The 66,104-nt window shown below is 35.8% G+C and overlaps 3 protein-coding genes across 3 annotated transcripts; 2 read left to right on the top strand and 1 right to left on the bottom strand.

Annotated features, from left to right (window-relative positions):
• The first annotated feature begins 7,627 nt into the window (after window positions 1-7,627).
• Window positions 7,628-43,359, top strand: lama4 (laminin, alpha 4). The gene is made up of 40 exons (XM_043219999.1): window positions 7,628-7,890; window positions 13,986-14,087; window positions 15,033-15,160; window positions 18,110-18,190; window positions 18,290-18,504; window positions 19,493-19,593; window positions 19,717-19,897; window positions 20,939-21,022; window positions 21,161-21,312; window positions 21,409-21,519; window positions 23,324-23,435; window positions 24,037-24,201; window positions 24,291-24,484; window positions 24,876-24,992; window positions 25,910-26,058; window positions 26,196-26,337; window positions 26,588-26,681; window positions 26,822-26,938; window positions 27,288-27,473; window positions 28,087-28,226; window positions 28,644-28,808; window positions 29,168-29,313; window positions 30,247-30,409; window positions 31,188-31,321; window positions 31,877-32,048; window positions 32,325-32,456; window positions 32,580-32,722; window positions 32,825-32,954; window positions 33,420-33,557; window positions 33,818-33,951; window positions 34,481-34,639; window positions 35,446-35,596; window positions 35,677-35,861; window positions 36,513-36,702; window positions 37,342-37,497; window positions 37,843-38,002; window positions 40,114-40,244; window positions 40,499-40,592; window positions 42,373-42,492; window positions 42,921-43,359. Exons 1-40 carry the CDS (start codon window positions 7,795-7,797, stop codon window positions 43,064-43,066), a joined length of 5,616 nt encoding a protein of 1,871 aa, XP_043075934.1. The 5' UTR covers window positions 7,628-7,794; the 3' UTR covers window positions 43,067-43,359.
• Window positions 43,360-44,974: 1,615 nt separating this feature from the next.
• On the top strand, window positions 44,975-55,704 carry tube1 (tubulin, epsilon 1). Its single transcript, XM_043220512.1, has 12 exons — window positions 44,975-45,125; window positions 45,664-45,737; window positions 46,576-46,628; window positions 46,743-46,788; window positions 47,372-47,487; window positions 50,954-51,075; window positions 51,158-51,345; window positions 51,652-51,824; window positions 52,318-52,458; window positions 53,898-54,038; window positions 55,057-55,231; window positions 55,383-55,704. The coding sequence occupies exons 1-12, from the start codon at window positions 45,101-45,103 to the stop codon at window positions 55,530-55,532; spliced, it is 1,404 nt and encodes a 467-aa protein (XP_043076447.1). The 5' UTR covers window positions 44,975-45,100; the 3' UTR covers window positions 55,533-55,704.
• A 135-nt stretch (window positions 55,705-55,839) lies between these two features.
• ccn6 (cellular communication network factor 6) lies at window positions 55,840-65,641 on the bottom strand. The gene is made up of 5 exons (XM_043220513.1): window positions 65,582-65,641; window positions 62,430-62,688; window positions 61,687-61,926; window positions 58,630-58,823; window positions 55,840-57,016 (listed from the first exon to the last, which is right to left on the bottom strand). The coding sequence occupies exons 1-5, from the start codon at window positions 65,627-65,629 to the stop codon at window positions 56,735-56,737; spliced, it is 1,023 nt and encodes a 340-aa protein (XP_043076448.1). The 5' UTR covers window positions 65,630-65,641; the 3' UTR covers window positions 55,840-56,734.
• Window positions 65,642-66,104: the final 463 nt, after the last annotated feature.

Raw genomic sequence — 66,104 nt, 5'->3', positions numbered from 1 at the left:
TTATTATAATCCAAGGGCTGCTACAGAGTTCCTGAGGCCATTTCATGTGATACAATAGGCACAATGTACAGTATGTGACAGAAGCTGCTTGTCCATGGTCTGACCTTTGACCTTGAATACTGTTTGCTTCTCTTGATGAATAGACTCACTGACAGTCAAATCAAAGTATTCTCCTTTCAGTCTACAATGCTGTGTATTCTTTATTTCATTGCTGTGGTCACACACACAAATAAATGACTTACTGCTGGGGTCTATTTATTCTCTTTGTTCCCTGATCCTTCACATCTGCTGTTAACTAGAGTAGACAGTATCTAAGTTCCTTTTCTAGTTTCAAAAGAAAAACAATTCCACAACAAGTGAGCAAAACAGAAAGTTAACATTCCATCCGTCCAGATCAACAAAAATTCCTCCAAATATGAGCCAAATAATTGTAAACAGGATCTTGCCACTTAGTAGCACCGCAGAGTATGCAGCTTGCGTACATTGTAAAAAATTTAAGGTAATTTTTTGGTAGCATGGGTGCCAGTGATTTACTGTTATTTTACAGATCTTTATTTTAACAGCATGTTACTGTTATATTACTATGGAAATTAACCCCAATTAATAACAGTACTCATCAGAAAACACTTTAAATAACAAACTCTTTAACTCAGGTCATTGCATTTCATCGTCAGTTGAACTGTTCCAGTCTTTAAATAAAGAAGCAGTTGTGTCTCATCATCGACTGAAGCACAGTCTCTACTCTCTAGCAAAATGGTACATTAACAGATCTCTCTTGAGCAAAAACACAGTTCAGTTAAATATTTACTCTCATTATCAGTTCACAGACTTTGCAGAACTGTTATCTATGAACCTTCACTAATATGTCAGTAAAAAAAATTGTGGAATTTGAAATTAATGAGACAATACTGTGATTAATGAAGTGATGATTGAGCATTCATGAGGAACACCTGCTGTTAACAAACAGAATAAAATAAAATAAAATAAAGACATTATAATTACTCAATATCTGAATTAACATCTAAATCCTAAATCAGCATTACCAGCTTCAGAAGTGAGAATTATGAGAATTAACAGAGATTTAAGTACTGTTGATATTCTTTTTGTGACTTATCATGATGGAGATCAGTATTAGCTTTGGTTTACCTTGAATCTGGACTTTTTTAGCTTCATTAAGCTGCTATAAATATGTGTTTTAAATCACACTTGAACAAAAAAAGAGCAGAGAAAAGTCTGAGACATCTGTAGTTTTGTTTTATTCCCCATTATTCACTGCTTTTATGCATTTGTTGTCTCTTTTTTGCCAAAGTGATGTTGTAATAACACACTAGAGCAAAAGACTGTATGATGTTCAATTTTTCTTGGTTTGTACAAAGTCAGATTGTAATGTGCGAAGCCAGTCATGTTCTTTGTGGAGTTGTTTAATCATTCTCTGCTGTTTTACTTCAGTTTATTTCATTTAAGGTTGTGGCTGAAGTCAGTTGTAGTTTAATTTCTTGCTGTTTTCTTCAGTAATTCTGTTTGTTAACAGCAGCTGTCCATCATTGGTTGAATTCACTCATTGATGTTCGTTCTCTTTGTCAGGTGGACTATAAGAGCAAACTCTTGAGGGAATAGTGAATGAGGAAGTAGAGTGTGATTTGAAACATAAGGGTTTTTCATCTTTCAGTTGCACTGCAGGCTCCATATCATCATAGCCATCAGCTGTCAAACACTCTCGCTGTACTTCGATGTCACACACTGATGGGTCCCTACAGCACCGCTTCAAGTCAAACTGACCTACAGTCTCAAGACTGCAGAGTTTACCAACAACAACGCATCTGACTAATATTCCAGATTTCATGACTCAAAATGCATTATATAAAAATAAAAATATATGGTTTAATTGTGGTTTCATTGAATAACTGTTATGCCAAGCCACCAGAAGGACCTCTGGATGAACAGTGATCGCATCCTCTGCTGCTACTTTCTGTTTAGAGACTATAAATCCTGTAGCAGGCCTTTGATCCACATGTAGCATTGTTTGCATGTTTGCTGCCTGACTAAACCTCTGCCTGTTTTTGGATTTTGTTGTCGCTGTCCCTCTGATATTCTGTGTTGTTGATGTCTGCCTGCTTTGACCATGCCTTCATCAAATAAAAGCCTGCAAATGGATCTGCATGCCTCAATTATGAAAGAATGCTACATCAAACCAGGATCCAGTGGCTTTTCATCCGAACCATGGCCAGGTATGTGCCTCGCTACATCACTGCTGATCCTCAAGCAGGGCACCCGATTGCTTGAAGATTATATATCCAAGAATATCAAGTCTAGACCTTGTTTACAACTCAGACTTACCAGACTATGTATTGATTTGACTTCTTTTGTGAGGGAATAAATCCACCACTCGACACAACTTGTGCACAAGCCTGTGCACAAGATGGCCGCCTTTCCAGAGCCACTGCACAATATGGCCACCAGGCCAGAACCCCTGCACAAGATGGCTGCCTTCCCAGAGCCACTGCACAATTTCACTGCCACACCGGAGCCTTTAGCCACTGTGGATATCCAGCCCCAGTTCTCAGCCACCATGGATGCCTCTCCAGTATTTCCAGGCATTGTGGATGCTGCATTTGAGGACACCAGGGCATTCTGAGGGCGTTTGATGCTGATAACCAGTCTGGCGAACCCACCAGTGATAACCATGAGTGCAGCCGGTATTCCTAGGGCTTCAGCGCAAGTCATCCCTGAGACTGTTTTCTGTGTCCCATCCCATGCACTTCTGTAATGTTGCTATTTTGTGTGTTTGGGCCACACACTGCTCAACTTCTACACCAGTCTGCAAATCTGCTCCTGATCCCATTCTTGCCTGTCACTCCGGTGCCTATTCAAGTCCACAAGCCTGCTCTAGAGGACTTTCTTGTCCACAGGTCTGCCCCTGAGCCAGAGTCCGCTCCTGAGACCTCTCCCGTCTGCCAGCCTGCTCCAGAGGTGTCAGCAACTGCCGTAGAACCTCCAGAGTGGGTATCAGTCACAACGAAGCCCTCTGCCTTCCCAGCCCACATTGGCTCACGTCAAGGTTAGAATCGAGTACGGCTAGAGAAATTGAGGAACCCTTGCTCTGCCCCGTCATGGCTATGAAGGTTGCCAGTTGCGGCTAAGGAGGCTGAGTTCACTCCTGTCTTGCCCAGCCACAGCTACGGGGGTCTGTGAAGATTCATACAGCCAAATCTTGGTCTTCGGGGCCAAGAATGCCTGGTCTATGTTGTCTGTTTCTGTATCTGTTTCTTTCAGGCCCGGGGGGAGACTCATTTAAAGTAATGAATTCACCTGGTTTTAGCCAGGCTTCTGTCAAACAGAGCAAATCTAGGTTCTGATATTTGATCAAATCATTTGTATAAAGTGTTTTTGTGGAAAGGGATCTAATATTCAGCAAGCCAAGTTTTATAATTTGCTTATTTGTATTATAAGTAGCTTTTATTTGTTGAACAGTAATTAAATTATTGCTTTTAATTGGGTTTGGACGTACTTTGTGTATTCTAATTCGTGGAACAGACACAGTCTCTATAGTGTGATATCTAGGTGAAAGAGTCTCTATGCGCTGAGAATTAACTGCCTCTTGTGACATGAGACAGCTAGCAGAAGGGCCCAGACCAGAGCATATTACATTGTCCGACATCGTACTTGCAAATTCACACACCTCTTTAATGTTATTTTGAGTGATCTCCGACTGGCGAAGTCAAACATCATCATGTTCACACTTGATGTCTTTTTTGAAGCTACCAGCATCTGTTTTACATTAGAATCCTATGAGGGAAACCGTATTTTCAAAAAAGTCCTCAGCACTTTTTAAAGCGCCACCTCGGGCATCTTTTTTTGCAGCTCAGAGCATCGTTTCAAGCTGAAAAAAGTTCAGCTTAAAAAAAACCCTTTACGTCAAGCACCCTTTTGACAGTTGACCAATGACCAAACGGGTAGCGAGATCTGTCATTTCCATAACAACAAGAAAAAATGGGAGAAGCTGCCGATAGAGAAACTGATTGTAGTAGTCTTGGAGCACAAGGAACGTCGTTGTGAACTGACATTTTCATCCCAGTTAACCAATGCAAGAGCCAGCTTTTTCAACAGACCAAGCTAGGCTACTGTTGCAGCAAAAGACTCTCTTGGCTGTTTTTTGTAACAGACGCTGGCATTTTTAAATATAATTTTTTTAATATAATATTTAGATTTAAACAACTAGCTAAAATACATTTGATGGGAAAACAAAACATATTTTGATGATGTTCAGAACAGAATAGAATATGCACCCTGCACCCATTGCATCCTGGGGTAACATTGTCCCACAAACCTTTTGAGAAAAAATGCTCATACTGAAAAAATAATTATTTATTAAATAACACATACACCCTGTCTACAGATCCAACTGTTATCATATCACATGTACTTGAAAACTTTTTTCTTACTGCTGAACTGAGATCATTTTTGCAAAATCCATTTTCTTATCATTACAATAACCAGTGTAAGCTTCATAGTGATCACTCTCGTCAGCACAGTCAATAGTTACAATACATTTTTTTATTTATTTTTAAAAATTTATTTTATATTGTGGTTATACAGTGTTTACTGTATAACCTATCCCACTCTATCCCTACTGCTTTTGAATGATAGCTACCAAATACTAGCTATTTCATACATTTTGGAAACTATATGAAAGTATGGCTCTAATCACAAAAATCATACAATGGATCAACTTATATCAACCATGGAAATGTGCACATTTGTGAAATCTTACTGAAAAATTACAAGTAGTTTGAACGTAAATGTGTGTTGGAAGTGTGTGTACACATCCATCCAGTGTTTTTTTTAATTCATATTTTAAAACCTCCTTTGTTAAATCATGCTGTTCTGAGATTCCTGGCAGAATGAGCTGCACAGGCTGCTCCCACGAAATATGATTGACAAGACCGTCTTGTATTGCTTAGATCCACTCTTAGTGAGCTGTCACCAGTGTCAACTGCAGTGCAGGACAAGATGTCTCTGATTAAGTGATTGTTGTTGGATGTAATAATGAACATATCTACGGCTGACATCTGAGCCACTGAAGACACAGAGGATTAGTGTTACTTTAGTTTTGAAGGAAATGTGCCGATCTCTGGTCTGTCTAAATGCATCTATGTTCACGCAAATTATTTGTTTATGAGTATAAAGGGTTTTTATGAAGTTTTGCAAATCCATTCTTTCTAATACATTTACATTTAAATGTAGTCATTTTGCAGATGGTTTATCCAAATTGAATTTGGATATACAATTGGGGAATACATAAAGTGATTAATCTTAAAGAGGCAAACAGACAGAGGAAGTGTTCGTAATACCAGCCTCAGGTAGTGTTCAAATTGGTTCAAAGCTGGAAAGGAATAAATTGAGAATTTTAGGATGAAGTCAAGTAGTGTCAAAAGAGATGAGTTTTCAGCTGCTGTTGTTTGAAGATTGACAGGGATTCAGCATTCCAGATAAGGGCGGTAAGATTATTCCACCAACCAGTGTGGTAAGGTACCAAAATGGAATGGAATACACATGACGCTCAGTAATGAGAGGGTATACAGGAGAATCTGATTATTGACAGTGTCAAAAGCAGCAGATAGATCCAGACCAATGAGAACTGATGATTTGGAGTCAGCTTTGGCAATTTGCAAGTTACAGTAAAAGTTTAGAAGTAGTACTTTTTCTATAAGAAAAGTGTTTAATGTAGTTTTTTAAGCAATGGGGTTTTCTGTGAGTGGGGTTAAGTATTAACCGCTGATCGTTTTTGTTTTTTTATATTGAAAAATGTGGCAAAATCATCAGCAGAGAAAACAGTCTGTGAGTCTTCTTGATTTGGAATGGTTCAAAATGGAAAGGAAAAAAACAATTAATAGGCTTTATTTTTCTTTATGTCTTTTAATTGGCTAAGAAATCAAAAATGGTGCTTTACAATAACCAATCATTTGCATTCTATTTTTCTTTATTTCCTAATGACAATTTAAGGATTTATTTATACAAACGCATAAGGCAAAATAGTTACTATAATAAATAGTTTGTGAATTAGCACCACCAAATTACCTGAAAAAATACCCTTTTTTACCTACAGCTATGCCTTTGTCCATATTAGAGATTTTCTGTATATTATAAATTATTATATATTACTTCTACTAGGCCGTTTTGGACTTTCTGTTTGGTATGAATGAAACACGCTGCATAAGAGTCAGCACTCCATAATGTTCATATTGTCTCATTTAGAATAAATCAAATTTATTTACCCATGTGCTAACACCTCCAAAGCATGCAGACAAAAAAAAAGTGATTTAAAATGCATCTGATTGACAGGCAAATTGTGAATAATATCTGCCAGATGCACATACAATACATGTGCTCTTTGTATAAACTGTCAAAAATCCAAAATCTTAAATAAAAACAAAACAAAAACATCCTCTTGGTGGTCACATCCAGCTGCAGATTCACAGATCAATTTCCTGTTTTGTCAGGTGTGCAGAAGAAAACACTCTTAGATCTATATAAGGCTTATTACTAATCCTTTGATAGTTCTCTTCGTGTGAAGAGGTGGATACTATTTGTGCTCCACCATAAGTTGGAAGGTTAGTCTTGTCACATACAGCCTACATACCTACAGCAGCACCCGATCTGAACTGTCTTGCAGTTCCATTTTTTAAAGGAAATTCTGCCCACTGATGGCATAAGTTTCCTTGTTTAAAGTTAAAGTTTTTTGAAACTTTTCTTATTTTTTTTATTTATTTTGTGTAAAATTCTTAATTTCTGATGCATTATGTCAGCTACAACATGGTCTGAGACTCAGACTGGTTAGAGAGAAGGAACATACTGAAGTTTCAACTTTCCCAGTCAGCGTGACAGACCATGATGCAATGTACAAGAAATAATGTGAATGCTAAATAGTTGCAAAATAAACAAACTTACTTACAAACTTGTATACTGTAAAGATTGGCGAAGGAGGGTTGATGGTGGTTTTTCAGGGACTGGGCTTGGGTCCTTCCTTCCAGTGAAGGAAAATCTGATTCATTTTGGACAATGCTATGCTTTCAGCTTTGTGGGAATAGTTTGGGGAAGCTCCTTTTTTTATTCTAGCATGCCACTTTCCATTAGTGCCTACACCAACTGTACCCAGCCTTTTTTTCATTTCTCTCTCTTATACAACTTACTTGATTTAGAACTACTAAACTACACAAAGAACAACCAAATACATATATAAGAGCGTATGTATATCTGAGCATATGGATATGCTGTCACGCTTTCACCTTAATGTGTGTGTGTGTTGTAGGAGATGGTGTTTCCAGTGGGTTAGAAAGGTTAAGAGACGTTCACAGGGAGGGGGAGGGCTACATAATTCAAGGTTAAAGGGTAGTGTAATGAGCAAAGAGTCACCAGTTGCACACTCTCTGCCAATCCGCCATAATTAAACTCACATTTAGGGTAACAAAGTCAGAAGTTCCATAACATGAAGAGCTTATTCTTCCTCTGTTTGGTTTCTTTAAATTAGTTTTCTTAGCTGCATGTGATTTCCATTCAAGATCTTGTGAGGGAAATGTGTGTGAGGAAGAGGGGGGCCGGGGGTGATCGAAGGAGGAAGTCCAGCTTGGCAGGGCAGGGCGTAAGCGAGAGAAGAAGAGAACAGCAGTGTAGACTACATAGGCTTGAGTAAGGACAAAAAATAACCAAGGGGAGAAGTAGATGGGCCAAAGACTATAACAGGGAACACGACAACACATACTGTCTGGGCATTTAGAGTTGTTTGCGGGGGGAATCATGGCCTCTCTGCTGTTTGGATCTATCTGTGCTCTCTGCATCTTGTCAACACTCACGCACACAGCTTCTTCACAAGAGTTCAACACAGTCTACAGGGTAAGTCCTCTCTTTATGGCTGAGAAAAGAGCAATATTTGAGTTAACGTCATATGATAAAGTTTTTATTCTTTTATTCTTGTTCTGCTTTTTTTTTAAGTTGCATGCGTTCAGAATTATCATTATTATCAAAAGAGATTTAAGTATGCTAAAAAATTCCTAAACAAATTCAGTATTTATTATTTGAACTAGGCTATGCTAGTACTTACTGAATGTCAGTAAGTGCCTCGTTTGTGTTTTTTTTTCTCCCCAGGAATTATCCAAAAAAATCACTTTAATACAAAGTGTATTGTGAAACCTTCTATACGTTATATATACTTCATTAACAAATTTAAAACAATAGCTCTTATCTCTGGGCTGATGTTCCTGAAGATACTGAGATTTGGTCAGAATGAAATGTTTTACATGGCCGTTTGGGTGTGGACGCCTTTTTTTGGAATCTAGTGTTGCAATTAACTTGAGATTTAGTGTTTAATATGCTATGGAAAAAAAGGTTGTTTGTGAAGGTCTTTACAAAGAGAGAGGCTCACACGTCTCATGCTCTGTAAAAAAAATGCCCACCACAAAACTCAGTGCCCTCCCCACCCCCACCTACCCAACGAGCAGCTGTTGAGAGTCTAGAGGGTCTAATAGTCCCTCCTGACCGGAAACGCAACAGAGGCGAATAGAGGCCAACTGTTGGGGGGCTCTCTAACTAGACTTTTTTTATTATTATTATTATTTATAGACATGTTGCTCCTAATACAAAGTCTGTTTTACAAAATAATATAGCCATTTCAGAATTTGGCAACATGGCTTCTTAATTAATACAATATTTTTGATGCTTATATATGAAATAAATTAAAACTCTCTTTTATTAAAAATATCTTTAAAATTTGTGCTTAAGGAATGTCACTACTAAACATCCTTTTTCTAAGATAACACTGTGATAACTGTGATAGCTAGCGCATGGGATTAGTATCTTTGTATTGTTGCAGCGACAAAAGGGAACACGCAGTCCTCATATTTGGGGGAAATTGACTTAATTTTAGTACTGTTACACAGTTTAATTTTTGTATTTTAGTAATGTTTTAGTATGCGAGTTAAAATTCTGTAATATGATGTAGTTGCTACCAAAGCATTACTGTCACTACCAAAACTTTGCTTTGTCAAAAAGAATGTATATAACTAATGAATCCTTAACTTTGTAAAAGGCCAAAAGCTGATCATACTTATTTCCTGGCCAGGATACAGCCAGGAAAAATGGCACTCTATTGAAAACACAACAGATCTCATGAATTAGAATTGAAATATTGCTAAATATTTAACTGTTATTGATGTTTGTTTGTTTATGTCCATGTAGAGATGGAGTAGTAAACTGATTTTATTTTATTTATAATTTCAGGCATTTATTTCTTCTCTGCCTTTATTCATTCTTTTCAAAACAATACAAAACACGGAAAGCCAGTCTAGAATAAATGGAGCAGAGTGACAGATTTTCCCCACCCCCACTCACATTTTTCCAGTTTTCTCAGAGAAACATGCCCTGAGCGATCATGGATATAACATTCAGCACTGCATGCATAGTTTGGAATGCTATGAACGCTGACACAAATATTCCAGTATTCAAATAATAAAATGTCTCAGTGTGTTGTCATATTTTATACCAGAACTCTTGGAACACAGATTGGCCAATAACATTTAAGGACCAAAACACTCCTAAGCTATAGACTATCCAATAGAATTTGAGGACGGTGTTGTTCTGAACTGGTATGCACTGTTGTGTATCTAAGTTAGTGTGTATCATCACTAAAACAATGTAAACTGTGAGAAAGAAGGAGAGAGAGATGTGTTACAGGCAAGAAGGATAACAAGCTGTTGCAATAATTGCGAGCCCCCTGAAATGGGCCTTTTGTATATTAACATTTACCTATTACTAGACATTTTAATCCAAAACAACTCAAGTATATCCATTTTTATGAGCTCATGCTTCAAACTTACCAGATTTCCGACTGTTTATTCTTACCAAGACCTGCCCACTTAAGCCAAAGGAATGCTTCCCTTGGTGGCATAGTTTTTATATGTGCATCCCAATTTTTGTGTTCGCATGGACAACAGGTTCACTAGGTAGCATACATATACTGAATACATTAATCTGTGCATCCAGTCAACTGTGAACAACATGAAGTAGAGCAAAGAAAAGGAAATATCCCCACCCTTTAGCCAGAAAGAGTCCACAGTCTGGCATTCCAAACTGCAGTAGACAAATGCATTGAGAACAAAACACTTATAAAATTTAAATTAAACAGACCGTTCAGACAGAATAGTACAATAAAGCGGATTAGTGAGTCACTGTTGGTTAAAGGTCTAGTCCATTTGGACAAGTCATTATGTATTATGGCATTATGTGCCAATGGCTTTTGGTTGTTGACTTGTATGGTCTAGTCAATGTTCAATGTGAAACAGTTAAATTAGAAAAGTGGTTGTTGTAATTATATACTCCGCTTAATCTAGACAGTTCAAAAATAAAAAGTGAAAGGGTGTGATGTATGAAGCTCAGCTTTGTTCTGTTCTGCAGTGGGAGCTGTCTGCATTAAACAATTCTCACTATACTACAGAATAGTACTAACAACAAAGCTCCTTTCATGCCACTCAGTAGCATTCAAGGGATGACTTCCTGTCGACATTTGATATGTAGGGTGAACAACTGAAGGCAATATGCATAGAAATAATATTCATATATAAAATTATGGCAAAAATTTTTTTAATCAATAAATTAATAAATAAAAAAATAAAATGTTGTTTCCAAGGTTTTTGAGTATTTTAAATCCAAAGCTTGGGGTCTATATGGTTCTATTGAATATGCAAATTCAACCATATACGTTTTAACCAGAAACTGAATCTGAAGAAAAAGAGGTAGAGCAAATTATATAGCGTCATTACAAATGGATTTGTAAGGAATTTTTTGTATTGCTCTCTACGCTGTTGAACACAATGACATGAATCTTTGGCTGTCTGATAACAGCAAGGCCTCTCATACCTTATTTTAGAAAAAAAATAGCCCTTTCCAATATTAATGGGGAGTTTTGACTATTTTATTGACTCTGAACTTTGAATCTTGTTCATCAAAATGAATTTTTTTTCCCCCAGTCATTTTGTTCATTTCAACAGAATATTATTAAAAGGGTAATTTCCTCGTTCCCCAGAACACTTCTACTTACATGACTTTGACCACATTTTGAATAATAAAAAAGCATAATGCAACCAAGGCCAATAATACAATTCAATTCAATGCTTCAGGCTCACCTCCCGATATGCTGCCTTTTCTTCAGCACTAGTTCTTTTGTGTTGGTTTGGTATGTTCCTGCACAAAACACTCGAGAAGCGAACTAGGCCTCATAATTTCTGTTTTCTGTGAAGAATCAATAGGATGTTATGATGCACAGTCACACAAAATGAACAAATCCCTTGCTGAGACAACTCTATGCTTTCGAGTCATATTAAAGATTTAATAAAATTGAACAAATTGTTCATGAACGACACTTTCTACTTTCAAAGAAAGTAATGTGCGAACATGTGTATGTGGAAGCCTGGTGGTTTAAAAAAAGTACACAGCTGACTTTTTAGTGGAACTAAGGAACTATTTTTTATAACACATCAATACATACATTTTTGGTTATAATATTTACACTACGTTTTTTAAAAGCAATAAGGTACTCAAGGAATGCTATATTGTGAATAAGTCACAGAGGTTGCAGGAACGCTAATTCCAGTCAGTAAAATCTTATAGTACAATAAAAAAATGTAACAACAACATGGATCATAAACATAATAAATCATGACCATCAAATCTCATATATACAAGTACACACTCAAATAGGATGTTTGGTTTCTCAGGCTACTCATTTCAAGCAGTAACGATGACTCACACGGGATGTTTCAACTTCCCACGGTCTTTGCTTCAAGAGTCCCCTGGGTATTTATTTGCAAGATTATATTAGATCATATCAGATTAGACACATATGGCTCACCCTAAAGGACTTTCACATTACTACAGAGCTTGCCTTGTCATTTTCTGCAACCCAGCGATTCTTGTCGATAATTTTAAGTATCATGTTTCCATACTCTGACATAATGTAAGGAGGCAAAATTGTCACTCTGCTGGAGCTGTTTAGTCCAATGTAAAATCACGATCCAGGGGCCGGATTCACGAAAATCTTTTTAATATATAATTTATCTTAAGAAATGTATTCACTTATAAGAAGTTTATAAGAATGTGCAATTCATTACTGGCACATTTTAATTGTGTCACTTTATTATCCTGTTTTAAAGTAACAGCCACATCCCGGTGAAGTGTTTGAATGTAATCATAGTTCGAATGAAGGCATAAACTACTTGGGTAATTTGACGTGGATGATAAGAAAAGAAACAAAAACTTCACTAGGCAAGGGCTGGTGGTTCTTATCAAAGAAATTAGAGCAAGGAAGAAAATACTCCTTGTAAGATTGGATAACAGTATGAGAGGATCTGCTCAGTCTATAAGAGGCCTTTCTGGCTCTCTCTCTCTCTGTTGACAACCCATAGTATTTCCATCTGGAACACAAATATGTAATAAGGCAAATATGTTAGTTTATATATGTATGATATTGTAGTAGTTACACAGAATGGTACAGTTTTATTATTTTGTAATGTTTAATAATAATTTAATTAAAAACCTTATACTTTATAGATCTACAACCAGTTGGCAGTTATCTTAATTTCAAGAAGATATTTAAGATGATTTTTAAGAATATTAAGAAGAATTTCCAGGAATACAAAAGTCTTTTTGCTGATCTACCAAACAGCTATGGGAAGGCACATGCTATCGAAACAGTAACTTTATCTATTCTGTGTCTTCATTAGAACAAGTTTAGTAAGACATTTGCCTACAGATACTGAAAAGGCTAGGCCTTGTAATATTTTTTGTAATGCAGGTTTATCTGACAGTATATTCATCCTAGTTCTTTCACATATATAAAGTGTTATGAAAAAGTATTTTCCCCATTGTCTAATATTTCTGTATATTTTCAGGCTAACTGTTATCAGGACTTTAACTAAAACATAAGAATGTGTTCCTTTATGAACAAAACTGAACAGAACTCCTTCAGCTCATTAACAGTTGTAGTTTTTCAAGCATGAATGATATGTTTTTGGATTTGGACTAGGCCATTCTAAAATTACATTTTCTTATTATTTTCAACATATGGGGAAATGCTGGTATGCTTTGGATAATGACCTTGCTGGATAACCTAACTGCACTTCGATTTCAGCTTACAGACAGATGGTTAATTCTCCTGGACAATACTTAGACACAAAGCCAAATTGATCTTGATAGAGTCATGTAGACTGACCTTAGCTAAAGTGAGCAAAGAGAATCAAATAAATTTATAAATGTAATATGATGGTTGTCATGGACCACGCCTCTGTGGCTCTCTCCGACGGCCACCGGAGGGAACCCTCTCCTGAATACTAACATTCAGAACTGCATTTCCCATAATGCCCTTACCCTAGACTGATTACCTGCCCAGGTGTACCTCATTAGACCAGCTATTTAAGCTGTGCTCAGACTCGCTCTCGTTGTGATGTCTTATCCTTGCCATGGCTGGTTATTCTGAGTGCCGCTACAGTTCCACTGTCTTGGACTGTTTATCGTATCTCTGTTTGTTTGCTGCCTGCCTGTTGACCCCGACCTTGATTATATCTGCCTCAACCTTCGCTTGACTCTGGTTACGATTCTGCCTTTGCCATTTGACACCCCTGTCATTGTTGTCGATCTCCTGCCTGTCTGACCATTCTTAATAAAGAGATAGCAAATGGATCTGACTGTCTCTGACTCACACTTACAATGGTCATACTGTGGTAAATTTTATAATGGATTTTAATATTTTGAGACAAATTTTCAATAAATGGTCAATGACGGTGAATAAAATGTATAAATAAAATAAATGTAAATTACAAGAAAACCATAGAACAAAAGTTTTTTTTTGCTATTATGATCATTAAGCTATAAAACCCCTCTCGTATGGCAAATATGGCAACTATGTTGATAGTTCATGTTTGGTTGTTTCTTTATTGCAGGTATGTGCACGAGGTTTCTTCTTGAGTGAGCAGGCAACATGTCTTTCCTGTAACTGCAAAGGCCATGCTGACAGCTGCGAGGACATTACTGGGATATGCAGAGTAAATTTCAAACTCTTATAACCATCTGTCTTTTTTAAACATTATTCCATTACATCATACCTATATATTCTCAAAATGTAAACAATACCATATGGAAGACATTTTTATGTACACACCAGTCTCATACGGTGATCCTCACAATGGGCGTAATATGCAAACTCATTGTAAATTCAAATTGTCAAGCAGGTTTAGAGAAGAAAGACATCTACAAAAGCAAAACATCAATCAGTGAATCAGTGCATGAATCTTAACAATGGTGACAATCAAAAGCTTCCTGCTGAAATGCATGCTGGGTATCTAGTCTCTGTGTAGCGAATGCACTTTGACCTCAGATTAGTCACATCGAGGGCGCTGTGAGGTTACAATTTTAGCTCATTGTAATCTCACATTGTGACCACATCACAAGTATCCTGTGAGCTCATGTTGACATCACTAGGAGATTGAATTGTCGACTGGGAATAAAACTGTGTCCATTTTCTGGTTCCTCACACCCTGATCCAGTATTAAAGGCAACATACAACCATAAAAAATTCCACAACAGATGCTATAATGCTAACATGCTATAGTCTTACTTTAAGACATGATTCGTGATTCATGATTAGACAACCTTACATTTTAAATTATAAATATTTGTAATAAACAAATGTAAATGCTTTAACAAAAACAAGCTTCAGAAGTACTAAACAGAAATTCTTCTATGTGTTGGATGCACATATGTAAGGGCTCTTCAGTCCCTGGAACAAACTCTCAGTGTTTATCATTACAGGCAAATTGAAGGCAGACATTTGTAATTTAATTTTCGTTGGAATTAAAGTGTGCACCAGCCCTCCAGGACTGGAGTAAAAGAGCTCTGACATATGGTATTGATAGAGATGAATATTTCTGCCAGTGTAACCAGCCAGTGTTTTATAATGTTTTGCTGAAATGCACCCTTTTCTGTTTCAGGAATGTCAGGACCACACTGTTGGAGATTTCTGTGAGCAATGTGAAGATAGATATTTACCCATTTTTCTTCCTGACGGTACCTTTGTGTGTAGACCATGTGCCTGCCCACTGTCGCTGGAATCTAACAAGTGAGTCCAGACTTGAGCTCTGACTAAACAAAGCATTCTGACACAAACCATAACAGCAACGTGACGAAAAACTGATGACTTTTGTTAAATGTTTAATGCATTAAACAAACAAAGGAACAATTTTTAATTATTAATGTTGTTACTTGTGCAACTGCATCTGGTCTACATTTTAAGCAAGCATTACATGTTTGGTTGCAGTCCAGAAACCTCCAAGTGGGAGGGCTTTATGCCACAAGTAAGTGGAAACCCTCCAGCAGTTAACTACATAGATGCAGTGATAGAAAGACAAAACAAATAGAAACCTTTAAGGGAAAAAACAACTTTTAAAACATGATGTGAAGATTTTCTTGTTCTTTACTGTCAGGGTCCATTTCCAACTCAAAGATGTCTTTTAGTAAAAACAATTTTGTTGTCTAATGCACAAAGTCACGTGACTGTTTACAAGCCAAAGGCACAGGACCAAGAATCTCAAAACTGTCAGTTTAGACCTGGCATGTACAGCAGTGGTATCCAGCGCTCGGCACCCACCGTGCTGTACATTTTGTATGTGTCTCTTATCTGACACACTTAGTTAAAATCACCCGAAGAGTAGATGATCTGATTCAGGAGTGTTAAATAAGAGATACATACAAAACGTGCAAAGCTGTGGGTCCTGAGGACTGGAGCTGAGAACCACTGGTACACAGTATTTAAATGAACAATGTATACTCTTTCTCCGTGTTACCTGCACTGTGATGTCTGCCAGATGAAAGACTTTGTATCACAAGCTGCCATAGTTCTTGCCTAAGCTCATCAACCTCAACGATAAAAAGCTTCAAATGTCAGTATAGGAACTGGTCCTTAAATGCCTTGATTGCCTCAGGTGTCTGTTGTTTGGAATTACCTTTTTTTTTAACCTATGCTTACTTGCGCAAGAATAGTGTGATTATTTCCAATAATCAGAGTAAGGACTTCATCGATATATGATGTTTACATGTCAAGAGCAAAGCTCTTCACTCTGCAATTTCCATATTCTTAATATTCGCTAACAATTGTGGTTAATTTTATTACTGTCATATTCACATATCCCACTGGAAAGATTGCAGGTGCATTACTATTCTCTGTTTTATTTTATTTTACATCTAACGCAAAACACTTTTGCATGGTAGCCTTCCCATGGTGTTTCTGCGCCATAAAAATTAGATGGCCATTTGTTTGCCTACACTCCCGTCGGGTTCTACTCACCATTTTTGGATTAGGGTAAAGAACTAGTGGTGAACTGTTTTCCTGCAGAAATGCAATGTAATGCTTTGCAGCCATTGTTTCTTATCTGTTTATTATCACAGATTATGATTAGGCTATAATGAAAAAGGTTTTTTTTTTGTTAAGTGGTAGTCTAATTTGGCTTTCAATAGATATATTTATCATGTCTCAACCTTAAAGTTTCAGTTCATTTATGTTAAGCATTTCTGTTCTAGACAAGACTGCAGAAAGTGCATCATGTTTGTTTTATTTTATAAATATTATGAGTGTACACACTCATGACCCTTTACAGTTCTGAATGATGTAGTATTGCTCTTATCAGAAATGTTTTTTTTCCACAAAAAATTTAAGTGATTGCATTAGTGCCTCCATGTCCTGCAGACTTTAGCTTCCACTCTCTGCACAAACTTGGATATATCATATACCAATGCGCATGTAATATAATAGCACAGATCATATAACTTATATTTAACAAAAATATTAAAAAACTTATATTAAACAAAAATACTCTAAAAGTTTTTCTACATTAACTGGTCACAGTAGCAATACTGGGATTAAAGTGTTTACATAACTGAATATTTCAATTAAATTGAGCACACGCCACCTATGTTAATGCGATTAAGCTCATAATCGCAGCAAGCATAATCAAGTTATTTAAATTGAAGCATTGCGTTTACATTATGTATCAATCAATCAGTCATTTTTATTTATATAGCACTTTTAACAACACAGGTTGTATCAAAGCACTTAACAGTATAAAGTAGAAGAAGAAAAAAATAGGGATGTATAATGACGAGATTGAACAATTTGTTTTTAAATGCAGAGACGGTCTCTGTAATCAATTTGACGATAATTGCTAGAAGTTAAGTGTCCCCAACCAAGCAAGCCAGAGGCGACAGCGGCAAGGAACCAAAACCCCATCCATACAGAATTGAGAAAAAAAAAACATTGGGAGAAACCAGGTTCAGTTGGGGCCAGTTCTCCTCTGGCCGGACGCCCAGCACTTAACCCCCATATCAATTTTAAACGCAGCTTTGCCAGATGTGTAAATGACTTAGTGTGTGTGTGTGCATCAGGATCTGGTGATCGGTCCACAGAGCGCATCCAGGTGTTCTGGTCTCTGATGAACATAATCTCTGGGTGCTGATCTACCATCTAGTCTGAATACAAACTGAGAAACAGAATAAGAAAAAAACAATACTAATATTAGCGTAGATGCCATTCTTTTTACAATGTCACAAGTACATTGTGTTTTATGAGTTTTATGTTTTTTTATGTTCCTGGTTTCAGCTGATTTAATAAAAAAAAGCCTAAAAATTAACAGATTTAATACTTTTTTAATATTTCAATACTTTTTGGAGTAAATAAGAATGTCATTAAGATGCCTGATGGTGTTATGAAAGCAGTCTTCCATTCCTCTTGTCTAATGTGGATCAAATTACAGTATAATCACTGCAAAGATTTTAATAAAGATGGGGGCTCCTTTCCACCAATATGGTTCGTTCCTGCCCCCAAGGAACTGTCTGCAAATCCCAAAAAATTTAGTTGTGAGGTCATAAGTGCATGAGCTTTCCTGCATCAGAAAGAAGAAACTTGTTCTGCAGCTTGCCAATGTGGATTCAAAATGGTTTCAAATATGGATGTTTACTAAACTTTACCAAAATTGCAGGATGATGTGGTTTTTTTTTGTTTTGTGTGTGTTCTCAGCTTTGCAACTCACTGTGATAAGAGAGGTAGTTTTCTGAGATGCGTTTGCCAGGAAGGGCATGCTGGTCACTACTGTGAAAGGTTGGTTCTCAGCAAACAAAAAGCATGTCATATGTAGTTTTGCAGTTTGTATGTTTAATTATGTTATCTTAATTATGTTTTCCTTTTCATACCACTAAGATGTGCTCCAGGTTTCTATGGCAATCCAATGGAGGTGGGCAATTCCTGCAAAAAGTGTGACTGTAATAGCAACTCTGACCCAAACCTTATCTTCAATGAGTGCAATAATGTGACTGGCCAGTGTCTGAACTGTTGGGGTAACACCAGTGGTGACAACTGTGAAAGATGTGCACCAGGTTTCTATGGAGATGCCATCAGTGCCAAAGACTGTAGGGGTAGGTGCCAGCAACAGTACAATACTTTGCTGACCATGTGAAAAGTTATTTGGTAATATCTGTATCACAGGGACGTATACATAGCGCAATTTCTAAAGTTGTAAACTACTTTTTAAATATTTTTATGCTAATATACCCATGACTCTGACCAATTGTGGCTTAGTGTTACTCGAACCTAGCAGTTACATTATATATTTCATTAGATTATTTATTTTGTTAAATATCAGTGGTATATAAATGTGAGCTATTCAACGAGCACTAAAGTGTACTTTCAACAGTTGCATTTTAGCACAAAGAAATATACTTTTGTACTGTATATCTTAAGTTGGACTTCAGCACTACTTTGAGCACAAAAAAGTTCCAATTTAGCAGAAAATATTGTAAAACAAAAATACAATGGCATTTTTATTAAGTACAAAACAAGCATTTGTAGAATGCTTAGTATGAAATACAGTAAATGTACTTCAAATACATTTTAGTATATATTTTTTCACTGTGGTAAAAGTAAAACTTTTGCTAACGTTTCCATGTTTTTATGTTAAGATATAAAAATAAAGATAGTAGGTCTGTCTATCAGGTTGTTGTTGAAACAGTCTTGTTTGAGCATTTTTCATGATTTACAAGCTATCTGTCTTGTTCTCTGAGTTCAACAGTGCAGCAGCAAGTATGTGAGGCTTTTGGCAGCGAGATGCATTGCAGGCTGATTTGCTAAAAGATTTGCTTGCTGATTTGCTTGTCAAATCAGGGCTGACCTATGTAAATATGGAGTATTATGATGATTGTAGTTCTAGTGATCTACAGTGGTAAGACTTCAAAAATGCATGCAATTATGCTTCTGTAGCAGTATCAAATAAAAAAACCAACCATAGATAATCCCTTCCAAAACTAACATCACTAGTTTATTTGATGTTGCTGGGTTCGTTAGATTGTTCTAAATATGCTGGATTTTCTGTTAGATTGTTTTAAGGTCTCTCTCCTTGTTTTTCAGAGTGTCAGTGCGATAAGTGTGGTACTGCATCATGTGATGACAGGACAGGTGTTTGTCACTGTAAGCCTGGAGTCACAGGTCACCTGTGTGACAGATGTGAGGTATAGATATTCATAGCCCAGTCAAGGAAATGTATGGCCAAGAAATTGCATGTAGTGTATGCTCAAATAAGCACATTTAATAATTTTTTGATAGAGGTTTTGATAATGTTTTTGCTTATAAAGGAGGGTTATTCTGGATTTGGCAGCTGTTTGGGTTGCCGTCGTTGTGAGTGTGCCTCTGCCGCTCTTCGTGCAACCTGCCACCCTCTTACACACAGCTGCCAGTGCCGCCCAGGGGCTGGAGGACGGTACTGCGAGCGCTGCCTGCCAGGATTTTGGGATTACAGTCCATCCGGCTGCAAGAGTGAGTCTGAGCGATCTCACTGCATATGGCATAATTCACTGCTGGAGCAGGTTCAGCATATTTCAGTGACTGTTCTATTTTGCAAGAATTACAATTCTGAAATTCTATATTAGGTTGTTTTAAACTGGATTATAGACAAAACAAAAAAAAGGCAATTCCAAAAGTTAAGTAGTACGGTTTCAAAAGACTTATTTGGACAGATCTAAATGCGATTTTGGCAAAACTTTGCAAACTCAGATTCCAGATTTTCAAATAGCTGAATCCCAGGCAAATATTGTCCTATCCTATTTGTCATGCATCATTGAAAAGCTTAAATCAGAAATGGACCCTTATACAAGTTTTGTGGTCTAGGGTCACATAAAATGAAAGTGCCCAACGGATCAGCAATGAAAACTTCACTGCAATGGTTTTAAGTAATTTAAACAACACAGTAGTTGCTGTTTTCTTTCCGCTTTACTGCAATACTTACATTTGGCTTGTGAATTTGGTGGGAGAATGCAGATGGTCACTATTCATCATCCTTGTCCCAAGCACATCAGTTGAACAGCTGTTCTCACAACCCACCATTCATAATTTCGTTAAGGGATCAACACACCCACACAGTCACTTGGCCACCTGCACATAAGAACAGGCATTTACATTTATGATGTATTTTCTATGACATCATCATCATCTTCCTCTTAACATACCAACGTGTTTGGGGATATTATCTACCATATTTTTTTGTTGGGGAAAATACTACTGACATAAGATGTTTGCATATATTGAATGTATCGTGATTTCATTCAAAATATCAGTAAAAACATCATCATCATCACTCTGATTTTACATAAGTTCAAGAATCAGTATTAAGTGTTAAGCCACTGCTAAATGACGTGCCTGCATCTTTTTCTTTTTCAATAATCCATTGCTCTCGGAATGTCACTACTCCTGTTTCATAACAATTTTAACCGTCCTTTTGTTTGTCATCAAGGTTGCTTAGGGTGTTTTATTTTGTGTTAATGTATAATAAAATGTGTACTGTGTGTTTTTGTTTATCAGAATGTGATTGTCCAGAGGAGAACTGTGACATGCACACAGGAGAGTGTCTACCTGAGGCCTCGAAAATCAGCGAGTGTAATATCGGTGAGTTCAATGATACAAGACAAAAAAATCAAATATGTTAATATTAAAATAAAAAAAAAAGAAAATGATAGAGAATTAGCAGAACATCATAGAGCCATATTAAAAATATGATAAATTATAAAACTCACCACCTCCCAGACTGTGATGCGTGTATCTGGAGTCTGATTGGAGATATTCGTCAGTCCAACAAAACTCTGGACCAAGTGAAGAACAGCGTGCTGAACATTTCTACAGGAGCTGCTGCCAACGACAGATTAAAGTACTACAACTACACTGCACACAGACTACAGGTAACTGCATAGAAACAGCACACAGTTGAATGTACAGAAATGTACATCCAGAGGATTTTTAATAAATACTGCTTTGCTGTCACTGTGTTGTAACAGGATCAGTTTTTAGGCTGGAAAAATAAGTATGCAGTGATGAGAGCAGACACGGGGCGTCTGGAGGAAGAAACACAAACACTGCTTATTGACATGGAGCTGGTTTCAGATGAGGTGCCTCTCATTCCAGCACTTTCTGATTTCATTTATTACTTTATTCTGAAATTCCTTAAAGGTGAAGTGTGTCATTTCTGTGCTACCTGCATCACCAATCACGCCTACTTCAAACTCATGCCAACCTCGACAATGATGTGGCCAATTAAACAAACATAGCGTTACAGAATTGGTATTGGTTCGGCAAAAACCAAACAATTCCAAACCATCTGCGTTTAAGCCGTATGATAACATTGTCATGAACTTAGGGAATGACCACTAAAATGTTTTAAAAAACAAGAATTGTAAATGCATAGCAGTATAAAAATAGGACCAAAAGCCACATCTACATTCAGACTATAAAACAACATATACATACTTTAAAGTGAAACTGTAACCGTGCTCAAAGCTGAATGTGTAATGATTGGTAAAATGCATGTGGAGAGAGACCACCAGACACCAGAGAAAGAACAATGGAAATGCAATAGCTATAAATACTAAAGGGCTGACAAAGGGAAATAAGACAAGTATGCAGACAATAAGAGTCTACATAGGGAAACAGGAAACGGTAATAAAATTGTGCCTTTGTACAAGACAGATGCACAAAGACATGGGTTGTTTTAAAGGTTGGTATAAAATCTATTTGTGATATTGTAATGTTGCATAGCAAGTAATCCAACATGGGTGCAGCAAGGTACTTAGACAAGGGTAGAGAGTAACCATCATAGACATTCAACAATTGACAAACTACGAGGGATTCACAAGACCTATTTGTACTGAGAGCTGAGGCAATGAACTAATCAGTAACCAGGGCTGGTTCAATGAGTGTCCATGACAACAAGCAGAGCAGTAACAAGGCAAATTAGGGACATAAAACTACAGGCTAGAAATCCTTGGACTCAGATCTAAAAGAGACGTTAGCCATGCAATCTATGTTACTGTAACAGGGGCTTTGAGGAAAGCTTCTAGACTTCTAGAGGAAAGTTAAAATAAAGCAAGCATACACAGGCCGATGTAACTTTTTATTGTTAGAGCCAGGTTTCTAAATCCTTAGAAACTATATACAGATCTATATACAGATGAATAGTTCACTGCATATGAAGTTGGCATAAGAGAAAGTGTTTTAACATAGAATTTTCTGAGAATGGTGAAGTGACACACATTTCAGTTGAATAGTATTCTGTATTTATTTCAGTATAATGTTCAGGAGAGCAGAATTGTGCTTTCGTAACAGTGAATCTAATTCAAATTTTTCAGCATCACAATAAAAAAAGAAACCATAACATATACATGTTAATCTGTACAGAACATCATGCATATCAGCATGGCATGGAAAGATTATACTGTTCAGTGATTTGATACAACCTGTGTTGTTAAAAGCACTGAATAAAAATAATTGATTGATTGAGTTGCTTAATGACAGAATTTACCTTTACATTATGACAAAATTTCACATGAAAATAATATTTTATATAACGTTTTATTCCTTTTTGTCTCTTTCCTAATGTTCATATTCTTCTTATTCTGTGTTCACATTATGTCGGAATTACTGTAATTACAAAATGACAAGCTGAGCTGTTCTGCTGAGCTGTTTCTATGGCAATGCTGTATAAAGACAGAAAAAAAAAATTAACATGGCACATCCCAGTCTCTCAGTTTATAAATGCTAAAAACAATGGTATGGAAATGCTGATATGATTATTCTCCTTGCACAACTATCCAGCTTTCCCTCTCCTTGCTTCACTGATTGTTTGCATTTGGGTCAAAAGGGGCTTTCTCATGTTCTTCCAGGTGAAATGAGGTTATGTTTGTTTTATTTTGTCAGGAAGAAACAGTGCAGTTATTGGGAAAACAGGTGGATCAAGACACACTTGATAGCTCCACACTGGCAAATACGCTTATTGCTAACATCTCATCACTCAACAATCTCATTGAAGGTAACATGAAACCTTGTGAACTTTTTTTTGTTTTTGTTGTCTTGGGAATATATACTACCTGAAAAAAAGCTGTCTGTTTCTTTCTTTAGTACATGGAGCAGATTCTTCTCAGAGATTTGCCAACTGCCGTACATTATTATGGCACAAATTAAGTCCTCCTGATTGCAGTACAATTTAGATTATCAAAGTTGAATCCAGGTGCACTATATAATGTGGTGGTAAATGTTCTGTTTAACGACTGCATATTTTACACCACCTGAATGTGCAAAGAATGTGAAAAATCACTCAGGAATGAATGGATGAATCTTGACAACGCAGTTTGGCTGATGGCATTACAATTACAGCACGATCCCAGGCCTTGACTATTCAGAGCTGTGTGACATGATATGTAACCTGCAAGAATGCTGAAAAATGTTAGATTTTTATTTAGATAAACTTTATTAATCCCCGAAAGGGAAATTTAATTATCATGGCAGTTCAGTAAATTTAAAGAACACCCAGAAATACAACGCAATGCTATGAATACAATATAATATAATACAGTTAAGCTTCTTATATCTTTACAAGCGTTATCTATGTGTATTGCATGTATACATTTCAGATATGATCAGGGATTGGGAATTATATGGTGTCTATCAGGAGTTAGATCCTCAGGTAAAGCTGCAGAAAATAGCAGAAGCTGAGCGAATCTTGGGCTGGATGAGAAATCTGGACCTCTCTTCCAAAGAGCCGCTTGCTACTGATGAGTCCTCTGAGGCCCATGAATGTGAGTTTTTTTTTGTGTCTGTAAACTAAATTCTACTTGTGTGTGTACATGCTCTTATTCAACCTCTGACTTTATGTGTCTGATTGTAGTGCTCCGACGCGTGCGACAATTTGAGAAAACTTTGATGACTACACAGGGGCGTCTGTCGCCTATGCAGGAAGTGCTGGGTCGATTCACCTCCAGACTCTTTCAAGCTCAGGATACCCTCAACAAAGCTGAAGACACACTGCAACAGGCACTCAACAAATACAAGACCAACCAGCTCAAGATACAGAGAAGAGAGGTATCTTCTTTTCCATTTTAGTTTCAGTTGTGGTTGCCACCTCTAGTAGATTTTGTCCTAATTTAAATTGTATTTTTGTGCAATTTTGTGTTAAGTGGCCTAAATAGCATTCAAAATGAGAACAATCATGTCCTTAATTGTAGTATGTAGAAATTTGCATTTAAAAGTTACTCAGATGCTCTACTATTTCTGTTAAAAATTTGAAGTCATTGGGCTTTGGAGGAGGATTTGGATCAGAACTAATAAAGTGTGTTTACAAAATACATAAGACCAAAGGGGTTTGAGTGATTAATAATTATTTTGCCTGGCACTTCAGTCATATACGTTTTCATGTTGTTTTAATGTTTATATTGTGATTATATGTCATAGGAACATTTCTTTCTTTTCTCAGGCACAGCAGCAGCGTCTCAAAGACAACTATGACAATGTCAGTCAAACTTCTATGACTGCCGGTGTAATTATCTCTGAGGCAAACCAGACTGTCCTTGAGGTGGAGGATATGATCACGGTAAAGATTTTTATCAACTTTCTTTACAGCATATATGTAAAATACTGTATGCTAATGTCAACTATAATAAGAGTTTATATTATACATTTTAAATAATACAAATACTGTTCACCAAAGATATTTAGAAGATAAATATTAGAGGCTTTTTCTCTATCTTTGTGCAACTATTTGCAAGTTTATTTACCATTAGTTACCATTTAAAACATTCCAATGAGCTTTTAACTGCTTACATAGCCTAATTTTAATAATGTAATGATACACTATAGCAGCGATTGTCAATACCAGTCCTTGCGAGCCACCGCTCTGCACATTTTTAGTTTCTCTTGTTGCTTCAAACGCATGTTCTGTTCGAACGTATGTGCTCTGCGAAGTGGGCATCACAGGATATTCCACAAGGATTCCAGTTCGAAGCAAACTTACACGTTCCATTCCATTACATACGTGAATTAATGTTCCGAAGTGAAGTAAACTTTAACGAATTTCCCCTGCTTCATGGACTAAAGGGCAATGAACACTGTGTAGTGTCGAAAGATGCATTTCTTTTGACTGAGCTCCATCTGACCTGCAGTGTATACACTTCAAAAGTGCACATTTCTCTAGGTTAACATTTGATTGTGCAGTCATGTAAAGTTGCTAATACTTACATATTTCAGATGAAAAGTCATATTTGAGGCTGGATGTCCTTCTGGTCGATGAGTCACATAGACTAACCTTTAATGATTAGTAATGTGCTCCGTTTGCCTGTGGATTTTTTTTTTCTGCAACTAATTGATTAAAAACATTTTGGTTCACCAAGCCTCTTCTGGTCAACTAACGATTAGTCGAATATTATGGGGCAACCCTACTTCCAATTACATCTTTAAACCTTTATGAATGTATTTATTGATACTGTTGTCTTATTTAATCTGTATGTATAGAATGTGAGAGAACAGCATGCAGAAATCGATGGGGCTCGTGTCTTACTGGAGAAAAAGACAGAGAAGTTGTCTCAGTCAGACAGAGATCTAGTTCTGAGAGCCGAAGCTCATGCTGATGATCTACAAAGACATGCTGATGAACTTCAGTAGTGAGTTTTAAAACAGAACTTACTAATGTTATTTCTCCATTTGTATGATAGACTCTTGTCCTTGAGTGGACAAAATGGCTGTTGCATTATTCCAGCACTCAGATAATAGTTGCTATGGTCTTATTTTTTTTACTTAGCAATTTGAAAGGAAGTGATGCAAATGGACATGTACAGAAAGCCCTGAATGCCTTGAATGTGTATGACCATATCGTCGAAAACATAGATGATGCTAACATCACTGCCCTGACCACTTTCAACATCTCCAGCAGTACTCATGACGTAAGCATACTTTAATATTACTATTTCTCAATGATTAACATTAATGTTTCATAGTATTTGCACAAGAGTCCAAGGTACTTCAAAGAGGAGAATATAATTATTGTGTATCTACAAAAACGGTGAAAAGAATGATTTTTATTTATTAAAAAAACATAAATGTCTTAATAATTCCAAATTTTCGATTGGCTATGTATTGCTGTACAAGGTGGGTAATGTGATTACTTCAAATGTGTTCTGTTATTTCTCTCAGGCTATTGATGTATTAAACTCTCAACTGAATCTTGCGCGCTCTCAGAGTAATGATATCTTCACAGAGGCCTCATCCTTGTACTTTAAGCAGAAAGGTAACTATTCCTAGTTGGAAAAAAACTTGCTTATCTTTTCCATAGACTTGACAATAAAGCATTTACATTCATTTATTTTAGCATGAATTTTAATATTTTAATATTTTAATGCAGAATGTGTGTTGTATTTTGTTTTGCAGATGTTGAATCAATAGTCCTTGACAATAAAAAATACATTGAAGAGACCAATGAAATGATGGAAAGCTCCTCTACAAAAATAGCTAAGATCATTAGTGACATCAATACAATTCATAAAGGCAAGAATAAATGGTTCCATGCCTGCTTATCTTGTACTACCATTTCTGCCTGTCTTGACAACTTTGGTTCTGAATTTGGCAGTTATTATATTTATGCTGTTCTTTTCTAAAGTCAGTAGTGCTGTAGCGTGTCAGTAGGAAATATCAGTTTACATTTACAAACATTAATTTAGCCTTTAATTGTAATAATCCAGTGAGATGGTCGTTAAGAGTTCCAGTCAAGTATAAACCTAGTACAGAGACTGCTCATGTCAGAGTTCCTAATGATTTTCTTGCCAGTAGACCAGTCGTGTTTCTGTGCTAGTATTGCATGTGCATTTTCAGATGTTTGCTTTTTGTGTTAACTCAGATCGTACTCCAAAACGCCTGCAGTTCACTCAAGAAGTGGCTGAGGGCACTCTGAACCGCTCTGCTGAAGTATTGCAGATGGTGACACCAATCTTAAAGAAAGTGAAGGAATGGGATAGCAACATGAAAAATGAGGCGTACTCCGCCGATGCTTTTGACCGCACTGTTCTGTCTGCTGGAGAGGCAGGTATGTCAGCCCTGCTCACCTCCACTCAGCTGAGTAGCAGTACCATTTAAATATCATTTATGCAGCAACAATAGCTTTTGAATGCTCTATTTGTAGAACCATAGACATTTACAGTGTTTGGAATGCTACTAATGTTTACTATACTTAACATCCAGTAGTGGCTAGTCTTTATAGCTAGCAATAGTTTAGCTGTCTTTTAATCCAGAGTTTAATTCAGAGTCCGAGTTTCTTAACCACAATTGAATGTTGCATAGCAACACAACTTAAGCATATTTTTTCATTATAGGAAAACGAGAATACAAAAAGAAAAAAAGAAGAAAAAAAAATCTCACTCTGATAAAACAAATTTTGATTTTAAATTAGAAAAACAATAGAAAAAGAAATAATTTCAAGTAAATTCTGACCATTTTACCCACAATTTTGAGTTTACCACATATATTAATTCTATCCAGTATAACATTGTCATTCTAATTTTCTAATTCTGGCAGCAATTTGGAACAAATGTATTGTGAATGTTGGCCTTTTTCATTGTTGAAGTCATTCAGCATTGTGAAGAGGGTTGCAAATGTTTTTTTTTTTACTTAGTTTGGATATGTTTACTTTATGTGTTTAGTTGAAGACCTGTCAGAGATTGTGCCAGAGCTACTCAGTAAGCTGCGTGTGGTTGAAGAAAAAAAACCTGTTAATAATGTCTCCACAAACATCATGAAAATCAGAGAACTCATTGCACAGGCCCGCAGCGTGGCAAAGAAGGTACGCCAAGCATTACAAATAAACACCATCTTTTACTGATCCACATGTAAAACACAACACATTTTGTCAGTTATGTTCAGACTCTTCACTGAGATTTTAGCCTTTCAGCACATACCTACCCAAAACTGCAGAAAATTAACAATCCAAATGTCTTGTTTCTTATGTTGGAAAGGTTTAGAACATTGTATTGAAGAATTTTTTTGTACTGCAGCATGCTACATATTTAGCAAGGTATAATCATTTGGATGCAAGTGCAAAGACTGACAGAAATATATATATATATATATATATATATATATATATATATATATATATATATATATATATATATATATATATACTACAACAAGAATGCATACCATGTCAATGCCTGTAATTGTAAAAGTTATTTATTTATTTATTTTTCTATAATCACAGGTGCAAGTGTCCATGAAATTTAATGGGCAGTCATCTGTAGAAGTTCATCCCCATTCCAACCTAGATGAGCTAAAGAGCGTCACTTCCATCAGTTTCTACATTAGAGTGGACCCGGACAAAGACCCCATAGAAGATCGTTTTCTACTTTACTTGGGAGACAAGCAAGTAAGCACTAGAGAGAAATGTGATTGAACTGGCATCTTTGACTTTAACTGGAAGAACCAAAATAAACAAAAGTAGCATGCAATACCATGTCTGGAAATATTATTATATTATATTATATATAAAGTAATAAAGTATTCCATATTGTTGTAGTCTGCTATGTTTTCCACAAGCTAGCATTTAGAAACTAGCAGCAAAATAGTTCTATTCCACACCCTCCCCCTTTGTAGTTTAAACCACAAGACATCTGCATCACAAATGTGATGAATTAATAAAAAAGTCTATAATTGTTTAGTATTTATTTATTTTACATGCAAAGCATTATGCTGTTTAATGTTGATTCTACTTTTCTCTGTGTCTAGGGACGTAAAGACTACATGGGACTGGCCATAAAGAACGATAATCTGGTGTATGTGTATAATCTGGGAGGAGACGTCGTAGAGATTCCTCTCAGTTCAAAGCCAGTTAGTTCCTGGCCTCCTGTCTTCAATCTTGTTAAAGTGGAGAGGTATAGCAATTGCTTTTATTATATGATAATGCATAATGTTAAGAAAGAGTTCTCAAAGAGTGTTGCCAACTTTTTTCAATGTAACGTAACTAAAGGCGTCTTGAAAAGTCGCTAGATGACTTCATACGACAATAAGCATATCAGTATGTCATATTATCTTGCCTCTCTGTGGTCACATACTGTATTTTAATGTATTCCAATTCAAAATATAATGATTTTCATTTATATATTTAACAGCTCTCCATTACAAAATGTTAATCGAAATTATTTATAATTGAGCTGTCATCTAATTAATCAAATAAGACAATAGACGACAATAGCTGTGCTGTGATTTTGGCTATACTTGTATGCAAAATAGAGATATTTATTTTACCTAAAAGCTCTGCTTCTCTCAACTGCTCTCTGAGGGGTCTGAAAAATCACTAAATCTAGCGACAAAGTTTCTCAATTGGCAATGTTGTTCTCAAAATACAGCTGCCAATTATGGGTGTCAGTATAAATACAATTACAGTACATATTTTCAGCAGTGTTTCATCTGAAGTTTATGGAGCCTGTGGCTGTTTATTTATTTATTTTTTATTTTGTGCTGCACCAAAAATAATACATTTTAAATAACAGAAAACATTACAAACATTGTGGCTGTTGTAGTAAGGCTTGTTAGGTTGGTTTCCACCTTTTCAATATGATTTATTTACTAGTTTGCATGCACTGAAAAAAAGAAAATGTGGCGAAAAAAAAGAACTATAATTTGTTACAAAATTTAGGGTTTTTTTGTCATATTTGTTAGTTAATTAAGTTCTCAAATTTGTGTGAATGTACTAGCCCAAGGAAACTGAATATGTGTATGATTCTTTTACATTAAATGCATGTCAGATACATGCAGATATTTGTACATAGTACTATAATCACTGGATTAACCCTTCGTTCTGGTAGGTTGGGTCGGCATGGTAAAGTGTTCCTGACGGTTCCAAGTCAAGACACTACCGCAGAGCAGAAGTTTATCCAAAAAGGAGAGGCAGATGGGACAGACTCCTTGTTTGATCTTGATCCTAAAGACAATGTTTTCATCGTGGGAGGAGTGCCTCCTGATGTAAAGGTGCAAAAATATTTTTTTTTCTAAGGACAATGTCTCATTGTCTCTGGTAATATACTCTCAGTGAAGTTCTTTTGCATTCTTTGTTTAGGGGTAAAAAGAAGTTTAAAATGCCTTTGCAGTGGTATACTCTTAGTGAACATCCCAAGGCTTCCCACACTGCTCAGAGAGACGTAAAAGCACAAATATAGTATTAAAGAATACTATTATATAGTATTAAACACTTCAATTTTTACTATAAAATAGCTCTGTTGTTTTTTTAAAACTGTGTTTCAAAAAACTGAACAGAAGAAATGAAACAGTAAGAAAATTCACATTAAATGTGAAATACAGTGGAGTACAATGGTAGTGTGAATGTGTTTACCAGCCAAAATTAATTTTTAAATATTTGCTTTGGTAAGCAAAATTTGGTGGTTTCAAAATTCCAAACGAACTAAAACTTTTTAACTCTGGTCAGTTTTTAATAGTCCTCTTTTTAATAGACATTTTGCTAAACTTTAAGTAACTTTGCAACTGTCAACTACCAGTCCATTAGATTTTTAGTAGACTTAATATCTGATAGCACTGTATTTGTTGGTCTGCCAGCAGACATTTCGCTAAATATAAGTAATTTAGCAAATACATTTAAACTTTTTCCAATACCTCTAAGCCTAAGTAAAAGTCTATGAATACTAATGAGAGTGGATTAACACAACAAAGTTTAACCCGGTTAAAGGGTAATTAATGATTACTGTTTTGGTAACAAAATAATCCAATTTAATTCTCCATCATGTTGTTCCAGCTTCCTCCAGCTTTGACTTTGGCTCCTTTTGTTGGTTGCATTGAATTAGAGACTTTGAATAGTGATGTCATCAGTTTGTACAACTTCAAACAACTTCACAAAATGAATGTTGTGGAATCTATGCCTTGTCCCAGGTAAGGAAACCCTTCCTTACATCTCTCCATGCTTTAAACTATAAACAGTGTGTACTGTAGGTGAAGCCTGGGCCAAACAGTTTCATGTGGTCTTATTTGTTAATAGTTTATCTAGCTCAATCAATATTCTCTTATTCCCTTTATGGGTTTTGGTTTGCCATTTAATGTTTTTTGAATATATTTCAGTCTTTTTTAATGTTTGAATACTGTTCATCAAACATGATAGTGTTGTTTGCGGTCTCTTAATTAAAAATTAAAAACTTGATTAAGAAGCAGAAAATTTCACAAATAGATATTTTTAGGTTTCCTTAGCCCAACAAGCAAGCAAAACAGTATTTTATGTATTATGAGATGTTACCCTACTCTAAAAAATCCTTTAAATGCATCAGTAGCTCCATGACTGTGCTTGATATCTTGAAATATAGTTATTGTTGTACATTTTCTTATTGCTAAATGTTAAGCAATTTTTACAGATCACAAAAATGTGCATTTTATGTTTTAATTACATCAAAGGTATATGGTCTGTTTATAAATTGTGATCTGTGTGTTTTCCAGGCATAAGTTGGCCTTCTCTCAAAGTCGTGTGACAAGTTATTTGTTTGACGGCAGTGGCTTTGCTTTAGTCAACAACATTGAAAAAAGAGGCAAAATTGGCATTGTTACTCGGTTTGATATTGAAGTTCGAACTGTTGCCAACAGTGGTATTCTGTTCCTCATGGTTAACGAGGTAATTATAATTTCGTTGTAAATTATTTTGCACATTATCATGTATATCATATCTTTCACTGATATTGGCACACATTGTAAATATGACCAAAATTACAAAATTTTTTGCTTTACTCTTTTTTTTACTCTTTTTTTTTTATTTACAATCTCCCGAAAATATATACAAGACTTATGAAGCACTTCAGCTTACTCACTGAAACACCTATATACTGCACTACAGTATATATGAATGATTTTAATTGAATTATCTCTAATGCATCGTATATTTATTCCACAGGCAAATTTTTTCGTGCTGGAGCTGAAAAATGGGTTTCTCCGTCTGATGTACGACTTTGGTTTTACTAATGGCCCTGTCATCATGGAGAGTAACTTAGCCAAACTCCAGATCAACGATGCTCGATATCATGAGGTAATGCTGTCTTGACGCCACATCCAGGGCATTTATGAAGTCATATTTTTAAACATAATATGGCCACACATTGTAACTTTTAACACCCTATTATTTCTATTTTTTATTATTTTTTTATTTCAGGTGTCTGTAATATATCATCACTCTAAGAAGATCATTTTGCTGGTGGACAGAAGCCATGTGAAGTCCATGGAAAATGAAAAGAAAACTTTACCGTTCTCTGATATATATATTGGAGGAGCTCCTTCTAGCATTCTTCTTTCTAGGTGAGAACCACTGTAGCATATCAATCCTCAGATCGGCGGTAGACTACTCATTTCTAACACTCAAACTAGCCATATGAATAAGCCATAGCCTATGTCTCACAGACCAGAGCTGTCATCCCTAGTGGGACTGAAGGGTTGTGTTAAAGGCTTCCAGTTCCAGAAAAAGGACTTCAATCTTCTGGAGGAGCAGGGAACCATTGGCATCAGCAGTGGCTGTCCTGAGGAATCATTTGTATGTATCAAACATTCCTATAGTCTTAGACTGCATCTGAAATTGCATACTTGTAGGTATTCTTTTAATAAGTATTACTTTGCAATCTCTTAAAAGCCATTTTCTATATGTATGAGTGCCATATAAGTGTAGTCCAGATGTATTACCTTTGCCATGTTGTTATTGTCATATAACCTATATACCAGCACCAGTTGTAGTAACATTGCTGGATTTGTATTGTTTTGCCTGATGCCTTAAATGAGACCTACCTCAATTTTGTTACTTTGTTAACGTGGATAAAAAATGAATTAGTTCAATGAACGCAGTATAATGATTACAGGCTCATATGCACACATTTCCGTCAGTGCTGTATAACTTATTTAACAGATAGCATCATGGGTATTGTAAAGTCTGTGTAATGTAGCTATGTTCTAAATAAATAAATAAAAAAGTTTTAAAAAGAATTCTGTTGTTTACTTCCTGCAGATGTCCCGTAAGGTGTATTTCACGGGTGATGGCTATCTGGGCTCTACAGCTAAAATCTCACCATTCCAGTCTTTTGAAGGAGGACTAAACTTCAGAACACTACAGTCCAATGGGCTCCTGTTCTACCACAGAGATGGGGTACAGTCTTTTTTATCACCTTCTTAGATTTATTTATGTTTTACCCAGTCAAGTCTTGTTCTGTCTCTAATTTCAAAGAAAGCAAAGCCAACCCTAAACCAAACAACAAATACCGCACTTTTCCTCCATATATGAACAGAGTACCTGCTAGTATAGAAACTGTTCTTGCTACTGTATATGATAAAAGGGGTTTGGTTGAATGTATGTTTGGTATAGAGGTTTCCATGATGTTATATCAAGCTAGTCTTTCTCTTTTCAAGCTGGATGAGTTTTCTCTCTCACTGGAGAATGGTGCTGTGGTACTCCAGTCCAAAGGAACCAGAGTCAGATCACAAAAGAAGAATTATAATGATGGACGATCTCATTTCTTAGTTGCCTCAGTCACCAATCAAAAGTAAGTTGCTGACTTTTTTCAACAATTTTGCAACAATACTAACATATTGTCACCCTAGGACATCTTGTCCGATATTCTGTACATTCACACTTTTTTACAGCGTCAGCATTTTCATCCATCTTGTGGATGTAATTTAGATTTTTTTTTGCAGTGTCTTTCTTTAAATTGCTTGTACTGGTAATGACACCCATTTCTCTGCTTGACATGTATATATTTCACATAGTTAACACAATTCTGCTTAATTGTTTACTTTTATTTGTTTTATTATGTTCGTCTTTTGTCATTGTTCAGCCTCAGCAGAGAAATATCCAGCAGTAGTTTTAATTAAAATGATTTGTTTTTATGATGCATCTCATCATCACAATGTATCATTCTAATGAGAAAACAATGGTATTTTTTAAAATATCATATCAACATTCCACATGTTCACAATGAATACTTGTAGGCTATCAGGTGAAGTTCTGAATCTTTAGAATTTCCAATATATATACTCTTGTTTCATCAACTATTTGTTATTCATGATCTCTAGGTATGAACTTGTAATTGATGACAAAGACAAGCAGGAAAAGAAGAAGCAGTCTTCCTCATCTCAGTCAGATAATATTCCAAAGTCTTTCTACTATGGAGGCTCTCCTACGAGTTCCATACAGAATTTCACTGGGTGCATCAGTTACGCATACCTCAGCAGGTAACAAATACAACATACACTCACCAATTGCCCTTTACGAACAAGACTACAATGAACTGACTTCACAGACAATTAATTTATCGAATCCAAATTCTAATAGCAATGACATTTATTGTGTGATGTTTATTTGTTTATTTTTTTTTTTATTTTTGACCTTCACTGAAGGCCATGGATTTTTTTTTCTTCATATGAACAGATTTGAAAACATTTAGCTTTCACTTGCTCACCAGTGAATGTCACTGATCACCACTGAATATCAGAATGTCCAAACAGCTAATAAAAACATTACAATAATCCACAAGTAACTCCACACCACTCCATCTTATTTATTAATTCTTTTTTTTTCATCAAGTCACCTAGACTTGACAAGTTTGTAATCCATAATAATGCTTTCTTCAGTGAAAAAATCCCTTGTTGTCCTCTCTCATCAAAATCTACATTTTCTGTACATCTGTATTTTCTGATTCAGGTTTCACTGTTGAAAGCAATATTATATATAGATGAGAATGGTGAGTGATGTGGATTACTTTTGGATCATTGTGGTGTCTACTGGAGAAGTGTCTACTGATTCTAATGCAGAAACCAACTCACCTATTTGAGATGGCTTAAAGATTACATTTTGAGTACATTTTTAGAGTACATTTTGGCAAATGAAATTTTTGGGTGAACTTTTCCTTTCAGACAGCTCTTAACACAGCTCCCAGTGTACTCAAATGGTCTTGGTCATGTGTGATTCCAAAATGTTATATTCTATAGTGACTTCAGACATATTTAGGCAAGTGTGATATAATGTGTATGTGATGCAGGCAGGATAGAGATATAGAGCCAGAAGACTTCCAACGTTACACAGACACTGTGCAGGTATTGCTCCAGGACTGCCCATTAGAGAGACCCCCTATTGCTCTGCACAAAGACAGCAGAGATTCATCTAGAAGAAGTCCAGGACACTCCCGCAAGGTGAAGCATATCAGCACACACAGAAGCATGAATACACTGCATAATTACACTGTTATACATTTAAACATGTTGTTTCTCAGGTGGGCAGGGATGAGTCTAGCCTGCCACATGGCTTGAAGAACAATCCTTTGGATATTCCGGAGACAGAGGCTGCTTCCTGTTACCTGTCCTCACGTCCTCGAGTGACACGCCACGCTCACCACTATGGCGGATTTGCCCACAGCCGACATGAGTATACAGGCATTGCCAGTGTTATCAGAGATGAGTGAGTATTGTGGGTATAAAGATGGATGACTGAAGTGGAATTAATTCTGAGATAAATTTACCAAAATTTAGTATTTCAACCTTCAAACCGACTCCTGGGTTACTTTTGCTGTATGTTTTGGGTAATTGTCCATTTGTACCATGAAGCACCATCCAATCAACTTTGGTCCATTTGACTGATTCTGCCCAGAAAGCATATCACTGTACACTTCAGAATTCTTCCGGCTGCTTCTGTCCTCTGTCACATCATTTCTAAACACCAGTAACCCAGTGCCACTGGAAGCCATGTACGCTCATGCCATCACTCTGCTCCACCATGTTTCATAGATGATGTTGTATGCTTTGGATCATGAGCTGTTCCAAGCCTTCTCCATACTTTATCTTCCTGTCATTCTGGTATAGTTTGATCCTAATTTCAGCCATCCAAAGAATGCTTTTCCAGAAGTGGTCTGGACCTTTTTAGATGATTCTCGAGCTCGAGTTGAACTCTCTGATAGATAGATAGATAGATGGATGGATAGAATATTGCTTTATAACTCCACTGCAGTCAGCTTTCTGTTTTTCCATAAACTTTCTTTGGCCCTGCACAGACATTGGATTAGTGCACCTGGCAAAACATAACAGTGTTCTTTTATTTTTCCATCTTTTTTAGATCTCACTTTTCTTTGTCATTGAAAACTCAATCAGCATTCGGACTCATCTTCTACCTGGCTGACAAATCTGAGGAGAACTTCATGGCTCTGTTCCTCTCTCATGGAAGGCTGGTATTCACATTCAGCTCGGGCCAGAACCAAGTCAGAATCAGTTCCAAAGAGAAATACAGTAATGGACAGTGGCATGATGTAAGTTAAATCTGATTTCAGTTTGTCCAAGTAAATACGTAACACTCCCCATAGAAAGAGAGAAAAAAAGTGCAGATCACATACTGGCTGCAGAAATTGTGAATTTAAATGTTTTGTTATGTTTTGGTTTGTTCTGTTTTTTGTTTTGTTTTATGTTTATGTTTGATATCACATAAAAAGATATTTCAAAGTTTTCTTTATTTATAGTAGGAAACACTAAATGAAAATCTCAAGTTATGCTTTTTTTAATTCATATGAATGTTTATATCTTTGAGAAAATAAAGATATTTGAAGGCCAAATTACTCTTCAACTTTAGATTGACATTCCACTAAAATTGTCTGTCAAAGTAAGCTTTATATACATCACTTACAGTGTGACAGTTATTGTCAGTGTAAGCGTAATCAAAAAAGGATGAGATGTCATAAAAAGCACTGAGTGGGAGATCCTTGACTGAAATACAGTTGTTTAGAATTGAGAGCACATTTAAATGCGGAGATGTCCAGTTGTTTGACTTGTCAGTCAAACCGAACCAAGTAAAAGAACCTGCTTCCCAAATAAACAGTACTTAATGAATATTTTGCCTATTACAGGAGTGTTTTTGTGACACTTTATTTCTTTCTCTCTTTTTCCTTCAATAGATCATCTTTATCAGAAGTGGAAATACTGGCAGATTGATCATTGACGGTCTTACGGTATTAGAGGACAAAGCTCCAGGCACAAACCTCTCACTGCTTGTCCAAGATCCTCTCTTTGTAGGTGGGGTGCCGCCTGATCAGGCCAAGAAAAACATTCAGGTATTGTGATGTCTCATTAATTGCCCTATTCCCTCAGGTGCTGCAAATCATTCAAATCTAACTTAAGATGAATAATCCATGTAATTATCTTTACAAAATCAACTGAAATTGCGTACAGTCCAGTGAACAAGTGCAGTAGTGCACTAAATATCTCGGCATTAACAGTCTGTCACTGTGAACATCTAGTGTTGTCAGTATTTGAATAGCATGTCCTTTTATTTATTTTAGTGTTATATGCTTAGTCCTGGGTCCTGATCACACAGTTTGGGTTTATTGTGCGATGATGTTAATGAAAATGACGGTTAATGGAATGTATACGTTCTCATTCTTTTCTTACTTCTGTAGAAGATGTTTGTGTCTGGCTTCTCTGGATGTGTGCGAAGTCTCCAGCTGAATGGCCGTTGGCTCACCTCTGCCTCCCACAGTTTTGGGGTCACACCCTGTTATGAGGGCCCCTCTGAACCAGGGACATACTTCACTGAGGAGGGAGGATATGTGTTGCTGGGTAACATGCAATATATCACTACTACTCTCTCTCAAATTCACTTAATTAAATGTTTTAGTGTTGAGAAATGTTAAGATGTTGAGAAGATGGTATTCTCACCATGGCTCACTAAACCTAATGGGTATGTGTTGATTAATTTCTTAGTGACATTAATGTAACAGTTTCATAATTTCAGTAAATAATTTACTAATTTAAATAAAAACAAAAATGTAAGCTATTATTGTAGCTGTAATGTCTTGTGGACTAAGCATAGTTTTGTGAAATATATTATTCAGGAATGGTTATTATGGCTGAATAAAACTAAAATGTAAATAAAAACTAAAAGAAGAGGTTACTTTAAATGTTAACTGAAATAAATTTATAAGCTAGGTGGCAACATTTCCAATTTTGGCAAAACCCATCATTGGAGGTTCCAAGGTTCTCAAGGTTCCATATTTGGTGCTTATTTTGTGAGAGGAGTAATTTAGAAGAAATTTTTGCAAAATTGATAGATATTGTTTTATACTTAGAGAAAGTGGAATCCACTGCTATTCTCACTAAGTAAGCAATAAAGTACTAGAGATGCTGTATCATGAATAAATCATGGCTGAAGGGTGTTGTTAGGCACATTGCAAAGTGGGGTGCCTGCAACCCCTTTATTCACAATACAGCATGGCCTCTGGTACCTTATTGCTTATTTACACAATGAAAAATATTAAAACTAGAAATACATGTATTAAAATGTTACTTTATTGCAAGTTCGTTAAATGCAGTCCTTCCACTGAAAAAAAATGTTCCTGACAGCAACATGGCAAGAGAATGTTCTGAACATGCAGTTCTGAATGGTCATCTGTTCAATGAGGCCAGCAGGAGGTGATCACCCTGTAGTCTTTGTGGCTCCTAATGCCCAAGTATAGTGACGGGAACACTATACTGTCAAAGAGCAGATGTTAAACTGAGGTCCTAAATCTCTTTGGTCATTAAAAATCCCATGACAGTCAACGTAAAGAGTAGGGGTGTAACCCTGTTGTCCTGGCCCTCCACTAGCCTTTATAAATCATGGCCTCCCAATAATCCCCTTCTACTAGATTAGCTGTATCTCGTTCTCCTCTTCACCTGTAGCTGGTGTTTGGGAAGCACACTGACGCCGTGTGCCATTGCATTATCCAAGTGGATGCTGCACACTGGTGGTGTTTGAGGAGAGATCTCCCCCACATGTTTGTAAAGTGCTTTGGGTGTACGGCAAACCAGTACATTTCTATATAAATGCCTCATTAATTAATTAACTAATTCATTTATTCATCTAATGGAGCTTAAATAAAAAAAGAGAATATCAGAGAACAGCTTATCATGTGTTGTATTATTTTTTAAGACCAGATGTGATATTTTCTCTTGCACATAAATCTGCTTATCTTTCAGTCTTTTAATCAAGCAAACTGATTCATATAGACTGATTTGTGTAGTTTGTAAGCGTCATTAAAGTGTAAACTGATCTGCACTAAGGTAGAATTTAACTCTGGTCGCACAAGTCATAAGGACTGTGTCAAGTGTCAAGTGCAACACAATTTTTTTGTTGAGTTTGGTTAGTGCAGTTTTCATATTATATATAATTGCTAATTTATCAAGACAAAGTATGCTTTTGAGCGACATAAAGGCGAGAACCAAACTTACACTAGCCTGCTTAATCCATCTTGGGTTCTCATAGTGGTCTTGTGCAAGAATACCACAGAAAAAAATAACCCAACAAGCAGCCCAACACATAAGTGAAAGCCACAGACAGACAGAGGCTCCTGTGAGAGAAGTGGAATGTGATCTGCCTCTAGTTCACACATCTGATTGGTTGGTGTAGAGGTTGGGGAACATTTAAGCAGTCCTCAAGGTCTTGGGAAATAGAGTTGCAGCTGTTAAATGTGCATAGAGAAATTTCACACGCTAGTGTGGTGGTCATGGGGTTACACATGCGCATAACTCTACTTGGCTCAAGAGGACACAATTCCAGCATGCACAGCTGAATACACAGCAGCTATCAAGAATCAGATGTCTCCTTGTCTAAATGCATTAGCCATTTGCGGTTATAAGAGTATCCAGGGATAATATGCTGACATAAAGTATGTTCTTCTCCTAACGCACAGATGACTCCCTTAATTTTGGCTCAAGATTTAAGATGGCAATCGAGGTGCGCCCTCGTCTGGCGTCAGGAGTGCTACTGCATGTCTTCACCGGAGAGAAGCAATATCTCACCCTGTACATATATCAAAACAAGGTCTAATAAGATTTATTATGATTTATTTTGTGATGTGGGATTCAATTTCAGTTCATAAAAATGTCATTGACTTATGTTTAGTATTGTAGTCAACATATCAAGTATTGTACTTCTTCATAGCATGGCAAAGATTAAATATAATGATTTAATGATTCAGATGTTTTTTTGTGTGCATGAATTTGCCTTCTTGTTTTTTATTAAGAGATATTTAATAAGAACAGTAAAGTCATGTTTAATTTGATGATGTTTCGTAGGTGGTTGTTGCGGTGAATAATGGCATCCATGAGTTCTCCACCTATGTGTCTCCCAGACAAGAAATCTGTGACGGAAACTGGCACAAAATCACAGGTAGAGAGACCTAAAACCCATAAGTTTTTGCTTTTAGAACTGTCACCTCCAAAGAGCATCACTCCTGTATGTTATTGTGTTTTCAAATCATTGAAATTCACAAACTAATTGATTTTATGTTACTTTTTAAAAAGTAATTAATTACAGTGATTAATTACATCATCAATATTGTATTTTAAATTACTAATTGCTCTGTTTGAGAAGTAGTTAATAAGTAATGTAATTACTAAATGCATTTTATAAATTCCGGCTTATTCCTCATAGCAGGTCTTCTTTCAAAAACAAAAAAAAATAGATTTATCTTGATTTTGAGTTTTTTTTGTGTCCTGGTAAGGGTGTTTGCATGCAAATGACTGCAAGTAATGGGCTCAGATATGGGTAGGCCTACCTACCTTTAGTTTTATACTGATTACATAATTAGATAATATTCATTTTGAATTTAAATTTGTTTATTTAATCGAAGACACTTAAGCGTTCAGATATGGGAAAGATGGTACCTCGCTTTTATATGGATTGCATAATCAGATAATATTTGTTTTCGATTTGAAATTGTTAATTTAAAAGTACACTGTAAAAAAAACAATAATAACAACAATGTTGTCAGTAATGTACTGTTAATTTACAGCCCTCTACCGTTAATTTTGACCTCTTTATTTTTACAGCATGTTACTGTTATACTACCATGGAAATGAACTCTGCTCCAAATGCTTCAAACAGTTTGAGTTAAAAATAGTAGTATTTATAGAGTGTTAGTAATGTGAACTTATATTATTTGAGTCCACTGAGAAGAGATATGTTGTAGTATAAAACAGCACACAGATTAAATGACTAAAAACTTGTCTTTAACTCAAATCGTTGCAGATCATAATCAGTTTAGATACACTAAAAATGTTTTTGTAAAACTTTTTTGTAAAACTAAAACAGTAAAGACTGTACCTCACTTTCATATGGATAACATAATCGGATAATATTTGTTTTCAAATGTGTTCATTTAAAAGTAGGCTAGACACTAAGCTTTCAGATATGGAAAAGAATGTACCTTGCTTTCATTTATTACATAATCAGATATTTGTTTTCAATTTGAACTCATTCATGAATTTGTACACTTAAAAGTAGACACTTACAGCTTTGTATATTTCTCATGTCTATAGACATATTTCTACATTCGAATGATTTTAGTCTTTGTGAATTAAAAAACACTGAAAGTCAATGCACCGGCGCATTAGGGGTTAAAGATGCTGCATTAAATTTTATCTTTAGACTGTAAAATTTGATTTAAAATTCAATATTGATAAAATTATTTACAGTACTTTATAATGAACTGTAATTAAATTACCAAAAAAAATTAACAATAATCCCTTACTTTACTTTTTCAGTGGATAAGTAATAAGTTAGTTCTGTTACATGTCTTTGATTATTAAAGCAGTATGCCCTTTTCTCAAATAATATTTTTTTTCTTTTACTCTTTTGTCTGTTTTCCATAAAAACATTTTTTTTCCAAAACCTTTTACTTTGCGAACAATAATCTGGAAACCAGAAATGCGGAAGCGTGAAAAGATTAATTACAGTAACGAGGTACACCCAAAACTGGTATTACTGTACTTTTTCTTTCTTCTCAGCTGCTGTTTTCACTGGAGAATTGCTTATGTATTGGGCTTACTTGAATTTGTTATATATGTGTATTACATGATATAATGCAATCTTGTTATAACTTGGCAGTGAGGCAGTGAAGGCCCTTCATCGATGTGTTGCTATCATCAGGCTTTGCTGTGTTTTGCAGTGATCAGAGATGGTAACGTGGTGCAGCTGGATGTGGATTCAGAGGTAAATCATGTTGTGGGGCCTGTTCATGAAACGCCACAAAACAGCAGCTCTCCAGTGTTTATTGGAGGAGCCCCAGGTCAGTCAACACCGGTGATATCTATGTCTGTCTCTGTGTTATTGTCTCTGTGTCTGTCTGGTTGACAAGCCAACTTAAAATTTGTATTGGCGGTGATGTACAGTAAGAATTTAAAAAGACGTTTATAGACAATAAGTGCATTGTATCAAATGTTTTTTTTATTTAATGTAATATGAAGCAGTTGTTGATCATCTTTTTGTTTATCTACACTATTACATCACAGAGTAGACCAACTTACAGGATGTTTTTCTTGTATAATGACCTCTTATCTGTCAAAAGTGTTCAAATTTTAATTTCTCAGTTTGATCTGTTTCTTTCTTGCCCTTAAATGTATGAGTGTTTTATTCCTACTCCAAAGTCAATAATTGTAGCTCATAAATCTCCAAAAGAGCTTATTCACATCTCTTTAATCTTTTTCTCTGCTCCAGACTCCATGCTGCCTCACAGTCTCCACAGCAGGAGGGGCTACACGGGTTGCGTGAGGAACCTGTCTATGAACGAGTCTCCTGTGAGCTTCAGTAAAGTGGCGTTGGTCAGCGGTGCAGTCGGTGTGGGCGCCTGTCCTGCTGCTTGAGAGGCTGAAAACAGAACTCTCCCTGTGTCATTGCTTGCGTTTCAGTAAAGAATGAAGCACCACTGTCACTGTGTCTTCAGCATCATTTATAGCTATAGTATTCTATCACTATGAAAAATTTAATTAATCACTACACTGGTACTGTAAACCAGAGCACTGCAAGCACTGTGTTAAACTAATACAAAAAGATATTAAACTGAGGTTTATAATTTCTAAAAACCTGATAATTTACACAAATATGCACAAAATATTAACAAAACCATAGTATACCTTAATAAAGCATTTTTTTCTGATATTTGTTTTATATCTGTATTTCTATATGAATTCCCGAGAAATGTCAACTTCCTGCAGGAAGCATGAATGTTTAATAACAAAACTGGACATAATTATATATAGTTATATTCATTTTATATTAATATATTTACATTTTTATTTTGTAAATATTAAAATTATGCACTTTTTATAGAACATTTCTATAAAAATTTTAACTTTCAGAATTTATATGCAATACCTGCAATGGATAAAAATGAAAAGATTTTTGTTGATAAAAATCTTTTTTTTTAGGAAAAATCTAAAAATGTATGGGGGTTTAGATAAAGTTTGTACAGTATAAAAACCATTTCACATATGGAACATGAGCATGTATGTGTGAGTTGGAGATTTGTGCAGTTTTGGATTTAAAGTGAATCTCTTTAAATTTCAGGATGAATATGAATTTATAAATGAGGTAAAAATGGTAAAAATGGGTAACAAATATTAAGACTGTGTCTAATTGAACTATTAAAACATTTGTCACTTAAGAACTCAGACATTCCTAGGTATGATGATGGTAACATTTGATTAGGAAAAAAACTTTCAATAATATTTGATTCAAATGGATGTCTGATGCATTAATAATAATTAATAATGTTGTAAAAGCAGTGAAATCTGATAATTGAATAAAATAATCAGGGGTTACACACACAAAAGCTGGAACTCTAAACCAGCTGCGTGAGAAACATTTCATTCATCTTTTCAAAAATATATTTAAGCTACTTGTGTCCTGTGAACGGTTTTCTTAATGAAATGCGTCTTGCTCTGTAAAAAAATTTTTTATGTGCTAACAACTAAAAGATTCATTTGTAACCATTTGCTTTTTTATTATTTAATTTTTTTTTTTTACTTATCTACAAAATTAGACTACCATTTGTGTGTTTTTCTGCATTTATCATAATTGTAATACCTAAGTATTTAATTGTAGTTATCCTTAACAGGGATTCCATGTATTGCTGAAAAGGACTAATTGTGTCCTTTTAAATTTTTGACTAATTGTGAAGAGTGTGTAAATCTGCAATACGACTGAATATTAAGCCAAAAGTGTGGAATTTAAACCAGATTTAGCCCAGACTCTGTTTACATCTAGGTAGTAGTCCATCCTGACCAGGTATTCTATCAGCAAACTATGACCTGGGATAGAATTCATTATAATCTTGGATACTGTTTAGGGTGGAGAAGTATGCGGTGTACAGGGATTCATTCTCTTAAACTGTTATTTTTAAAGGATGTGTAAAATGACTGAACATGATATGAACATTTTAAAAAGCTAACTTTAAAAACTAAAATCAAGAAGTAGGCTAGGCTATTACATAGAACAAGATGACATTCAAATATCAGAGTACTTAATAAGGCAGACATAAAATGGTAAGTAAAGGTAAAATAAAGCATTATAATAAAGTATATGTATCAGTTAAATACCACAGATTACCAGATTCTTCTCATTTTAATAATTTTTGAATTGTACAAACAGGAGAAAATGTGAAAATCTACATTTGTGTATAAAACGCTTGTGGAGGAAAAACAAGATAGGAAAAACTACAAACAAAACTTCCTTGCGCACTGTGATACGTCATCAACCTACGACGCGTTGACTTCAAATTGTCGCGCTAAACGCCCACTGTTTCTATAGCAAACAACAACTGCCAACTAGCAAGCCATGAGTCCACGAATGTATATTAGATGCAGATAAACGTAGGCAAAACAGTATAAACTAAAAAGATGACACAGTCCATAGTAGTCCAAGGTAAGAGAGTTTATTTTTAAAGGTCATAACTACAGTTAACCGCGTTACTGACAGCGGGTTAGGCAACCTAATTTAGAATTTAATTTCTATAACTAAAGCTGAATCTTATTTTACAAAATATGATCCCAGGAAGTTTCTGTATTACTGTCCCAGTTTGTTCCTGTCATCTGGTAGACCCGCAGTTTTCCTCTTGTGTTTAACTTCTCTTTACTACGTCTGCAATAAAGCAGACTTTCTGTTATCAACAGCGTAAGATTCATTCATCCTAGCCGTGCCTTTGTAGATTTGAGGCAACTGGATTTTTCTTGTATCTTTTAGAAATTATTTATCAACACAAGATCACTGATATGCAGGACGTGGATCCTCTTCCATACTAAACCAAAATTATTTCACCAGATAATGATGTCTCGTATGGAATAAGTACAAGCTGTTCTGGGTTCCCAAAATACATAAGGTGCAACGACCCTGGCCAAAAGTTTCTTTCTTATTTCTTCATGTCATTGTTGTTGTTGTTGTTGTTGTTGTGTGTGTGTTTTAGTTGGTCAGTGTGGGAATCAGGTGGGCTGCCGCTTCTGGGACCTCGCACTCAGAGAACATGCCCATGTCAATCAAGTGAGAAGATATTTTTAAATTCTTCGCTCCTTTTTTCTAATTTTTTTTTTTTACTTTTTTCTAAAAAGTCTTAAAAACATCTATTTTATGGATTGAATATGTAATATTTGTATCTTTATGTAAATTGTAAGTTTATTTATCATTTCAGTCATATTCTGTTTGCAGTAAGATTTAGATTTAAATCACATCAACAAAAACAAATCTGGGTCATATTTCAAAATATTCATTTTCAATATTTCAAAATCAAAAGACAAAAAAAGTAAATCACATTTTGCAGTAAATATAAATACATATACAAATATGTTAAAATGTTATATGATGATGATAAATTCTGTTTCTGCATTTTAAAACTGAACCTGCATAAAAACAGTACAACAAATGCATAGTTCATGTCAAAATTCTGCTTTACAGTTATATGGATTGGAGTTTAGCATTCTTTTCATGAGATTCACCATAAAAAGCATTTTTTTAAATTGTTACTGCTGTGCTATAAGAGATTATCTGGCCACTGGCCAGACTGAAGTGTTAATTCCAGTTATTTAATGGAATTGTTTGTTTTTTTATTATCTATGAGCATGAGATTATTTAAATCCTAATGTTGACCATAAGACTTCAGCTAATCTTTGGCATCAAAGGTCCAGGTAACCAAAATGTAGATAATAAAAGATTATTTCTTTTTGGTGACTCCTGAATTTGGGCTTTTATTCACATTTAAACACGCATAGAGAACATCACACTGTTTAACACAAAACAGCATCTTGTGGTTAGACAAACCTCACCTGTTCTTCTTATGTTCTTGTGCATCATGCACGCATGAATCTTGCTTTTGTCTCTGCAGATGGGAATTTATGATGAGGCGCTGGGCAGCTTCTTTAGAAATGTTGACCGAAGGTAGCCTCTTTCTTCTTATTATACTCCCTTCTACATTTCCTCACATCCTTGCTAATCCACTTGTATTTATTGTGGGATCTTATGTGTTTACTTGTGTTTGTGGTGTATTTGTAGAGGAGCAGACTGTACAGGAGGCAAGATCAACTCTCTGAAGGCCAGGGTGAGCACCATGTTAGATGTATTGAAGATGTTGCATGGAGACCCATTAGATTTTGGCTGCTACCGTGGGTATGGTCCTGGTAAGCTCAATGTTATGGGGAAAAAATGTCCCCACAAAAATGGTAATATCAAAAATCCTTGTCCTTGTTGTCAAGGATTTTTTGATCCACACAAGGATATAAGCTTATAAATTATAAACTTTTTTTGTTTTTTGAAAATCTAAAAATGTATGGGGGTTTAGATATAAGGCCTTAGAAAATACAGCTTGTACAGTATAAAAACCATTTGGAACATGAACACGTGTGTGTGTGTGTGTGTGTGTGTGTGTGTGTGTGTGAGAGTGAGAGAGTTGGAGATTTGTGCAGTTTGGCTTGTAGAGCCTATAGAATGTCAGTCTCTTGGGGAAATACATTTACTGTACAACCATTAAAAATAGTACATCCTAGTACTCAGTTGATTAATATCCATTACTTGGGTAGGTAAAATTATATATATTTGCATTTAAAGAACATAATAAGAACAGATGTCAGTGGCCAGTCTGCCACATAAAAGAAAATAAAGTGTATCTGTGTATGTGTCTGCAGGCCGTGTTAGTGGACATGGAAGAGGGAGTCCTAGGAGAGATTCTGCAGGGGCCGTTGCGTTCTCTCTTCAGCAGCACACAACTCATAAGTGATGTCTCTGGTTCAGGGAACAACTGGTAAAAGTTTGTTTTGGCAGGGACTCTGTCACACAGCTTTTGCATGTATACTCTGTACACTTTGTAAATGTGCAATGACTGCTTTTAAAATTCGTCGTACTAGTGATAGGCCATATGATGTTATAGAAAGAAATTTGTCATCAGGTAGAGATGATTTTATACCTCTAATACCATAGTACATTAGATGCATAACTGTCCTTGTCCAAAATTTGAGAGAGAACATCATCCAAAAATAGGCATTAAAAAATATGTGCGTGCAGGTTGCTGTCAAAATCTGTTGGACATTGCTGCAGTGCTGTTCCTAAAAGGATAGTTCACCCCAAAATGAAAATTCTGTCTTTAATTACCTTTATGTCATTCCAAACCTATGAGACATTTGTTCATTATCGGACCACAGATTCAGATATTTTTGATTAAATCTGACAGCAACACAACTGTAATGTTCCCAGGTCCAGAAATGTAGTAAGGACATCAGTAAAACATGTGACATCAGCGTCTCAACTTTAATTTTACAAAGCTATGAGAATATTTTTGTGCTTGAAGAAAAGAAAAATAACGTATTATTTAACAGTTCTTCTCACCTGAGTTACCGTCTTCCACTATTTTGAAGAATATAAAAAATATAATTGATGATGAACCCTTACAGAAGTCTTACAGGTTTGGAACAACATGAGGGTAATTAAGTAATGACAGAAGTTTAATTTAACCCCTTAAACCTGTACAAAACCAGGATGTACAGTTAATCTTAAGTCAAAGTCCATATTTTCTTTGATGAGTCAAGACCATCTCATTTGAGTCCTGGCTAAGTGCAAATGCGTAAATTTTAACATTGAAATGTGATCTAGTCCCAAGTTGTTTGCAGTGCAGACATGCTCTACATGTACATTGTCATACACTTTGTGTTCTTAATTGCGAAAGGCAATACATCCTATCCATGCCAACTCAGTGGCTAAAATCTAAAATATACTTATTTTTTTTACACATATTCTAGGCTATATGCATTGTATACATGGTATGTGACATAAAATCATCAGCACAGTATGTGCACAATATATATGCTAGCTTGCTCATATACCTTAATTTATCTAGCACTAATGTAGGCCACAAGGTGGAAACATTGTCCCAGGCCATTGTTTCAGTCAAAAAAGAAATGGAAGAGATTGAAAAAAAACCCAAAAACTCTCACACCATCATTAACACATTCCTTCACACTCATTTAAATAGGCTTGAGGAAACCCACTATATAGGAAACTACAGACTTGTATCCCTTCCATTCATTGCAAAACCACTTAAAAGAGTTTTGTTCAACCAAGTGTCTTCCTTTCTCACACAAAAAAACCTGCTAGACGGCAACCAGTTTGGCTTCCAAAGTAGATATTCTGCCCTTCTCTCAGTTGTTAAAGCTCTAACCCCATGTCCTAACTATACGCAATGCAACAACACACAATAAAAGGTGTCTTTTTCCTGTTAATCAGAGTTTTTGTCCTAACCAGCCTTGGCGACACGCAAAATTTATAATTTTGAAACTGTTCCAATTTTCGCAATGACTGGAGTAACAACATACTATATGACAGTGAATAATCTCAGGTGTTTATGTGTTTAATTCCAAGTTTAACATGTCCAGAGCAACAACAGACAGTTTACCTCTTGATCTTCAAAATAAATTGAAAAGGTTTAATATTCATGAATTAGATTATGAACATATCAGTTTCGTTGTGAAAGCAGTGCGCTTTCTGAAAGAGCCTGCCCAAACATGCTTTTGATATTGTGATGTTGTGATATTTAATTCATTCTGTCATGTCACGTCTAGTGTGGACACCCAAATTGCCTGACTCTCAAATTTTGGACATGGTGTAAGACTGGCAAGTGCAGCTTTTAAATCTTCAGCACTTATCTTGCAATGCTTTTGGCAAATTTAATTACCAGTTCCTCCTCTCAAACCTCATGGCAAACCACTGTAGTGGTTCAGATTTTACCTCTCAGATAGGTCCTTCAAAGTATCTTAGATGGGTAAGGTGTCCAAGTCACTAACTACTGGGGTGCCTCAGGACTCTGGTTTCTGGACCACTTTTCCTCTCTATTTACATGGTATTACTTTGTTCTGTCATTTTTGTTCTGAATTTTTTATATCACTGCTATATTGATGACACTCAGCTCATATCTGTGTGATGATTTGATGATAGCTGCTTACATCTCAAATTGTCTTACAGACATTTTTTGCTGGATTAAGCAAAAAACCTTGCCAAGAAAGAACTGCTTATGGTTTCAGCCAACTCAACACTTTAGTTTGTCCATCCAACTAGTTATCAACCTTAACTTCTTAAAAACAGCCAGAAACCTTGATGTATACTTTCAAAACAACCACTTAATCTGAACCCCTTTACTTAAATTCACTGCTTCAGGCTTACGTGCCAATGTAAAAATAGGTTCATGGCCAACAATATAACAATAACTTTCACAAATCTGAGAAATAACACAACACAAAAAATATGTTAATATGACTGGGTTCCAAGATGAAATGTATGCTCTTTGAAACCTCCAATATTTGGGTACATCATTGGGTTGGTCTTTGCTCCTATTAATCAAAATATGTAAATGCAGAACACAAAATGGCATTATTATGGTTTAATTAATATGAAACAGTCTCATCAATTCATAACCCAACCCATAACACACAAATATATTCAGGACACAGATAAAGCCAAACCTGCAAGTTCACGTGACAGGCTGGCCGGTTTTTGACAGATGTTTAAACTTCAGCCAGATGAAAATGTGTCTAATAACTATCTTGTCAAGAATAATCTTAATTTTAACTTCTGTGAGATGGCAGCTATTGTGGCAAAACAAAGATCACACACACATTGTTGCTTGTGTTTAGACATTATGTATGTTATCTTTGTTTCATTGGCACCCTCACCTTGAAATTTTATCACATATATGTAACTACAACTTATAAACAACATGTCTCTGACCACTAGTCACCGATCACCCAAAATGAATCTTAATACCAGATAAAATCCAGGCCTATATTGTTATTTCTCGTGTGGTTGACACTCCCACCTGTTTTATACTGTTTTAACTTCAGAAGCTCCCGATTTTCAGAAACTAGCCACATTTTATAGTACTTGACTGTTTAAGTGGTTCTTCATGTATCAGTGCAAGAAATGGTTTATAATTTAAAACATTTGTAAACCTTCATAATGTTCTAAAAACTGGTAAGCTGTCTACTAAGGCAGTATTTTATGACATGTAGGCTGATGTAAAATTTTATCATAACATACGTACAACTCTTATTCCAGTTTAGACAAGTAGTATTCCAGAGTACTATTTTTTAATTTTTTTTATGTATGTGTCCTATTGTTTAGTTAATGACATAGTTATGTATTGTTTTGTTGTTGTTGTTGTTGTTGTTGTTGTTGTTTTACTTGTTTAGTGACTGATACTGTGATTGGTCTATGACACTTAGGGCAGTCGGGCATCACACTTATGGCTTGGCCTACAGAGAGCAGATTGTGGATCAGGTCCGCAAGGCAGCAGAACACTGTGATTGCCTTCAGTGCTTTTTCCTCATTCACTCTATGGGAGGAGGTGAGATTCTGATGTCTGACATGTTACCCATATTGGTGGATGAGAAACATGGGCTGACCTAGGCATACATTTGTGCGTTTAGGTACTGGTTCGGGGTTAGGCACATTTGTGTTGAAGCTTCTAGAAGAAGAGTTCCCAGAGGTTTGTCGAATAGTGACCTCTGTTTACCCAACAGCAGAAGATGATGTTATCACCTCTCCTTACAATAGCATCCTAGCCATGAAAGAACTGACAGAACATGCAGACTGTGTCTTGCCAGTTGATAACCAGGTATCTCTCTCCTAGTATCACAGCTCTGTATATCATGATAAAGCATGTGAAGATTTGTCAATATATTTAACGTCAATGATGCTAAACAACATTGCTCACATGTGTCATTACCAAACTAGATGGACACGATGGAAATATTTGAATACAAATTATTGAATACAAAGTTTTGGTTTTGTGCCTTTGGGAACTTGACAGACCTTGCCACTGCTGCTTTTCCCAAAATTGTTTGGAACAGCATGAGGGTCAGTATATCATGATGGTTTCAATTTACATTTTTGTTTATTTTTTTTTTTACATTTATTGTAGTCTCTGGTTGATATTGTTGGTAAGATACAGCACATGTCCAACACTGGCAAACCAGGCTGTACCATCAAGAAGGACTGTACCATCATATCAGGACAAGGAGGGGTGGTGAAGGTCGAGAAGCCTTTTGATGCCATGAACAACATTGTGGCCAATCTACTTCTTAATATTACCAGGTATTAAATGCTTCACGAAAGTGGACATTATTTGCTGATCTATTTTGTTCTGGTGTATAGTATCAGATTGGTGGATATTTTTATGTGTGTGTGTGTATATGACTAGTAAGGGCAGTTGTGGCTTAATGGTTAGAGAGTCAGCCTTGTAACCACCTTCAAACTTTGACTGAGGCACTGAACCCCCAACTGCTGCATGGGCACCGCAGTATTGGCTGCCCACTGCTCTGAGTGTTTTCACTTCTCACTGCTGTATGTGCACATGGATGATGAATGCAGAGCACAAATTCCAAGTATGGGAAACCGTACTTGGCCACACATGACTTCCTTGAGATCGTCATATAAAGATTTCCACTTAAATATTTTTTTAATTAACTGGAAATTATTATAAAAAAAGTAATTGTAACTGGCCATTTGTCACTTCTTTTTTTTTTTTTAAATGCAAGACATTTTTATCACTAATTTAATTGTATTAAATTAATTTCTCCTCTTGCAGTTCAGCGAGGTTTGAGGGCTCTCTCAACATGGATCTGAATGAGATAGCGATGAACCTTGTTCCTTTCCCGCGGTTACACTACCTTGTGTCCAGTCTAACTCCCCTATACACACTTGCTGATGTCAACGTACCACCACGCAGGTTTGTCATATATATTGCAGGTTTGGATTGCAATAGATATAAATGACTGATTTGCAGTTCAGGGAAATCCTTCCCTGTCCTTGGTATCAGAACCTGGCTTAAAATGTTTTAAAGGGGTCATATGATGCAAATTCCACATTTCCATTTCTTTAGTGTGGTATGCAGCTGTTGGTGCATGTATAAGATTTGTAGAGTTACAAAGCTCAAAGTCTCCCACAAAAGGATTTATTGTATATAAAAGATAAGGCTGTTCCACACTGGGCTAAAATGCCTCATTAAAGCATGCTTCCACATGTCTACATCAAGATTTGGTAATATTTGCATAATGCAGCCCAAATGGTCATGCAAAGAATGTAACTGAAGACACTGTGTTTCTGTGAGAAAGCAAAAACACTTTATTTAGCTTTACATTTCCACCTCATGCTTGTGGTAATCGCAGTGTACCGGGTCAGCTGGCCAGTCAGAGCAGACTGTGCTTGTCGAAGGAGGGCCTTTGTGGAAAATGATGTGTTTGAGAGAGGGGGGGCACAGTTACAATAATGTACAGTATTTAAATTCATGTGAAAATTAAAGCATGTCAGTATATTCTGTTATACCAAATACCAAATTTTGATTCATTTCAGATCATGTCAGTTACGGCCACGGACATAATAAATAAACTGATCAGCTATAATATTAAAACCACTGACCGGTGAAGCGAATGGCATTTATTATATTGTTACAGTGTCAGAAACTGCCTAAAATCTACATAGTATTCCCAATATTTATGTTTCATGAAACATAGTTTTAGAGTTTTTCAGGTGAGAATGTAGTTGTTTAAAACTCAAATTTGTGTTTTATTTCTAAAGATAGAGCCTATTTAAAAATGTGCTCTGCTGATTTTGATCACTGGGCGCTCAATGCTCATGTACTACATAGAGCAGCCTCAAGCTCGGCTTGTCCTTCCGACATTTGCCACTTGCTCTGATGTCTCTGTGGTGATTAAACATGAGATACGGTTAATTTGCGTGTATTTAATAGGCGTCCGTGAACTCATGAATCAATTATTTGTTCCTGCTTGTATATCGTTTTGGCTAAACACAAAGTTGTGTTTAACTTCATATGTTTATTTATTTTGAACTTTACCGTAGTTCAGGGCTTTGTAGTATACATTTGACTGATCAGCTGAGTTTTTGTCTTTTTTTTTCTCAGCGTCTTATACTTTGTACTTTTACGATGGCTCATTTTCTAAAGAGTTTTGCTTTTTGTTGCTTTGTTTAGTCGACCCATACCTCTCAGTAAAAACGAGCCATTAAAGGGGTTGCTGCTCATTACAGCTCACTGGATAAGGTCCCAATTGTTCTCCATACCAACAAACTTTCACGGAATGGAGAGACTTCATATGGGAAAAACCTCTTCACGTGTATTTTGTCATCTCCATGCTGTGCTGTGTTTTGTAGGTTGGATCAGATGTTCTCGGATGCATTTAGTAAGGATCATCAGCTAATCAGAGCTGATCCCAAACACAACATGTATCTGGCCTGTGCTCTTATGCTACGTGGAAATGTTCAGCTGTCAGATCTGCGCCGAAATATTGAACGGTCTGTTTCTTATTTTGATTTACTTTTCTTTTTTTTTAATATACATTTTTCTCACTGCATGATGACTTCATTAATTCTTATAAATAAATTGCACGTGTGGTCTTTTTTGTTTCTAAACTCTTCTTTGGTAGTTTTTGGGGTTTCTTTTTTGTGTATAGAGCTTGAGCCAAACTAATACTTTCAATACTTGAATACTTTCAATATCCATTTTGATTTTATTATAACCTAGTCTTGAAACATTGTTTGGTGTAACAAACCATAAAACATATGAATTGACAGGTAAGATTTTTTTTTTTTTACAAAAGTGCATAGAAAGCGTCTATTACAAAAATATTATTATTTTAAGAGACCGATAACTTTGAAATTACACAAAGCTTATAAATAATTATTATTGTTAATGTAAAAGTTTAGAAATAGAATTGTTGTAAAAAAGTTGTTCGGTCAAATAGTTTTTTTTTTCTGCTTTAGTCCCTAAATGCGAGGAAAATAAGAGGGGAATGTCTTAAAGAAATCCAAACAAACATGAACTTGACATGTTAAAGTATATGTTAAAGGTTAGTTCACCCAAAAACAATTCTGGTATCATTTGCCCTCACAGATTATTAGATTTTTGATTAACCTATCCCTTTTAATGCCAGGTGTAAATGATAATGCGTTTTTGCTGACCACCTGTGATTGAATCAGTAAAGACTTCATACCAGGTGTCATGTCATGTACAGTTTGGGTGAATTAGGCTTTATTAAAACTATTTAGATATTTCTTTTTTTTTATTTACTGCTTCTGTACTTGTCTTGCATTGCTTTTGACTGAGTCCACTTTTTTGCACATGCATGTGTACTATTTTATAAAGACTTTGCATTAGGAGTACTCCTGTGATACGATATATGTTAAGTAGACAGCTTGCAAGGTTTTGTAACACAATTTATCTTTGCATGCATTATAAATATATGATCTGTAAATGCACTAGAGTCTCTCTTCATTTCAGGTACAAAATAATGTGTTCTTTTTATCCTCTTAGACTAAAGCCCACCCTTCCGTTTGTCCCATGGAATCAGGAAGGATGGAAGACTAGCCTGTGTTCAGTCCCTCCTGTGTGTCACTCACATTCTCTGTTGGCCTTAGCCAACAACACTTGCGTGAAATCCACCTTCTTTGAACTAAGAGAGCGTTTTGTTAAGCTCTACCGTAGGAAGGTGAGTGTAGCATAGCATATCAACAGCAAAATTAAAAGTTTAATAATTTTTTAATGCACAGACATGCACTGGTTCTCTCAACACAACAGTAACACATAGTCCATATGTATGTATGCACAAACTCACAAACCTTTGAAACCTTTCCTCACAGGCTCACTTGCATCACTATTTAGCAGTTGATGGCATGGAGTTGGCTGGATTCAGTGAGGCTTTGTCATCTCTCTCAGCTCTAATTGAAGAATACACACACTTGGAAATCCCTCTTGTGCACAATGCTCCCAGACTCACCATTGCCACCTGACAACTTGATCAAACATTTCTGCTTGTACGTAAAATAAACATTTCACTTTTTTCTTTTAATTTGCTGAATCACTGTCAGCATTGATTTAATCAGTTTCATTGTCACATCCCTAGGAGTAGTTGTGTTGTGTTATGTTAGAATCAGAAGCCACCCAATAAATTAGTTAAACTTCTTACTTTTTGGGATTGTTTTAAGTTGGAAGTTATTAATTGTCAATGAGTTTCACAGCTTTATGCAAATGCACAACTCCCAGTGGGATTTCAGACTTTTTCAGACAAAATTATGAGTCCTGATACAGTTTGTTTCTAGATGTATTTTTTATTTTGATGTTAACTTTCACATACTGCACAACATTAACACTCTTTTGATTTATTAACTTGAGGAAAGTCTATTCATCTTCATGAATATTTCTGTTTCTATAGTGATCTCTAGTTGTTTGAGCTTTGCTCCAAAATAATGTTATAATTGGACAATGTTGGGACAAGGTTGATATTTATTTGTTTGTTTGACTTTTTGAAGTATATGTCATTGCTTAACCTCAGAGGTGATGGTAGATCTGTTTTAAATGTCAGTTTTATCAAATAAGTTCAAAGTCTCTACAGCAGCTGTGACCTGAGAATTTGCTGTACATGACATGAGGAATGAGACACGTATTAACATGGCATTACTTAATTTAAATGTTTACAAAGATATCTCCCCTTTCTCTTTACTTGCTGTATTACAACAGAGTTAAACACTGGTTTCAATTTGTTAAAACAGTTGTGCGTCTAGGCCTTAATCATACTCTATTCAAACATGTGAACCAGACAAAAAAAGAAAAAAAGTTTTGGATACTGCATCATACACTCAACTGTCACAGCTTTAATTACATAGCAGAGGAGGAGGGGCTATCAACCAATAATAACCTTCATACACTAAAATAAAAATTCATAGACTGCTCAGTTTAAGTGCATAGCAGTGTGCCATTTGTCTTTTTAAACCAACTCATTGTAAAACCTTGCCATTCAATTTTGCAAGGGCCATAAAGCTACCTGAATATTTCTGAGGTTTATTAGTGGACATTAAGTATTTACTACATGTCCATAAAACAGAAGTGTGTAGTTGCTTGTCTTCGTTCATATACTTGCATAGAGGGTTTCTGGTCGTAACTGTACATATGCTATAGCTTACATTACACATTGCGTACTTCCTGTTTTCCTATTTTATATTAAGTGCAGCTCTGAAAACATGTCATTGGCATCATTACACTTCCTCTGACACACACAGGAAGTGATCCACTGCATCTTCCAGCGTACGTTAGATACCCCTTTGCAGTGGAATTCTATGTTCACCATTTTGGACTTATTGGGAACACAGCAGCGCTTGTCTGTGCAGATGCCGCAATATGTTGGGCGGTGCTTCTTAACGCTGGTACAACCAGACAGCGAGAGCTTCTCTGCTTTACTGGCCTGGAATTTCGGTTTGCAGGTTTTACCTCTTGGCATCTAAGCATGAATGAGGAAAGAAAAAAAAGTTATTCTCTTTACTTATTGTCACACTGTATGTTCCTAAACACTGGTTTAAAATTAATTTGAGTCACTTTAATACACTTTAATTTCACTGGGCGGTACATTTTCAAAATGTACACTTTAAGCCTATTAAGGTATGTATATTGTATACAATAGTACATGTACATGGATGGATATGGATCCTTTGGGTACGTTTTAAAAAGGTACTACCTTAACACATGAAAGCACATGAATGTGACTACATTAACTGCATTTAACCTAACATTCTAACACCGTATTTTATTTTGCACTTTGTACAGTATCTGTTGCAGTAATGGTGCTGATGATGATCATTTGTAGCTCTAGTCTGCATTGTTTTCTATCGTTCTTTAATATTTGAGACCAAAGGCATTGATTAAAAGTAGAAGTCTGAGTCACTTTGTCGGGTAGCTCACTGTGAATAAGGTGTTCTTTCGTGACAGACTGCAAGCCAATTGCTTCTTGTAAGTTTGGTTCATTACCTATTTTCTATTTTACGAGTATGTAACATTTTTTAATCATACTTTAAAGCATGTAGAAAGTCGATAACCTAAGGTTAAGCAGAGTATCTATGTTTTCATCCACCTATTTATATGTGCTTTTTGAGAGCACATAAAAAATTGCTTTCAGCCGAGTCAAATTTCATGCACATTAATTGATAGAAAACCCATTTACTGAATAAGTTCCTCTGCATCCAAAAAATCATGTGAGTTTACACAATTTTATAGCATAACTAAACTAACAAGTAGACCAATCTCACTGCAGAGCATTTGAAATGTTACGAAGACCTATTGCAGCAAACACCCTTTTTCTCGCACTTTCTTGATTTTTGTGATATTTGGCACCAGTTCATCAGGAAGTGATTATTTTGTATTGACAGTTTATATTAAGTGGTTTTAACTATGATGTACTTAGAATTAAATGAAATCATTTGGTACAAATGCACTCATTGTGGACATACATACATATATATATATATATATATATATATATATATATATATATATATATATATATATATCACACATCATTTTCAGTTTTTATATGCAAGTATGGTTGAGCTTGACACATACAACAGGTTCTTTCCTTGTTCTTACAGAAAGTAGCCCGTTTGAGTAAAGTGCTTATTAACATCAGGATATGACGGTTTTCTCTTCAGTTAAGACTTTTGTGTTAGTGTCAGGCCCACACATGTCTGTTCTTGACTAAATTGTTTCAACAAATTTTCACTACAAGATCTTAAGGAAAGTAATTTTACTGTCAACCTCCTTAGGAATGCTGTAATAACGATCTGTCACTCAGTATTTACAATTAAATTAATAAAATGCTTAGATTTACTTGATGATTTAATTTTTTTTTTATCTGTTCGTTGTGCATAGAATCATCATTTTATCCTTTTGGATCAAAGATTTGGATTAAATAATTGGAGCTGTATGGATGACATGTAGGCTACCCTTTTGTCCTTTTTGGTGATTGAATACATGTTTTGAATGGCATGAAGGGTGAGTAGATGACGAATTTCTATTTTATCTTTGACTAGTATGCAAAGTTCCAGCAGGACCATTACTTACCTTAAGCCCCTTTAGAGCTTTTTTATCACATGGTCGAAGCAGACAGAGTCGTCGCTCTTTTCTCATCTCACACTTGCTGTTGTCATTGTTGACTCGTACAGAGATGCCGATGTCACAGGTGCGTGAACAGGGTGACCAGGGTGTGGTCTGAACCAAACAGTTCTTCTTCCAGGCTAAGGGAGGATCCCTGTAAGCTTTCAGTGTTACAGTCACAAAGCACTACGTCACCCCACAGCACACATTCAAACATCTGCCCTCACCCCAGGCTTCACATTCTGACTGGAACAATGAGTCTGTGAATACTGTATAGTTAGTGATCTGTCACAGCTACTTAGGAGCTGTTAAGATATGACGTCAATTCACAGAATAGTCCAAAGGGCATATTCACCATGAATTCTCTCTGGAGTTTCGAAGAAGATTTGGTCGTTTTCTAGTTATGAATAATGTTAATACATAGTTAATGTCGCTACATGTTGCTCTTCAAAGATGGCTAACAAATTGACAGTAGTTTTTACATTCTCACAAATTTTGCCTCAATAAACTTAATTTACTGCTTTTTATTAGTAAGGTAGTTTTAAAATATGGTCATGCTTTATTCTGTAAGTATTAATAAACACTCAGTACTCTAGTAATATGGATGCACAATGGATAGAGTCGCATCTGTAACCCAAAGGTCACAGGTTTAAGTTCTAGGTCTGGCAGGGGAGTAAATGTCCAGTGTTCTCTCCACCCTCAATACCATTTAGGTGCGACCTTTGAGCAAGACAATGATCCCTGAGTGTGTGTTCATGGTCTGTGTGTGTGGTTGTTCACTTCTCACTGCTGTGTGTGTGTGCGCGCTTTTGGATGGGTTAAATGCAAAGCACATTACCTGGACATGCCATGTCTTTTTTCTTCCTTTCCATAACTCACGCTAAAGGTTCAATGTGTCCTCTCTCCCTCTCTCTCTCTCTCTCTCTCTCTCTCTCTCTAACCCTATATATAGGGTTAGCTCTATTTCACTGGTTGAATTTGCTGAGAATAATGTTGTTATGTCCTGGACCAGAAGCATGGGATGTGGTCTCTGGATGACATTCTTATGACCACTGCCATCTGGACTCTAAGGAGTTCAGCAGCAGTTTAGCTGCTCTCTAGTGGTCAGGAGGCACTGCATATTTTAACTTATATTGAGCTGCTTGAAACTGTCTCGTGCTCAGTGGAGATGCTTCACATACAAGTCATGCAGAACAACACTGGAGCTGATCAGTAAATCTTATTTGGCTGTCAGGCTGGTGTGGCGCAGCATACCATGGTGGTTCTGCAGGCCTACCAAGCAGATATTCTTAAGAATGTGGCCAGTCCTTACCCACCAAAGGAAGGAAAGCCTGTTTTTAGAGATCCTTTCCTTTTCACAGAAAATAGCCATAGAGAAAGTGCCTCCTTCTAAACAGAGTCCAGGTTTTACATTCAAAACTAGTGCTGAAGGAAGAATGGAAGAATGGAGGTCTGCATCCTATTTTAGATTTAGGTCAACTGAACTACACTTTACAGAAGTATGTTGACAGTATGCTTACAATGAATCACTTTGACTGGTGGACGGGTTCGTCATGATAGATCTGAAGGATGCTTATTTCCTCATTCATACACATAGGCAGTTTCTCAGGTTCACTTTGGGGGCAAAGGAAGTCAATTTTGAGTACTTTGTAAATGTTCAAAGTATTTTGTATGCAATTTTGTACATGGATACAACTCTGGTGCCTTAAAGAGTACTCTAGAGCACATATTTTAAGTCAATGTAAGATCAAAATTGTACCTACTGGAGTTGCATTTTTAATACCCTTGGTCTTATTGTTTCCATAAGCTTTCATCATCATGCAATAAAATGGGATGTAACAATATACTGGCTGTCTTGAGAGAAGTTTTAAGTTTACACTTTATTTTGATAGTCCATTATAGACATTCTTCTAATTATAAGTAACTTTGTAACTACATGTCAACTGTATGTCAGCTAGTTCTAATTAATTCACTACATGTTTGTTGTTTCTCAGGATAGATTATTAAGCTATGTTTAGGGTTAGTAGAATAAGATATGATATCATAAGATATGATATCATAAGATATCATAGTATGTTTTGGACTTATCAAAATAAAGTGTTAGAAGTTATTAATCAATCAATCGATCAATCACCTTTATTTATATAGTTCTTTTAACAGTACAGATTGTGTTAAAGCACTGAACGGTATCAAATAGGAGAATGGAGTGATAGTTATGTATAATGACAAGATTAAACACTTAATTGTTTATTAAATGCAGAGATGGTCTATTTAATCACATCAATGTTAATCACTAGAAATTAAGTGTCCTCATCTAAGCAAGCCAGAGGCAACAGTGGCAATGAACCAAAACCCCATCCATGACAGAATGGAGGAAAAAAAAACTGACGGTTGACCAGCACTTAACTTCCAGTTTAATTTTTATCGCAGCTATATCAAATTGTAAAGAACTTATTGTGTGTGTATTTGTGTGTGTCTGTTTCCATTGATCTGTCCACAGGGCTCATCTAGCTGTTCTAGTCTACTAATACTCTAATAACTGTTAGTCGACATGCAATTGCAATATTACATTTTATTAGTAGAATGTCTATCGAAATAAAATATGACCAGTTTTGGTGGTTAATGGTAATGTTGCCTCCGCATAATACATATTGAAGTAATGTTTGTCAGCTCAGTGGTGCTTTGTTTATAGTGGTAACTGAACTCACTGATAAAGAGTGCATTTGCGATCTCATTAAGCTGTCTGCTTTTATATAGCTTAATGTAGCATAATTTCATAAAGACCATTCTGGTTTTGCTTCAAATGCATTTTCTGTACAAGTGATTCGTTACATCCTTAGTAATAACACTGTTCATACATTTTTTTTCTTCTGATGTAACAAAACCTTTGTGGGTGGTAAAATAATATTAACCAATAACATTACATGCTAATAAGTTTCCATCTAATCAAACCATGACGAAAAATTCAAATGACATATATTATGAATGCCTTTTTTCTGTCTTAACACACTGGGTGATATTCACCTGACATGGTCCTGTAGGTGGTGTCCTGCTGGTGTTTGGGGCTTTGATTGCTCTTGAGTCCTGCTGGCAAGCTGGCCTGGAGAGCAGCGGTACTCAACATTCCAGCTGGCTTCTGGATGAAGGCAGGAGTGCAGCCGACAGCTCCAGCAATGCACGTGCACTTGTAGAGTGGGCTTGGTTGGAAGGCCTGTCCGTTATCATAGTGAGCCCCATTCAGGTCACACCCTACCCCCATCATGTCTGCAGAAATATGTAGGATTGACTATTACATACAAAAAAAAAAAGTTGTGGTCATGAAGTTAAAAAAAGTCCTCATCCACACAAACCTAGGCCTTTCCCAAGCCCCTTTTTCCCCCTTCATTCTCATCATTTCAAAAATCATTTCATAAAACTTGGTTGTACACATGAAAATGCAAGGGTGTTTTCAGATCTATCCACTCTAATACCCAATTTCAAAAAATAGCAGCTTATTATATTATTCTAATTATACCACTGTATTTTCTAAAAACAAATTAGCTTCTAAAATAAATATTCTTATTTTTAAAGGTGCTGTATAAACGTTTTTGACTCTTCTAAAGCCAAAAAAAACACAATATGCTTGACGATATTTAGAAAATGGAATGCTTTTGTTTTTTGCAGTACCCATTTCAACCACTAGCTGTCAATCTTACATACTGCAGTCTTACAAGCTGTGATGGTGATTGTATCAACCACCTAGGGTTTTTCATAAAGTGTTTACTCACAAGCGCAGATGCCAACTTCATAACGTGGCTGGTCTTTGGAAAAGTCACAGTACATGCTTTTGTGTGGGTCACAGACATCCCTCTCGTTGCATGATTCCCCAATCTGCCGTGCACAGGTTTTGCAGCAGCCGCAGCCATCCAAGATGGAGCTGACACCGGGGGCACACGGCGGCCGGACACCACATTTACACGGCCAGCTACAGAACTGCCTCCTCTCCAGGCCCTTCACTTCTTTCGCCTTCTGCCTGCTATCAGCACCCTGTAATACATGAAATAAATACAAATACTGTAATACAAAAATAAAATAAGATCCTGGAATCAAAGATATCAGACAGAGAGAGAGAAGGATACTCTCATGAGCCTATCACCTCTGAGCTTGTTTGTAATTATTTGTAAAACATTCGCTAGTGTCACGCTCTAGTTTGTTTTCATTTTCTTGACATGGGCTTTTAATGTGTTTAGAGCATAGTTACTTGATGAATGCAGGTTTTTCAACAAACATACTGAATACATTTATATACAAACAGTATAATGCATTTATACTCAATGAGTAAAATGAGTTAAATAAAAGCCTACTGACACACGAAAAATGAAAGGTATATGAATCTTTTTGGAATCTGTTCATTTACAAGAACTGCTTAAACAAGCCAATTCATCAAAATTAATCTTAGCTTTCCAAAATGACATTTGATAAAGTGTATATATAAGAGAGAGTTTTTTTAGGATAAACTGAATCAAAGAGTAGACAGGGAGTCTGAACTAAAATGTCCAAACTGATTCACTAAATTTTTTAGTACTTGCCAGCGCTACAAACAAGTCAAAGCTGACAGTGTGGTTGTTCACGTACACAAACCTTAAAACAGCAATCTTTACGCTGCACCACTAGTTGATGGATACTACAGCTTGCTACTAAAAAAGCTGTTATATCTGTGGTTGGTGTATAACCAACAAAGTCGTTTCATTGTATTACACGCCACACATTGAATCTTGCAGAAACGTACTGATTCTCAAAAATATGTTGTTGTTATTATTGAAGAAACTACCGCTCTAAATGAGAGACAAATTGAACAAAATGGACAAATTATCTGCACAAAGCAGCAACTGTGCCGCATAATTGCAGTCAAGATTCTCTAGATCCAAGCAAATACTGTCACAAAAAATATTTCAAAAATACATTTGTAAAACTATATATGCACAACACTTCATTTTATCTCCATATATAGCCTACATTGAGTTAGCTTTGATGAGGTTGACCAGTTACCCTGCCCTTTTAGGGTAGGTTCAAAATTTGATAAACACTTCTACTGGTAAAGAATGTTTAAGCCATTTAATTTTTTTCTGTTAAACAAATCAAAGTTGAGCCAACATCAAAATTGAAGGTATTTTAAGGTATCCATTTTAGATACCCATAAATCATCTACTTGATGATCTACAGCCTTGCTTAATGGATTATCAGTTGCATTTAAAATGTGCTTCTTCAGTTTTACTGAGTTTGTACTGACCAATGGATTTTGCCTGAATAACCTCTTAATTTGCCACATATTATTAGTTAGTAGTTGTTAAGTTTAGTAATGGGGATTTAAAATGTGTGCAGAATAGAGCATTGATGTGTGCTGTATAGGTACTAATAAACAGCCATTTTGCTAGTAATATGCTTGCTAAGAAGCAACTAGTTAATAGTAAGAATTGCATCCTAAAATTATAACCAATTAGATTTGTTTTTAGATTTGTTTATAATAGTTGTTAATATTAACTAAAGAACCCCTCCTCATTCCCACCTTTCATGACACTTCAAGCACTGTGTTACTGTAATTCTCAGTGAGTTTAGCAGCAAATCTACATGCAAAGCTTGGCAGAGGAAAAATCCAACCCTGATGTCAACAAGCAGCCCCTTCAGACAGCTTCTCACACACTGTGCTTCTGTTAAAGTGTCCTATGTTAGAAAAATATCAACCAACCCAGCTGCATTTATAGTGCTGACACTCTGCGGGCAGCAAATAAATAGCTTACATATGAACCCCCTTTACTGCTTTTAATTACCACATGAGCATATCAGTTTACTTACTTTAGTTATCCTTCTTTACTTTCATTTGGGTAAATTAAAAGCCATGATATTATGACAATAAACACACTATGTCTACAGTCTGTAGGTACTGTAATTTATTTAACAAAGTATAATAATTGTACTATCATATTGTTATTAGTATTTTGTAGTATTTGTAGTAATAGTTTAAAAGCTGCATTTTAAATATGTTAAAATATATTACTTATTATATATATTACTATTATACTATACTATAAACAATCATTATTTCAGTCTGTTTCTCAAAGCTTGATTAAATTTCAATCAATTATACTAATCCTTTATTTTATAATAGGCTATATTATATTTTATTATGTTATTCATATAATAATTAAAATTATAATAGCATGACCCACATTTGAAAAAAACTTTTTAAACCCATAAGAGCCTTTGTAAGCTTAGTTTTAATTTAGATTTGTAGTGTAATTTAGATTAAAATGTATAATATGAGCTATATCTATTCTGTACCGTAGGATTCACTGCAGACCCCTCTCTTTTACACTAGTACTTCTAGGGTCATCAGAGGTCAAAACAAAAATCTGAAGTCTTTCTGTCAAGGTTTACAGAGCTCATTTTGTGAAACCGAAACGTACATGCCAATTCAAACTCATGAACTCATTAACATGAGGAGGTTTTGCTTTAAATAAATGCTATATTCAAAAAGCCATTTCTCAGGCCACATCATCAAGGTTTTAAACAGCAGCCTACTTGCATTGCATCACTTGGAACCTGACCTGTCATAAGCACTCTGACAACTTCTAAAACACTCTTCTAAAAGACAAGAACATCAGCACAGCTTTGGGATGAACTATGAAGTTTTCATTTTATGGGTCTATATGCTAATATTAAAAAGGAATCAACAACAATTACAGGTGCATGCCAACAATGTACAGTTAACATCCCAAAAAAATAGAGAACCTAAAAGCCAAGATATAACTTTTATTAGCATGAAAGTATGAGTGTATATTTAAGGCCAGCTAGGCCAGTTATTATGGGTTATGGGCAGATGTTGCTATTGGTTATAGTCAAGCTTTGACTGTTAAGATAGAATGGAATTGGTGGCTCTTACCTGACTTAGAAAGAGCAGCAGAACACAGCACAGTAGTGATAGCATCATATACAGCCTGCAAAGGAGCTCTGTGCACCCAGAATGAAAGAACGAGGGAAAGAAGGAAGGCTGGAAGAGAGAGAGAGGGAGAGAGAGTGCTGACCTGTCTCAGAGAGGTACACAAAGCTCCCCTCTGTCTTTTCTCCAAACACACCTTTCCCCTACAGAACTCACACAGAACTCTATCTGAAAAATTTCACCCTCCCTCTGCTCTCACTCTTTCCTTCAGCTGTTCCTTTCTATTCTCACACCTTGTGGTATCAAAAACAGCAAAAAACATTCTCTTTATCAGTTTCTATTAAATATTAAAACATGCTTAAAACAAGAGACATTTAGCAATTATTTTTAGAGAATTGCTCCTAAATAAAAGTTATATCTCTTACTCCATTGGCAGTGTATTTACACATAAACACTAAAAGGTTTCTTTTAAGAACCTTACACATAAACACTAAAAGGTTTCATCTATGGCTCAACTTGACCGAGA

This window comes from Puntigrus tetrazona, chromosome 20, assembly GCF_018831695.1.
Source record: "Puntigrus tetrazona isolate hp1 chromosome 20, ASM1883169v1, whole genome shotgun sequence".
Classification (NCBI taxonomy): Eukaryota; Metazoa; Chordata; class Actinopteri; order Cypriniformes; family Cyprinidae; genus Puntigrus; species Puntigrus tetrazona.
This window is presented reverse-complemented; position numbering and strand designations above follow the sequence as displayed.

Coding starts and splice junctions, on each gene's coding strand:
- ccn6 (XM_043220513.1), bottom strand. CDS start 65,629: ATGATGCTATCACTACTGTGCTGTGTTCTGCTGCTCTTTCTAAGTCAG. Junction 61,927..62,429: donor TGAAGTTGGCATCTGCGCTT/GTGAGTAAACAC, acceptor ATATTTCTGCAG/ACATGATGGGGGTAGGGTGT. Junction 57,017..58,629: donor AAGCTCTAAAGGGGCTTAAG/GTAAGTAATGGT, acceptor ATTCATGCTTAG/ATGCCAAGAGGTAAAACCTG.
- tube1 (XM_043220512.1), top strand. CDS start 45,101: ATGACACAGTCCATAGTAGTCCAAG. Junction 46,789..47,371: donor TCAACTCTCTGAAGGCCAGG/GTGAGCACCATG, acceptor ATGTGTCTGCAG/GCCGTGTTAGTGGACATGGA. Junction 52,459..53,897: donor GTCAACGTACCACCACGCAG/GTTTGTCATATA, acceptor TGTGTTTTGTAG/GTTGGATCAGATGTTCTCGG.
- lama4 (XM_043219999.1), top strand. CDS start 7,795: ATGGCCTCTCTGCTGTTTGGATCTATCTGTGCTCTCTGCATCTTGTCA. Junction 29,314..30,246: donor AATCTTGTTAAAGTGGAGAG/GTATAGCAATTG, acceptor TCGTTCTGGTAG/GTTGGGTCGGCATGGTAAAG. Junction 40,245..40,498: donor TGTACATATATCAAAACAAG/GTCTAATAAGAT, acceptor GATGTTTCGTAG/GTGGTTGTTGCGGTGAATAA.